This window comes from Carassius carassius, chromosome 15, assembly GCF_963082965.1.
Source record: "Carassius carassius chromosome 15, fCarCar2.1, whole genome shotgun sequence".
In the NCBI taxonomy this organism is placed as follows: Eukaryota; Metazoa; Chordata; class Actinopteri; order Cypriniformes; family Cyprinidae; genus Carassius; species Carassius carassius.
Genome location: NC_081769.1, coordinates 8,264,406 through 8,336,494, shown reverse-complemented (window position 1 = coordinate 8,336,494; position 72,089 = coordinate 8,264,406). Strand labels below are relative to the sequence as shown.

Sequence of the window (72,089 nt, the reverse complement as noted above, 5' to 3'; positions counted from 1 at the left end):
GATTCTCCTGTCCACCCTCAGAAAGATGGGCATCTCTGGAACTGCACTCCTGTGGGTTAAGTCCTACCTCTCTGACAGATCCTTCAGTGTGTCTTGGAGGGGTGATGTTTCAAAGTCACACCACCTTGCTACTGGGGTTCCTTAAGGCTCAGTACTTGGACCACTTCTCTTCTCCATCTACATGACATCATTAGGATCTGTCATTCAGAAGCATGGCTTTTCTTATCATTGCTACGCTGATGACACCCAACTCTACTTCTCATTCCAGCCAGACGACCCGACGGTAGCTGCTCGCATTTCAGCCTGTCTGAGTGACATTTCTAGCTGGATGAATGACCATCACCTTCAGCTTAACCTTACGAAGACCGAACTCCTGGTGATTCCAGCTAACCCATTGCTTCATCACAACTTCTCTATACAGCTGGGCTCATATACCATTACTCCTTCGAGGACAGCCAGAAACTTAGGAGTTGTGATGGATCATCAGTTAAGCTTCACAGACCACATTGCTACAACAACCCGGTCCTGCAGGTTTGCCTTATACAACATTAGGAAGATTAGACCCTTCCTGTCAGAGCAAGCAACCCAACTTCTTGTCCAAGCTCTTGTTCTCTCCAGACTGGACTATTGTAATGCTCTCCCGGCGGGCCTTCCTGCATGTACTGTCAAGCCTCTGCAATTGATCCAGAATGCAGCAGCGAGGGTTGTCTTCAATGAGCCAAAAAAAGCTCACGTTACTCCTCTCCTCATCAGGTTACACTGGCTACAAATTCAAGGTACTGATGCTTGCCTACAAGACGACCACTGGCACGGCACCAACTTACCTAAACTCACTGGTTAAATCTTATGTGCCCTCCAGAAGTTTGCGCTCTGCAAGTGAACGACGCCTTGTGGTGCCATCCCAAAGAAGTTCAAAATCACTCTCACTGACCTTTTCCTGGACTGTACCCAGCTGGTGGAATGACCTCCCAATCTCAATTCGTACAGCTGAGTCTTTACTCATTTTCAAGAAACATCTAAAGACTCATCTTTTTCACCTGCACTTAACCAACTAACACTAGCACTTTTCCTTTTCTTGTCTTTTCATTTATATAAAAAAAAACCTGGCTATGTGTTCTATACTAGACTAATTGACACTTGTCATGGCACTTGTATACTGTTGTTGTTCTCTTGTTGACCCGACTGCTTCTATTGTTCTCATTTGTAAGTCATTTGGATAAAAGCGTCTGCTAAATGATTAAATGTAAATGTAAATGTAATATTACTGCAGTGAATCAGGAAGTTGCTGTAATTTAGGCATATAGTGTCCAATCTTCCCCAAATTGAACAAGTTTGATAAGAGTCCTTTCCTGAACACATCAACATGTCCGTATTCGATTATAGTCATAGCACCACCTAATGGCAACAGGAAGTGGCATGTTTAAGACGGTTATGGACTCCATGCAAAATAATAAAAAACGTCAACAAGTGTTAAAAAGGCTGGCAACATTCTAGAAGCATACTAAACATGCTAGTAACACTTAGCTAAGTGCAAAAGCATGCTACTAATGCAGTGAAAAAGGAAGTTGCAGTAACTCAGGCAAGCAATGTCCGATCTGCCCCAAACTTCACACTTTTGACAAGAGTCCTGTCCTAAATACATCAACATGACTGTATTTGTTTATAGTCATAGCGCCACCTGCTGGCAACAGGAAGTGTCATGTTTAACACTTTTATTCACTATTTGCAACACATTATAATTTGTGTGCCATTGTGTGCTAATCATGCTAGAAATATTCTCAAACATGCTAGCAACACTTACTATGTGCTAAAGGATGCTATTAATACTATGAAACAGGAAGTTGTGCATACAATTCCCAGTCTGACACAATCTTCACATGTTTTATAAGAGTCCTGGCCTGAACACAACTAAAGGCCAATATTCAACTATAAGTATAGCGCCACCTGCTGGCAGCAGGAAATTACTTATTTCATACTAACTTAAACATGAGATGTCTGATCTGCCTGAAACTTTGCATGTTTGGTAAGAATCCTGGCCTGAAAACATTAACATACCGATATTCAGTTGTAATCATAGCGCCACCTGTTGGCAGCAGGAAATGTGGCACAAATATTTACTATTTTATAAGCATATGGCCCAAAGTTCACTGTTCCTCCTATGGGCACCGGGTTGTGGTGAGCCCGGGTGCGAGGGCCCTTCTTCTTCTTCTTCTCCCGAATGAATCACATTTTTGAGTGCTTAAACATGCTTAAAAAAAACTTTGCACACGCGTCAAACCTGGTGAAAATATTAGTCTAATATAGGATTCAGAAAAGGGTGTGGCAAAATGGCTCGACAGCACCACCTATACTAAAAAAATCAACAGCCTTCTGGCTATGATTCACGTACATGCACGAAAATTGGCACAAACATATTAACACACCAATACCTACAAAAAAAACTCTTGGAACAAAATTCTATACCCAACAGGAAGTTGGTTATTTTTAATAATATGAGCAAATTTTGTGTAATTTTTGTCATTCAATTCAAGTTTATTTGTATAGAGCTTTTTACAATACAAATTGTTCCAAAGCAACTTTACAGAAAATTATGTTTCTACAATATTTAGTAATAGCTTATAAGTGGTGACTGTCAGTTTGTGCACGTATGACAGGATTTTTAGAAAAATTAATACAAGATGTAGTCAACCAGATGATGAACATTATTAATATTATTAATAATATTATAATATTATAATAATAAAATTATAAATGGATCCAGACTGGAGCTTGTGTAAATCCTAGTTACCACGGGATGTAATTCCCGTGACAAAACATAGAAACAAATAGAGACATCATTAGCATAGCTGCTGATCCAACAAAGTAAAATTAACTAGTTTAACCCAAGCTAAAGAATAAAAATGCGCATTTGATCAGATGCAACTACACTCACAATTTAAGATACATTATTCAAATGCTTGGCGAAAGAGATGCATTTTTTATCTAGATTTAAACAGTGTGTCTGAACCCCAAACATTATCAGGAAGGCTATTCCAGAGTTTGGGAGCCAAATGTGAAAAAGCTCTACATCCTTTAGTGGACTTTGCTATCCTAGGAACTACCAAAAGTCCAGCGTTTTGTGACCTTAGGGAGCGTGATGGATTGTAACGTGGTAGAAGGCTAGTTAGGTACGCAGGAGCTAAACCATTTAGGGCCTTATAGATAAGTAATGATAATTTGTAACTGATACGGAACTTAATAGGTAGCCAGTGCAGAGACTGTAAAATTGGGGTAATATGATAATATTTTCTTGACCTGGTAAGGACTCTAGCTGCTGCATTTTGGACTACCCTTAGCTTGTTTATTGAAGAGGCAGGACAACCACCTAGAAGTGCATTACAATATTCCAGTCTAGAGGTCATAAATGCATGAACTAGCTTTTCTGCATCAGAAACAGATAACATGTTTCGTAGCTTGGCAATGTTTCTAAGATGGAAGAATGCAGTTTTTGTAACATGGGAAATATGATTTTCAAAAGACAAGTTGCTGTCTAATATAACACCAAGATTTTTGACTGTAGAGGAAGTAACAGTACATCCGTCAAGTTGCAGATTGTAATCTACAAGATTCTGTGTAGTGTTTTTTGGTCCAATAATTAATATCTCTGTATTATCCGAATTTAATTGGAGAAAATTATTTGTCATCTAATCTTTTACATTTTTAACACAATCTGTTAGCTTAGATAATTTAGAAGTTTCATCTGGTCTCGTTGAGATATATAGCTGAATATCATCAGCATAGCAGTGGAAGCTAATTCCGTATTTTCTAATAATATTACCAAAGGGCAACATGTATATTGAAAATAGAAGGGGACCTAGGACGGATCCTTGTGGCACTCCATATTATACTGATGATAAATGAGATGACTCCCCATTTTAGTAAACAAAATGGTAGCGATCAGACAGGTAGGATCTAAATCATCTTAGAGCCTGCCCTTGAATACCCTTTATAGTTTTGTAATCGATCTATGAGTATGTCATGATCTATGGTGTCGAACGCAGCACTAAGATCAAGTAAGACTAGAAATGAGATGCAGCCTTGATCTGACGCAAGAAGCAGATCATTTGTAATTTTAACGAGTGCAGTTTCTGTGCTATGGTGGGGCCTGAAACCTGACTGAAATTCTTCATACAGATCATTTTTGTGCAGGAAGGTGCTCAATTGAGCAGACACAACTTTTTCTAAAATTTTAGACATAAATGGAAGATTTGAAATAGGCCTATAATTTGCCAGTTCACTAGGATCTAGTTTTGGTTTCTTAATAAGAGGCTTAATGGTTTTGGGATGTGACCTAAAGATAACGACGAGTTAATGATATTGAGAAGCGGTTCTTCGGCTAAAGGTAACAACTCTTTCAGTAATTTAGTGGGTACAAGATCTAATAAACATGTTGTTGGTTTAGATGCAGTGATAAGTTTATTTAGCTCTTCCTGTCCCATATTTGTAAAGCACTGCAGTTTATCTTTGGGTGCAATGGATGAAACTGAAGTGTTAGATGCTGTAGAATCTACATTCGCTATTGTATTTCTAATGTTATCTATTTTATCAGTGAATTAATTCATAAATGTATTACTATTAAACGTTGGTGGAATATTTGAATCAGGTGGGGTCTGGTAATTTGTTAATTTAGCCACTGTGCTAAATAAAAACCTTGGATTGTTTTGGTTATTTTCTATGAGTTTGTGTATATGCTCTGCCCTAGCAGTTTTTAGAGCCTGTCTATAGCTGGACATACTGTTTTTCCATGCAATTCTAAAAAGTTTTTTTCTCCATTTGCGTTCAAGACTACAAATTACTTTCTTGAGAGAGTGAGTATTACTGTTATACCATGGCACAGTTTTTCTCTAACCTTTTTCAATTTGATGGGTGCAACAGCTTCTAATGTATAAGAGAAAATAGTGCCCATGTTGTCAGTCATTTCGTCAAATTCATGTGTATTTTTGGGTACAAATAGCAGTTGAGATAGATCAGGCAGATTATTTGCGAATCTGTCTTTGGTGACTGGAACAATAGTTCTGCCCAGACGGTAACGCTGAGACATATAGTTAATATCAGTGATACGCAGCATGCACGATACAAGGAAATGGTCTGTAACATCATCACTTTGAGGTACGATATCTATAGCAGTAAGATCGATTCCATGCGATATAATTAAATCTAGAGTATGATTAAAATGGTGAGTGGGCCCGGCGACATTTTGCTTGACTCCCAAAGAGTTTATTAGGTCAGTAAGCGCAAGTCCTAGTGCATCATTTGTATTATCAACGTGAATATTAAAATCTCCCATGATTAGCGCTTTATCAACTGTAACCAAAAGGTCTGAGAGTAAATCTGCAAATTCTTTTAGGAATTCTGTATACGGCCCTGGTGGTCTATACACAGTAGCCAGAGCAAGAGATGCATTAGATTTCTTTTGAATGTCTGACAGTGTAACATTTTAGCAGAAGTATTTCAAAAGAGTTAAACCTGTATCCTGTTTTCTGGGTTACATTGAGAATAACACTATATATTGTTGCAACACCTCCGCCATGACCAGTCTGACGGGGCTCATGCTTATAACAGTAGTTTGGTGGAGTGGACTCATTTAGACCAAAATAATCATTTGGTTTTAACCAGGTTTCAGTCAAGCAGAACTACATCAAAACTATTATCTGTGATCATTTCATTTACAATAACTGCTTTGGGTGTGAGTGATCTAATATTTATGAGTCCGAACTTTACAAAAAAATTTTGGCCATTTACTTTACATGTTTCTGGTTTAATCACGATAAGATTTTTTCAAGATCCTACATTAAATTTATATTTTGACCTCACTATTTGGGCAACAGACACAGTCTTAATAGATTTTACAGCGCAAGTACTTTTATCATTTAAGCGGGTGGAACAAAAGTCATCATAATAGTTATTTGAGAATTGGCTTACTAGTCACATGGAGCGAAGTGTCCTGGAGATGTTGTCAGAGCGCAGCTCCGCTCCGCCTCTGCTGGGGTGCAGGCCATCAGCGCGAAACAGCCTAGGACACCCCCAGAAAAGATTCCAGTTATTAACAAATAGCAGTTTCTGTTCTTTACACCATGACAACAACCATTCTTTTAAAGCAAAAAGTCTACTTGAACCTTTCGTGTCCCCGTCGATACGTGGGCAGTGGTCCTGACACGATGATCGTCGCCGCGGGCATCCGTCTCGATCAGGCTCCTGAAGTCCCTCTTCAGTGTCTCCGTCTGCCGCAGCGTGGTGTTGTTAACCCCGGTGTGAAGCACGACCGCTCTGGAGCCTTCGTCGGCCTTCAGCATCGTGGGTGTCTGCGCAGAAACATCGAGAATACGAGCACCAGGGAAACAATGAGTGTGCACTTTACCTTCGGCTAACGTAGCACGGACGTGTCGGACGATGGAGTAACCGATGATCACAGCGTCGCGTCCCGTCTCGCGGAGGGGAGCGAAGCGGTTCCGGGTGGAGATCTTGAAAATCGGAGGGGGAGAAGTCGTTGCCCGGGGCCTGGCTCGTGTCCTCTGCTGTGGATGCGCCCATGGTCTGTGGTGTCTTGGCGCCGGAGTGAAGGACATCTGGGAATATCGCGTCCTGCGTGCAATGTTAAATTGTGGAGATCTTGAGTTTTTGTTAAAGGGCATGTCCATGGCGCCATGACAAAATTTGATGTTTCGCCACAGCAAGAGAAGTTGTTGTAACTCAGCCATAAAATGTTCGATCTTCCCCAAACTTCACATGATCGATAAGAGTCCTGGCCTGAACACATATGAAGGACAATATTCCATTATAATGATAGCGCCACCTGCTGGCAACAGGAAGATTGGCACATATATGGAATATACTTTGATATATTCCACTTATATTTATGACTTTAAATACATATTTCTCACCGTTCACCTTTTTACTAAAGCCACTCGCTGGCAGTGAGCCCGGGTGTGAGGGCCCATTCATCGCTGCTTGCAGCTTTGATTATTTATTTATTTTTCTTTCGACTAAATGGGGCTTTTTGGGGGCCTTAACATGCTCAAAACTCATGAAAATTGGCACACACTTTGCGGTCAACAGGACGCCGCAGAGACTGGGACCCAGGCGTGGCACAGGGGCTCTACAGCGCCCCCTGGAACACAGTCAGAAATCTTGAATCATAGCTCACACACACTTGAATGTATTTATATGAAACTCAGTACACTTATAGATCTCATTGAGCCAAAAAACTTTCATGCTCTGTCATAGGGTCCGCTCAACAGGAAGTCAGCTATTTAGAGTCAGCTATTCAGGGCTGTTTAAAAAAAGCATGCTCTGGAATTTGAAATACTCCTCTGGGGTTTTCCACTCGTTCGCCACGAAACACAGTGAACATGATCTCAAGACATTAAAGATGAAAAACTGTGAGGGGATTTTTGATATCTCGAACGGTTTGCCCGAGGCGAGTGAGAAACAGGAAATGCCTAATAACATCCACCTACATTGCCTGAGTTGCATCAAACTTCATTGGTTTGTTCGTTGTATGATACTGATCGTATATATGTGACTATTAAGAGTCAACATTATAGCGCCACCAACTGGCAGCAGGAAGTGAGTCATTTTCAAAAGGCTTTGAATTCAGCATCTTATTTTTACTCGATTTGCTTCAAACTTCATCAGAATAATGACAAAACACGACCGATGTAAATCTGTTGTAGGTATATTGATATCTAATATAGTGTTGCCATGGCAACTTGTCAAACTTGAATATTCTGTTATGGTGATTTTGAGGCAGACAACAAGCTCAGATTTACATGAAACTCAAAACACATATCAGTATTAATGATAGCTAGACAATGGCAAAAGCTTTTAAAAGGGCTTGAAGGAGGCACTCTATAGCGCCACCTTTTAACAAAAGTGGGGGGGGGGGGTTCGTTTTAGCTACAGACACCAATTTGGTACATAAATTGTTCTTATCAAGATGGACAACTTTCTAATTCACAGCCATCAGCTACGACCAGCAGGAAGTCATCTATTTTGATTTGAATATGTATTTTTGGTAAATAAGGCTGTGAATTAATGCATACTCCTCACAGGGAAAGTACACTTTACACACCAAACTTTGTCTACATGATGGCAAAACATTGAGAAACTTAAAATTGCGAATGGATTTTGGATAGCTTGAACGGTTTTGCCATAGTGATTTTTTGAAATAACAGTAAAAAGGGAAACATTAATTGTCTTGTATTTTTAAATTGCACCTTCCAAACATTTCAAAACCATTTTTCATTTAGAGAACAAGTGATTCTGAGAAAATATGCATAGTTTCACGACTTTACAACACTGTATGATTAAGAGAAAATTAAAAAACTGTCAGACATCTGATCTCTGTCACTCTGTTTGATGAATGTATGTGTGCTGACTGAGTGTGTGTGTGTGTGTGTGTGTGTGAGTGGGGGAGGGGCGTGAGCTGAGTGGCAGACAGACAGAGAGAAAGAGAGAGACTTAAACATCTCTTTAATCACCAGAAAAAAACGCGCGCAAAAAAAAAGTATTTTAAATAATTTTTTTGTTGCTGTTGCTAATTTTGCTGTTTTCATTACAGCTTAAGAAATTTCTTAGGCCTTATCCTTTTCTGACAGTTTCAGGGATTAAAAAAATTTCTAAAAATACTTATTTGTGCTGCAAATAATAATTTCAAACTCATTTGATACTGACCTCTGACACCCTGTGATATGACATTTATCTGAATTTATATAATCTAATGGATGTAACAGTGAAACTAAAACTAAGCTGTGATGCAAGCAGAACTATTTCAAAAAATGCTTATATGTCAATTAAATCATAACGAAACACTTTTAAATTATTTAAGGATTTGGTAACACTTTAAAATAATGTCTTATTATTAACATTAGTAAATGCATTGGTAACACTTCATAATAGCTGAACTCATTAGCTAAGCATTAGTATATAGTCAGTTCATGCTTTATATAGTGTGACGATATAGTGTGAGTCTTCTGATTCTATTGGTCCAGGTCATCAGAGCTCCTGATTGGTTTTTCTCATGCTAATGGATAATTAGATAGAGTATATAAGAGTGCTGTGCCTCATTTGGGACAGGCACTCTCTGGGGAAGCTGTCCTCATGAATGGCTCCTTGTGTTTTCTTACACATGCAGCGTCAAGATTTTGTTTTCCCTTACCCCTAGACCAGGGGTGCTCAACCCTGCTCCTAGCGATCGACGGTCCTGCAAAGTTTGGCTCCAACCCTAATCAAACACACCTGCCTTTAATTTTTAAGTGAGCCTGAATACCTTAATTAGTTGCTTCAGGTGTGTTTGATTAGGATTGGAGCTAAACTTTGCAGGACAGTCGATCGCCAGGAGCAGGGTTGGCACCCCTGCCCTAGATTTATGTTTATAATTATTGGTTGTGATATGTTTAATTCAATAAAACCTCTTTTTGATTCAAACATTTCTGCTTGATCCCTCTTTTGTGTTGCTGCTTGGTACGAGCTTGTCGTAACAATAGCCTTCTCCCAAAATTATTAATCATTAGTACGCATTTTATAAATACAGCTATAATTAAATTGTTCATGGTTTATATGCACGTTTATTGTGAGGAGATTAAAGGCTGTAATCTTCCTAAAAAATTAAATAAAATAAATATACAAATAAAAATAAACAATCAGAAAACAGATTGATACAGAACTCAGAAATATTTATTTCAAGATGCAATGAAAGGAAACTGTACACTTATATACATATATATATATATATATATAGTAGGAGCCATTTTGGGGATGATAAAGGTTTTGTCCACTGGGTGGTGCTGTGGCTATGTTTAATTAGAGCACCTGGGCAACAAGTGTGTGTGTTGCTAATTGGGAAGCACAGTTTCAGTCACACTAAGGGAGACTCCTACCTTTCTAGTTGGATGCAGTCCATATATTTATTGTATATATATATAAAATTGCATACATTTATATTTCTTTTTTTTATGAAGTGTACAGCTGTACAGTTCATTTTATGCATCTTGAAAAAATATTTCTGTGTTCTGTATCTGATGGTTGTGTTTAACTTTTCAGTTTGGAAGATAAATTATCCTATAAATCTCCTTTATGAATGCTAATAGTCCTCACTTTAGATGAGCTCACAAAAATAGATAGCTGGCAATTACTAAATGTTTTATAAAAACCTGACTTTATCATGAATTACAGCAGTTATTAACAAACTGACCAACTATCATCATGTGTCTAAATAATAAGATTTATATATTTACACTAAAATAGTTAATCATTTAATTTCTTTCTTTATGATCTCATGAACCACTGACAACTCTTAAATAACTGGTTTGTAAATAATGTAATAATTTATAAATGATAAATTGATCCTTCAAATATGAAAATAGAATGATTGAACTTTATAGATCAAGAACAACACATTTATAGCTGTATTTGTGAACTGCTTAATAATGCCTATTAAAGGAGAGTTATTATGCTTTTTCACTTTTTCAACTTTAGTTAGTCTGTAATGTTGCTGTTTCAGCATAAACAAGTTCTACAAAGTTACAAAGCTGAAAGTCCAATTCAAAAGGTTTTTATTTAACAAAAATCCCTTTTTAAAAACTACAACGAACAAATTGTTTGGACTACAACAAATATTTTCCGGGATTTGTGATATCACAAATATGGACAAATGGGATGAGACTTGGTTGAGCTGCACTAGAGAAGGCAACGAGTGTGATATATATGTAGTTGACCATGAAGGCTGGAAGAGAAAAACAAAACTCCTTATATTCAGGTGTGCAGAATTATTAGGCATTTTTTCCTTTACTGATAAAATGAGCCAAAAAAAGAGGTTTAACTCAGACTGAAAAATGTGTTACTAAAGTTATATATGTTGTTCTTTGAATGTGATTTCAAAGTCTAGATGATTCAGATTAACACTTTAACCTGTTAGCCAGCACCCCCCATTATGGGACTCACAGCTGAAAGTGCTCTACCAAACTTATAATTGTAACAGTTTCCTACTTCAGTGTGTTACAAACATAATTTTGGTGTCTTTGGAAAGAAGACCGTTTGGGCTTTACTTTTTATCAACCAGATTTGATAATGCTCAAAAATATTAAAAGTTATAGACACCGAAGTGCCTTGAATTTTTTTTTACCACACTTAAATATTTTTTATTTGATATAAAAATACATGAAATGAGTCCTGGAGCAATCTAGAAAAGTAATCGGTTGAAAGCCACATGTCTCATGAGATTCTATTTCAAATCTGAATAAAATATCATGAAAAATGAGACTCCTGCAAATATTTTTCTGAGACTATGTCTAGACCCCCCACCCCCCAATTATAAGAAAATATATTTCCCAATAGTATTGAAGGCTTCTACACACTATTTAATCAGTAAACATACCACTGCATAGTTTTTTTCAGTTATAAAACACTAGACAGAAACTTAGAAATCATATAAGTGATTTATTTGAGCACTAGAAAAATACAATGAGAATAATTTGAGTAAGAAAAATAAGAATAATAAGAAAAATAAAAAAAGATTTAACTTTGTTTGCCAATTACAGAACATCCTGAGATTGCTAGAAATGCAGTATTTACAATGAATTACGATGCAAATAAGTGCTGATGTGCTGATGGCCACTTATACAGATGGTAATAACACAAATGTGCCAAAGTAAATAATCCACTCTCTCTATTCATATAGACGTGTTCACTTTGATAGCCGTGATCATACAGTAATAGCGAGCTGATTTGCACTCAAACATATGGTAATCATGCAGATACATTCACATTCAACATAAAACACACTCTCACATATATAAAAACTGTTGAAAAATTAAACAAACAAAGAAAAAGGAGATCGCTATAAGTTCCGCCTCCATCAGCTGACAGGTGCGTCCGAGCGCGTTTCCAAGACGCAGTTTCCGACCATGAGTTATTCCATAACAGACGCAAACAGTTCTGTCGCTGAAGAACTGAAACATAAACAAAGGAATTATGATCCATATTACAACGTTATTGCTTCGATAGACTAAATGTGCTTCATGAGATGTATCCGTATCCCTTAAAACCTGACTGCCAGAGGGTTATTGTGAATGCATGTGCCCGCTGGGCACAGTTTACCTAATGCCACCGGGGTGGTGGTGCACTGATGGCTTGAGCCCACCATAGCTGCTTGCAGCTATATTCTTTGTTGTATTTTCCCGTCAAAATAACAGCGTTCCTATGGAAGTCTTCAGCTGGGCTTTCCGGTAGTGGGTTGAGTTATTGCGCAACGGCCGTCTCATTGGCTGGCGATCACATATTATCGTCCCTGTTTTGATTTCAGCAAATCAGTTCAAGCGAACCCACAAAACCTGATTTATATTCATGAATCCAGCAGCTCATTAATCCTTAGTAATGCTTAGTGTGTTTTATATCTATATATCAATCAGTATGGGGAGTAAACTAAAGTATTTATGGCGATTCAATTGCCAAGGTGTCCGTAGAGAGTAGCAACCTAACCAGTAGTCATTATTAAGGCCTGAGCACAAAAATGACACAAACTGAAATGTGTTCTTTATGATGAGAGGAATGTTCCCCTCAAATTTTAATGAAAATAAAAGCAACTTTGTCCAAACCATGGCATGCATTTTTCGTGAGGTTTCGAGACTGACCTACTTTCCATTGCAACTTGTTACAAAGAATTTCTTCAATAAAGTAATTCTGAGTCTGATTCTGATATTTAAAAAGACAGTGTTTTCTAATGGTAAAGGTTTTTTTTTTATCTTTTTTATTAATCTTCTACATCCATGCACCACTTTTATTATGCAATATGAAGCTACTTTTTTATGTATTTATCTTAATATATGGTTTTATTTAAAAAAGGAGCTTTACACACAACCTTATCAGAACTAATGATAATGACCTGAATTGTTATACATTTATGTAGACTTGATTTGGCTGTGTACAGTCGTTTTACATTTAAAAAGGTTGTAAATCTAATTCAAGTAAATATTAGCACGTCATAGTCAACTTTTATCAGGTAATTTCACAACAACAAAAATGTGGCTAGTAAAAATGCTGTGTGGCTAGTAATTTTGGAAAACTACTAGCCACATTGGCTAGTGAGCAAAAAAGTTAATGTAAAGCCCTGGATGTGAGAGTGTGTTTTATGTTGAATGTGAATGTATCTGCATGATTACCATCTGTTTGAGTGCAAATCAGCCCAAATCAGCTCGCTATTACTGTATGATCACGGCTATTGACGTGAACGCGTCTATATGAATAGAGAGAGTGGATTATTTACTTTATGACACATTTGTGTTATTACCATCTGTAAAAGTAGCCATCAGCACATCAGCACTTATTTGCATTGTAATTCATTGTAAATGCTGCATTTCTAGCAATCTCAGGATTTTCTGTAATTGGCATTCAAAGTTAAATCTTTTTTTATTTTTTATTATTACTCTAAAAGTCTTACTCACTTTTCTCTGGCCAGGGATCAATTATTAATGAGCCCTGACCCAGTAATAATTAGATATGTTGGTTTAGCTTGTCAGTGTGAATTACATTTATGTATTGATTTGTATTTTAACTAATTTAAAAGTGAAACTAAGGGAGACTCCTACCTTTCAGTCCCGGGAATTGCTCCTGTAGAGGCGGAATTTTTCTCAGACAATGGAAGTCTATGGGACTTTTTTTTTTTACTTTTAATAAATAATAAAAAGTGTCTGATCAGTCTGATCAGTCTGAAAAGATATAGCAACAAACTACACTCCATGCCACATGTCGCTGCCGAGTTTGGGGCTTGTGGCTTTAAAGCCCTAGCAGGAGATATGATTAGTTTTTTATGTAGAAATAAATATAATAAAATATAATAAAATATAATATAATATAATAAAATAAGAAGTTTAAATAGCATGACAGTATGTGCCAGGAACATTTGTACCAGGAACTTTTTCTCCAGGAACTTTTTTCCCCCCAGAGCTGTTGCTTTCAGTGTTTCCACCGCGGTCTAAAGTAAATAAAAAAATTAAATTTAAATTAAATTAAAGTACCGGGAAGATGAGGCAAATGACTGGTGATGTAGGTCTGCGCATGTTTCTCAATATACAAAGTACGCTGATTTTGACGTGCCTACTCGGTAGTTCAGACTTTGTGCATTCGCCTCGGGAGTGTGCAAACAATTCTGCAAACAGCAGTGTACTTGATAACATCAGTCAGCTCGCCTTGGCTACTGCAATTTTCCTCTCTGTATATTTACAATAAAACAAATTATGATATCAAATACCACTGCCTCTTTTCTTTTTAATTTAAACAAAATAACAGCTGCAGAAATGTACATAGTTCAGGGATATATGTATATATACAGCCATTACAATGAAACAAAATATTATATAAATTTGCCTTTTTATTTTCATTTTAACATATAGATCAATTGAATACAGACCAAAGATAACCTGTTAGATTTACCCAAAACTAATGATATTTTATGTTTAACCACTAAAGAGACATCAAAGCCAGCGGCACATATCAGAAGGTCTCGTCGAGGTGAGGCTGCTCTCAGCGGATACATAACCACTGAGCTCCCGCTGATCGCATGGAGCTCACCATCTCCGAGATCAGCAAAAAACATTTTTAAATAGGTGCTGTCTTTATAAATAAACCACACATTTGAGTTTTAAACAACTACATTCTCGCCTGAAATACTTTTAAAATTACATTTCATGACACAATAACAGTAATATTTTGAAAATGATCCGAATAAATGGTGGTTGAACTCAACCAATGCTGCGTGAACTCAACCAATCAGGATGTCTAGCGCCCAAGTCCCGCCCCCGAAAGTTCCGGAACTTTGAAAAGTACTACCTCGCCAGCAGGGACTTTCTGAGGGGCATTTTTTTCCCCAGTACTGTATTTAGTTCCTGGTTCCTGCAGTGGAAACACACCAAGTACCATACCAAAGTCCCTAGTTCATGGGAAAAGTTCCTGCCAGTTAAACCTGTCATTTTTGTGCTCAGGCCCTAATAATGACTACTGGTTAGGTTGCAACCCTCTATGGACACCTTGGCAATTGAATCGCCATTGGCTAGTAAATATTTTGGTTTACTCGCTAGACTTTATATATATATATATATATATATATATATATATATATATATATATATATATATATATATATATATATATATATATATAAAATGGCACAGTTTTTTTTAAATACACTTTTAAAATCAGTCAGTCAAGCTTTATAATAATCAAGTATTATTTAATATAACTTAAAGGCACAGGTTGCTGGACCTGCCACTAGAGGGCGCACTACCAAAACAATAGCAATCGCGTGGTTTGATGATGCTAAGAAGGAGCATGGAATGAAGGGATTTGTTGTCTTCTAGAGACGCGATGCCCAGCGTTTATAATACTAATCTTGTTGACCGTTATAATAGCACACGTTTTCTGTAAAGATACAAATAAAAAACACTCACCTGTCGAGTAAAACACAAGCGAGATCGGCATCTCTTTCTAGTTGAAGTTTGTCGTGAAGCTCTCTCCATCTAGAAAATGCAACACCGATATTGATACTCGCTCTTTCTCTCCTCTTGTCCCAAACTCTTCTTGGGTCGTTTGGTTGGCCCGTACACTTACATAAACAGGAGCTGTCCTTTTCGACAGAACCAGCGGCAGACATTAAACAGTAATTATGTTCCATAAATAAGTAACACAATCCACCATAAAATGTGCTAGAAGAAGTAAATAAGGAACTGCTTGAAGCAAGCTAGTGGTTTGCTGGACGCTAGACACTACTTCCACATTTGTCCACGACACTGTTGTCATGTGGTTTCTACGTCAGTAAATGTGGTAACAAAGGGTAACTAACATCAATGATAGGCGACTGCACTGCCCCGTGTCACTGTTTAGAATGGGAATTTTCTCATGATTTACAAGTAGTTCAAAAGAGATATTGTTAGTAATCAGCTGGACAAAATATATAACACTAGCCTAGTGGTTTTTTGATATTTTTCTGCAAAAATCTTAAAAAATTGTACCTTCAAGTCATTAGAAGTAAATTTGATAACCATGTTTGAATGAATAATAGTCATTTTAACTGAACATTTTAACTTGAGAGGTGGTTGTTTTTTATGTCATTCAGTGTTTCTGACAAAAAATAAATAAAATTAAGAAAAAAAAATAACAAAATACTGATAGGATAATAATGATACGAATTCTAATAATAAGAATTATAAAACACACTAAGGATTACTAAGGATTAATGAGCTGCTGGATTAATGAATATTAATCAAGTTTTGTGGGTTCGCTTGAACTGATTTGCTGAAATCAAAACAGGGACGATAATAAGTGAGCGCCAGCCAATGAGACTGCCGTTTGCGCATTAACTCTGACCATTAGCAGAAAACCCAGCTGTCCTTCAAAGCTAAAGACTTCCATAGGAACACTGTTATTTTGACTGGAAGATACAACAAAGAATATTGTTTAAATGTAGCACATCAATTCTCTCTCTTTCTCTCTCTTCGTTGTGTGTGTGAGAGAAAGCGACGGCGATTTGTGCGCCTTCACACCAGAGTTTATGGTACATTAAATACAGCTGCGCTGCGTATTCATTAAGATGAACTGAGAAATATCACAGATCACTTGACTGAGAGCGTATGGTTAACTCTGAAGTTAACTCTGAAGCCCTCAGACAGAGTCAGTGTTCGCGATTGAAAATGTATCTGAGCTAAACTTAGCCTACAACTCACACACTGACGAGTAAAATCTGAGAATTTATTAGCCATTGGCTAATTTTAGACACATTAAGTCGCCAGAATGAAGATTTAGTCGCATATGCGAGTGATTTACTCGCAATGCAGAGGTTGGGTTGACAAGAAATTGATAGCTGTCTCTTTGTTTCTGTCACTAGCGTGCAAGGTCAAGGCAACACGGTGTGCATGTAATACTCATGGGAGTTGTAGTGTGGTAGTGTCACTATGCAATATGGCTTATTTCAGATGCCTTTTAAAAACACTACAATTATTCAACCTGCCAAAGTGGCTAGTTGGAGTCACTGTGTTACCCACCACGAGCAAAATCCACCCGCATTTGGCGGGTTGGCTGGTGTTAATGTCAAGCCCTGCATTTGACCAATTAATTAAATAATAATACAGACTGCAAATAAAACTTAATACACAGCTATGTTAACTCGCGCAAACTATTGCTATTGTTATTGGTTGTTTCGCTGTTTTACTTTGAGCATAATTGTTTAATCTGTCTGTCTTCCAGAAAACTGTCCAATGAGAATGTGCGTGGCTCTGTGTGCCTATTTTAAGTTTGAAAATATGTCAGTTACTCTGGGTCGGAGCAGCTGCTTTGCGTTGATTACTCGGTCAGACCTGGATTATTTTATATCTGCCTGTTGAATTCTTACATTTTGAGCGAATTTTAGTTTGATATGTCAATGAAGAACAAAAGCTGGAATGTGAACAGAGGAAGATATCAGGTAAGAAAACATTTTTCAGTCCTTAATAGTCTAACGTTAACGTTTAGGGACACGGGTAACTTAACTGTCATCTTAACGTTACTGCAACCTCATAAGATAAATAAGTTATCTCTGCTTCACTATTTGCGTTGCGATATTAGCACGTATTTCATGTGTTAGTACCATCTGACATTGCTGTGTTTTGTTATTGGTAAGTTAACATTATGTGTTTAATGCTGTCAGCTAACGTTAGTTTAAAACGCATGAGAGGTAAAAAAGCGTGGGAATGAGTAAAGTGATAAAACCATCATTTATTCTTTAGAAGTATGTTTACAGAACGTTAACCCCTTCAAACACTGATAACGATATTGAAAATATATTTGTTTACTCTTTTTTTTTAGATCAAGCATTGGAAAAGATTTTTATCGGGGGAGAACACCCAACAGAAAGCCCCATGATTCACCAACTACATTAAGTCAATTTTACCCATGTTCTGTTCGAAAACCTACACTAGGATAGTATTAAGTATGATTTTCATAATGTTACTGATAGAAAGTCAGAGTAACTTTCTTTCCTTTTGTCTTTCTTCTTCTGAAGTGGTGCACTGAAAGGGGAACTTCATGTCACTGTCATCAGTCCTTTCTTTTATCACTGGAAACCATTAAGGGAAAGACCCTCAGACTTGTCATAATAGGATAAATGCGGCTGCATGTAAAATTATTTGATGGGGTTAGGGTTTTTTGATTTTGGTGTACCAATTGGCTTTTTCTGTGTGCTTCCCTTGCTTTGATACACATTGCCATGCTTTAAGTGTATGTTTACATTTTTTATCATGTAATAACTAACAGTCTCAAAGATGACATTACTCAGTTCATGTTGTGTGAATGTTATAATGGCAAACGTTTTTACAATTTAAATCAATTTCATTTAAATAATATATATATTTATATTTATATGTTTCCTCACAATGTCAAATGTGCTTAAGTGTGGCACACTTTCTTATATATTTTATAATTTTAATATGTAAGTTAACATTAACATTATGTCGAGTCAGCAGGTTTAATGTTAAAACTTAAAACTTTCTTTTTGTTCTTTAGTTCACCTAAGTTATTTTAGTCAGGCTAATCTAAGTTAGACTGAGTTAACTCTTTTCCCATTCTTTTACAGGTAAGAAAATGCCTTCAATTTACACAATCAAATCAAAGTGGACCACAAGCATTTCAAATCACATTCAAACATATGAACTCAATATGAAAATAAAAGTATAACACCTTTGTCACGGCAGGGATCAAATGAGGCACGGAGATAGAACCAATTGCAGGTAAGTCATTTATTAAAGGGTAAACCAAAGGGGTAAACAGTCCAGGCAGGGTCAAAACCAGAATATCGAACATAAACAAGACACGAAGACAAGGCAAAGCAAGGCAAGAAGCGACGGACATGAATAACTATAGGACATTAAACAAGGACTCCGTAACACAGACTCAGACAGACCGGGTATAAATACACAGAAGGATAATGAGGGAACAGGAGACAGGTGGGGAACAATCAATTACTAACAAGGAGGAAGGTGACCAAATAAGGGAACAGGAAGTGATAAGGTGACAGACACCGTGAGAAAGGGGGACATCTAGTGGAAACCCAGGAACACAACCCAGACACTGTGACAGTACCCCCCCTCTACGGAGCGGCTCCCAGACGCTCCATGACAGACACAAAACAGAGACCAGGAGGGAGGCGGACAGGTGGAGGCTCAGGGGGAGGGACGGAGGGCCAGAAAAAAAAATAAAAATCATGGGGAACAGATACCAGAAGTGTAGACACAAAACAGAGAGACCAGGAGGGAGGAGGACCGGAGGAGGTTCAGGGGGAGGGACGGAGGGCCAGGCTCACAGAGAGGAACAGGGACAGGAGTGAACACAAAAACAAAAAACAACATGAAGCCCCTCCAGGGCGGGGCAGAAGACCACACCGTCCATGTGGTGGAGACTGGAGTCCCCCAGGGCGGAGCAGAGGACCACCACAACCGTGTGGTCAGGGCGGAAGCCTCCCAGGGCGGAGCAGAAGACCACCTCAACCGTGTGGTCAGGACGGAAGCCCCCCAGGGTGGAGCAGAAGACCACCACGTCCTTGTGGACGAAGCCAGAGTCCTCCAGGGCGGAGCGGAAGACCCCCACAACCGTGTGGTCAGGGCGGAAGGCCCCCAGGGCGGAGCAGAAGACCACCACAGCCATGTGGTCAGGACCAGAGCCCCCCAAGGCGGAGCAGACCTCCGTGCAGCTGGATCAATGGGACAACAAAACTCTGGTAATCCCCTGGTGTCCTTACTGGACTCCAGAAGATTGGTGCTGGCCTGACACTGCTCATGAAGATCATTGGTGACTTGCCTTTGTTCATGAAGATCAGAGGTGACTTGACTCAGTCCTTGAAGACCACCGGTGACTTGACTCAGTCCTTGAAGACCACCGGTGACTTGACTCAGTCCTTGAAGACCACCGGTGACTTGACTCAGTCCTTGAAGATCACCGGTGACTTGACTTGACTCTGAAAGGTCAACGGTGACCAGCCTAGTCTCTGGAGGATCCGCGGTGACCAGCCCCGACTCTGGAGGATCAGCGGTGACTAGCCCCGACTCTGGAGGATCAGCGGTGACTAGCCCTGACTCTGGAGGATCAGCGGTGACTAGCCCTGACTCTGGAGGATCAGCGGTGACTAGCCCTGACTCTGGAGGATCAGCGGTGACTAGCCCTGACTCTGGAGGATCAGCGGTGACTAGCCCTGACTCTGGAGGATCAGCGGTGACTAGCCCTGACTCTGGAGGATCAGCGGTGACTAGCACTGACTCTGGAGGATCAGCGGTGACTAGCCCTGACTCTGGAGAGTTCACTGGCACCTGACTCGACTCTGGAGAGTTCACTGGCACCTGACTCGACTCTGGAGAGTTCACTGGCACCTGACTCGACTCTGGAGAGTTCACTGGCACCTGACTCGATTCCGGAGGGTCAATTGGCACCTGACTCGACTCCGGAGGGTCAACTGGCACCTGACTCGACTCCGGAGGGTCAACTGGAACCTGACTGGACTCCGGAGGGTCAACTGAAACTCTCATCCTGTGCAATGGCGCTGGGCAAGCAGCCATCTTGGGCCATGACTCTGGACAGGCGGCCCTCTTGTACTGTGGTGCTGGGCTGGCGGCCATCTTGTACTGTGGTGCTGAACCGGTGGCCAATTTGGGCATTGGCGCTGGGCTGGCGGCCATCCTGTACTGTGGCGCTGGACCGGTGGCCAATCTGGGCATTGGCGCTGGGTTAGCGGCCATCTTGTGCTGTGGCGCTTGGCTGACGGCCATCTTGTGCTGTGGCGCTAGGCTGACGGCCATCTGGTGCTGTGGCGCTAGGCTGACGGCCATCTTGGGTTGTGGAGCTGAACCGGTGGCCAATTTGGGCATTGGCGCTGGGCTGGCGGCCATCTTGGGCTGTGGTGCTGGAACGGTGGCCAATTTGGGCATTGGCGCTGGGTTAGCGGCCACCTTGTGCTGTGGTGCTGGACCGGTGGCCAATTTGGGCTGTGGCGCTGAACCGGTGGCCAATTTGGGCATTGGCGCTGGGCTGGCGGCCATCTTGGGCTGTGGCGCTGGAAAAGTGGCCAATTTGGGCATTGGCGCTGGGTTAGCGGCCATCTTGTGCTGTGGCGCTTGGCTGTTAGCCATCCTGGGCAGTGGTGCTGGACTGGTGGCCATCTTGGGTTGTGGCGCTTGGCTGGTTGCCATCCTGGGCAGTGGTGCTGGGCTGACGACCACCCCGCCGGAAGAGACCGAAGTGGCTGGGGCATCCCACCGAAGCCGATGCTGCAGGTAGCGCACGAATTCCCAGAATTCCAGTGTCTCTAACTGCGCCATCTCCTCATGAGACACTGGATCATCCAGCCCGCCATTGAAATAGTCCTTGAGGGCCGCATCGTTGTAGCCCATGCCCTCGGCCAGGGACCAGAACACCTGAGCCAGGGCACCCACTTCATTGCCCTCTTGGCGGAGGGCGATCAACCGAAGGTACTTGGTTCGCCGCTCCGCCATCTTGGCTGGGGAACGGAAAAATGACAAACCGCTGGTTCCTAGTGTGACGGAGTCCTTCTGTCACGGCAGGGATCCAATGAGGCATGGAGATAGAACCAATTGCAGGTAAGTCATTTATTAAAGGGTAAACCAAAGGGGTAAACAGTCCAGGCAGGGTCAAAACCAGAATATCGAACATAAACAAGACACGAAGACAAGGCAAAGCAAGGCAAGAAGCGACGGACATGAATAACTATAGGACATTAAACAAGGACTCCGTAACACAGACTCAGACAGACCGGGTATAAATACACAGAAGGATAATGAGGGAACAGGAGACAGGTGGGGAACAATCAATTACTAACAAGGAGGAAGGTGACCAAATAAGGGAACAGGAAGTGATAAGGTGACACACACCGTGAGAAAGGGGGACATCTAGTGGAAACCCAGGAACACAACCCAGACACTGTGACAACCTTAAACTCAAGTTCAAGTCCAAATGTGAGTTCAATTATTTGGTTCAATGAAAAGTTTCAGTTTGATTCAGTCCAAAAATAATAATTAAATCAGTTTCCAGTTCACTTCAAACCAATTCCTGATACTCCTACCACTCTGGCAGCGAGTCAACATATGCAGAAGATTTCCTCACTGATGCGCTGGAGAAGATGAGTTGAAAGCCTGGGTCTGGCTCCCCATCTTGAATCCCTTCTTTACATGTGCACATCCGCACACTGCAGAACAATCCTCGCTCCGACCGAGCCTCAAACCAAGCAAAAAACCTGACCTGTGTAACAGGTCATAAGCACAATAAATCTCTTTTTAAATCTCAAATTACACAAATGAATGTTTCACAGACACTGAGTTGTAATGTTACTGCTACGGTACTTTTTTCACCTCAAAAATGGCGGCGGAGCATTCTCTTTTAACTCAAGGCTCCGTTTCTCACACAACTACCGCACACATCTCTCATTTACAAAGCATACATTCACTTTTATCCCTTTTTTGAGGGAACTTCGAACTGCATCCTCTAGGGGGCGCTTTGGGGAACACCTCGTCGTGACCCGTGTCTGAAGCATACATTGAAAAAACACCAACTTGTTGGCCGGCGACAGCCTCCGACGTCACTACCGGTGCGACTATAAATCAGCACCGGGACAGCACGTCATTATCTTCTTCATCTTCACTGACAGTTTTGTTTGAAGTGTGCGTCTGAAAGAACCGGTAAGGGCAATCTTTCTCTGTTTATCATGGCGACAACTAGCAAGCGTTTAGACGATGTGTGCATCCGTGTCGGCGTTATTTGACACCCGATGACACACGCGATCTATGCGTAATTTTTTTGGGTGAAGAGCACACACGGGATGTCTTTGAGGAGGCAATCTGCGTGCATTGTGAGCGTTTTTTCAATGGAAAAAGCTCTACTCTCGTTCATCTCTCTTCTGAAAGAAAAAAAAAAAAAGGCAGCCATCTGCTTCCCGCGGTTCAGGATCTATCCGCGCTGAGGCGTGGAAGAAAATGAGCTTGTGAGAATACAGGTGGATCTGTCTGAATGGTTTAAAGAGGGACTTTCCCTTTCGCGCTCGTAAAAAAGAAAAGAAAAAAGGGCGGCGGACAAGAGAGAGCCTCGGGAGGATGATGTTATATCTTTAACACTTTCTGATACTGAGGTTAGTGCTCTGCTGGGTTTTTAATCCAGGAAAAGCAGGAGATATTTAAGGACGGTGAAGAAGCTAAGGCTGAGCCTTCTCAATTCTCCTGCCCTGCGTATGTAGAGCTGTTGGAGGTTATTGAGCGAAAATTACCTTTTGACCATAACCCTCCAGCTCAGGTGAACCTTTCATTTGTGCATGATCTCCATACAGAGATTACAAATAAATGAAAGAAAAAGAAAAAATGCCGTTTTTCTTCTCACATCCATCGGTTTCGGCATGAAAGTAATCTGCCGACATCGAGGTGATGCGTGAAAGCGGCTAGGAGGGAATGCCCCCTGTAGAAAGAGCGAAAAATTTTATAAATCATTTATAAATAATTTTAATCTGTGAAAATTGTTTCTTTCTGCAGGGGAAACATTCTCTCTTAATCTCCCTCCTTGCCATCTAAGCCCCTTCAGAAAATCATCTCGCTTAAATGGCAAGGCATACGCAGTAGCAGGTCAGGCTGTGGCTTTATTATAGCACAATGCTGGTGCTTCAAGCATATCAGACTGATCTGCTAAAAGACCAGGATATAGGCAGGGGCCTTTTTCTGATCAGGTAGCTGAACTGCGCCGCACCACGGATCTCTCTCCGTGCTACCAAGCAGGCCGCCTCGGCCATGGGCAGGACTATGGCGGCCATGGTGGCAGCAGAGAGTCATCTGTGGATGAACATGGCAGACATCGGGAGGAAAGAAAATGCTTTCTGCTCGATGCTCAGGTTTCGCCTTCTGAACTTTTCGGTATTTCCATTGAGACGGCGATTTGAGAAGTTCAGGGAGACGAAGGCGCGCTCGGCTGCTTTCAGATCCTTCGTTCCACGAAGGTCCAGGTCTGAGCCCGAACAACATAAGGGTCCTGGCCTGTCTCGATCTGAGGATCAAAGATGGGCACAGAAGGCTAGTGTCGCAACTTGCACTCCTCCCCCACCTGCGGGCAGGGGTTAGAAGAATCATTGGTCACGAGGAGGTAAGCAGAACCTAAGGGTTATTATCTAGACGAGGCAGCGTTCTCGTCCCAATCGGAGTGATACCGAGGTATCTACTCGTTCCCTTTGGGGATTTTTAACCCTCTGGAGTCTAAGAGGTTATCAGGTAAAAATAGCATCATAACGCTTATATGCGTTAATCGACTTCAGAGGGTTAACTTCTGCTTTTATCCTCCCCTTCCTAATTCCCCTGTAACCACCAGCTCTCCACCTGATCAAGGTTAGGTGGAATCCTCTCGCATAGCAGTCTCCTATGCTGGACCTATAATGTTTTTATGGTTCTATGTTCATAGCAACCACCTGACTGATGGTCCAGACTAAAAGGAGGCGCCCCTTGAGCGGGGCTCCGGCGCAGGAGGGTGGGTTAGTAAATGTAACCATCTCTGTATATACTTATGTGTATTTAATTGCTGGTGGTTACGTGTCTGCTAATAAACTTTGTGAATTTCCTTTGCAGTGCTCAGTTACAGTGTTTACTAAACATTCGCCAGCAGCAGCCATCCGGCTTCATGTTCCGGTATTAGGCGGCTGAGATCACAGGTTTCTGAGGGAGCCTCCTTGATCATCAGGCCTGGCACAGCACTGCAGGGAATTTCATGGATGTCTGGCCAGGTCACCCCGAGGGGTCTCCTGGCCGCTTAGGGGTGCTGTCGCATCTACCGGAAAGTGGAGGTGGCAGTTACAGAAGTCTTCTTGTATATGCTGCCTCAGGTGATGCTCCCCTCGCCCGAGGTTTGTAAAATTGAGCTTGCCTCTCCTGTGAGATTCAGCACCTCTGCGATGCTTAGGAACCTTTAAGTACAGACGCTAAGCTTTGTGTACTTTCTCCATATAGTCCATTTTTTTTTGGAGCGTCCATTCAGGTATAAGTTTGAGGACTCGTGTACGTGGGTTAAAGGGACCTTTTGTCCATTTAACCATTATATTCACAGAATGACTGCGGATCATCTGCGGACCCCTTGCGGACCCTCACCCTGGGTCCCACGAACCCAGTATTTGTCCATTTGACCATTATATTCACAAAATGACTGCGGATCATCTGCGGACCCCTTGCGGACCCCCACCCTGGGTCCCATGAACCCAGTATTTGTCCATTTGACCATTATATTCACAAAATGACTGCGGATCATCTGCGGACCCCTTGCGGACCCCCACCCTGGGTCCCATGAACCCAGTATTTGTCCATTTGACCATTATATTCACAAAATGACTGCGGATCATCCGCGGACCACTTGCGGACCCCCACCCTGGGTCCCACGAACCCACTATTTGTCCATTTGACCATTATATTCACACAATGACTGCGAATCTTCTGTGGACCACTTGCGGACCCCCACCCTGGGTCCCACGAACCCACTATTTGTCCATTTGACCATTATATTCACGGAATGACCACGGATCACATGCGGAACATTTGCGGACCCCACCCCCGGGTCCCACGGACCCAATATTTGTCCATTTGACCATTAGCGTTAGAAATGGGCCTCGGTTGGACATTTTTTTCTGAGATATCCCTGGGGCCCAAAACTTGGAACGGTGGCTCCTGGGGCCTCCCCCAGTGAGCTTATGAAGGCCCGGGGCCCAAGAGCCCTTGCAATCAGTGCACTTTTTTTCCTTTGAATCCTAGGGCTACGTACTTTGGGGCCCTGGGTAAGGGGCCCCTGAGATGCCAGAATCTCAAATCTGGGGGCCCTACGACCTACCGTCTCCGAACAGTGGACATCCCACCTTCAATCAAAACGCGTACCTGTTTGGTGGACGTGGGCTCCCTTCTGTGACCCTTTGACCCCTTAAGGAGATCGTAGGGCCACCAGACTTCTATGCCCGTTCGAGGAGATCCCCCCGAGACACATATCCAAATTTCGGCCCGATCGGACCGTTGCGAACCGTGTCCACAAACCCGCTAGGCCGAACCTATTCAAGTAAATTGCAGGTGGGACTTTTTTAGAAAAGTCCAAAGGACCCAAAATTCAGTTTGGTGGGTCAAGGGGCCGCCTCGAGAGAGCTGCCAATGGCGAGCGGCTCTAGGGACCTTGCAAGTCATTTCCATGAAACCGTTATTCTAATACTGTAGAATATGCATAGAAAAAATTTCTCCACATGTGGTGCATGTCCACCAGCAATTTATTTGATGGAATATGTGTCCACTTGCAGTTTATTAAATAGCATTCCTATATGAATATATGGAAAGTGGGATATGTGTCCACTTGTTGTTTATTAAATAGCAATTCTCTTATTGTTAATGAAAACACCTCTACCGTACTCAGCACGCTCAGCAGAGTCCATTCATGCAAGTTTTATCACATAATACTGTAAAATATGCATAAAAATTATGCATGTCCACGGGAGCACTACGGAGGTCCCGCCGAATAAATTGTAAAAGGACATTATTTTTAAAAAACCTCCCAGTTGCCATTTATTCAGCGCGCCCTTCCTAGTGGTTCCGTGGACAGATATAATTTAGCGATATCGTGGCTGAAGTCTCATCAGCAGTACTCTGCAAGATCTGAGGAATCCATTTTTGTAAATTTTATCCCATAATACTGTAGAAATATGCATAGAAAAAATGTTGGATTTTAGTTAATTTCACCACATGTAGTGCATGTTCACCAAAATGTCACACATTTTGCCAAGCTGTAACTCCATTTCATGGATGTCTGGCCAGGTCACCCCGAGGGGTCTCCCGGCCGCTTAGGGCTGCTGTCGCATCTACCGGAAAGTGGAGGTGGCAGTTACAGAAGTCTTCTTGTATATGCTGCCTCAGGTGATGCTCCCCTCGCCCGAGGTTTGTAAAATTGAGCTTGCCTCTCCTGTGAGATTCAGCACCTCTGCGATGCTTAGGAACCTTTAAGTACACACGCTAAGCTTTGTGTACTTTCTCCATAAAGTCCATTTTTTTTGGAGCGTCCATTCAGGTATAAGTTTGAGGGCTCGTGTACGTGGGTTAAATGGACCTTTTGTCCATTTAACCATTATATTCACAGAATGACTGCGGATCATCTGCGGACCCCTTGCGGACCCCCACCCTGGGTACACAAGTACACACGCTAAGCTTTGTGAACTTTCTCAAAACCACATGGTGTTCAGTGTGCACGTGAACACTTTGCGCACTTTCTAAAAATCCACAAGTGGTAAGTTTGCACGCAAGACTCTGCAAACTTTCGGAAATCTTGTACGATAAGGGTTACACGCTCCGCTTTTTCCAAAAAAGGGTCGCCTATGAGCGCGCTACTCTGAGCCCGGAGTTCTCCTCTCGTATGAGACTGAGTTCTCTGTTTTTTCCCCAGAGTGCTCCAGTATTGTTTCCATAGATCGAGTTGATGACTCTCAATCATACTGTTTTGAGATACACTATTCCATCTATGAGCTGCTCTATCGGAGTGCCACGAGAGCCCCTCCTTAGAACAGTATTTGAAAATCCATGCTATGGTAAGTGTGCACGTGAAGTCTTTGCACACTTTCTGAAATCCACACTGTGGTAAGTTTGCACGCTAGTATTCTGCGTTCTTTCTAAAATCCTATATGGTGAGGGCTTCGCGTGGTTGCTTCGTGCCCTTTCTTGAGTTGGTAAAAGCCCCATTCATCTTGGGCGCCACTCCACCTATGTATCCTCGGATACCTATCTAAACAGGGTGTTGCTACTAGAGAACTGTTGAGACAGATCTTTCAGCAAGCTTATGCGTAAGCTAGCGTTAGCCCCTGTGTGACAGGCAAGACTTGGTACAAATGCTAAGTTTTTAGCCGTATCCCTTTAAAGGAATCTTTCCTGATTCCAAGCCTTCAGCTCTACCCTGGGCCGAGGCCCTAACAATTAAGTTGGGTATGTAGCGTAGGCCTTTTGGCCGTAAGGGTAATGTCACAGACAGCTGTCTAAACGTCCCAGGGGAAACTCCCATGGAAATGGTAGAGTTGGTACTTGGTGCTCGCCATGATTCTGGCCTGCACTCCCCTCAGCATGGCGGCGTGGGTATACTGTTCCCCAAAGCGCCTACTAGAGGATGCAGTTCGAAGTTCCCCCGAAAGGGAACTGTCTCAGGTTACGTATGTAACCATAGTTCCCTGAGTAGGGAACGAGACACTGCGTCCTCTAGCTCCCTGCCATGCTTCGGATGCAAGCTTCAGACGAAGAAGATAATGACGTGCTCTCCCGGTGCTGATTTATAGTCGCGACGGTAGTGATGTCGGAGGCTGTCGCCGGCCACCAAGTTGGTGTTTTTTCAATGTATGCTTCAGACACGGGTCACGACGAGGTATTCCCCAAAGCGCCCCCTAGAGGACGCAGTGTCTCGTTCCCTACTCAGGGAACTGTGGTTACATACGTAACCTGAGACAGTTTTCATAAACCCAAAATATTAACTGATAAACAGTTTATGGCGAAGCATTTCCTTGTAAACAGCTAAGTTTTTAATGTTAGCCAGAGAGAAAAAAAAAAGAAGTACAACACAGCAAATTGCAAGAAAACAACTCAAACTCACCAAAACCGGTTACATGCTCCCCTCTTTACCTAATGCATGTCCCTGTGCATTCTGAATCTATACTGTCATAACTCTAGGGGTTTCTGGAAAGCTAGGCTCTTTTCTGTCTCTGATTGGTTTTTCTAAAATAGTCACCTTCTGTCTGGATATCAGTTTGGTTCATAACACTTGTGTTTTCTTTGCCCTCCTGAGTAGGTTTAGTAGAAGAATGGACATTATCCAGGTCTTCCTCAGGTAGGTTTTCAGTTTCGTGTCCAGCTGTTGAGCTGCTCTTTTCAGGATCAGGTAAGTCATAGTTTCCAGGATCAGGTAAGTCAAGTCAAGTCAAGTCAAGTCACCTTTATTTATATAGCGCATTAAACAAAATACATTGCGTCAAAGCAACTGAACAACATTCATTAGGAAAACAGTGTGTCAATAATGCAAAATGATTTGAATTCAGTGATGTCATCTCTGTTCAGTTTAAATAGTGTCTGTGCATTTATTTGCAATCAAGTCAACGATATCGCTGTAGATGAAGTGACCCCAACTAAGCAAGCCAGAGGCGACAGCGGCAAGGAACCGATACTCCATCGGTGACAGAATGGAGAAAAAAACCTTGGGAGACACCAGGCTCAGTTTGGGGGCCAGTTCTCCTCTGACCAGACGAAACCAGTAGTTCAATTCCAGGCTGCAGCAAAGTCAGATTGTGCAGAAGAATCATCTGTTTCCTGTGGTCTTGTCCTGGTGGTCCTCTGAGACAAGGTCTTTACAGGGGATCTGTATCTGGGGTTCTAGTTGTCCTGGTCTCCGCTGTCTTTCAGGGCTGTAGAGGTCCTTTCTAAGTGTTGATCCACCATCTGGTCTGGATATGTACTGGATTCGGGTGACTGCAGTGACCTTCTGATCTGGATACAGACTGGATCTGGTGGTTATGGAAAAGGTCAGCACAAAACATAGGCAAGAGCCCAAGTCACTGCAAGCAGGGCAAAAAGCTTGGCAAAAAGCAACGTATAGCTGCTTGTCAATGGGTTATATGCATGTCCATCTGACCCGTCCTTCTTAGTGTGACAGCCAATCAGTTATTGTCTTACGCCCCGTTCTCCGGTTCTTGCATGTAATTAGCGTAATTTCCACGTGATCGCGTGTGTCCAAACTCCTGAGAGTTTCATTTAAACGCTTTAATAAGCAAACTTAATAGTTTAAATATGGTGCATCCTACACACATCTACTTTATATCAAAATTCTAGAAATCATTTACCCATCAAGTAGGTACCAAAATACATATACTTCCCATAGTTGAGGTGGAAGTAAATAAGGATAAGCCGTGATAAGTGAATAAGCCGTGATAAGTGTTTAACACACAAAATTAACTTGAGTAATATAAAGCATGCACAATACAGAGAATACACATGTATGAGGCAACTTCGGGTGATTAGTTCCTATAACTGAGGTAGAAAACCCTACGAATAGGCTGTAATGAAAGTTAAACACACAGAAATAATTCCACAGGTTATATAAAACATACATGATACTTAAAATATATGTGAGGTAAAAATACTGGTAATTAATTCAGCTTATTGGAAGCAGTTTTGAGACCGTTGTTTGTATTAAACCACAAGTGGGTTAAATTTCAGTTTATTGGTTTTGGGAGACAAAGTCTCTGGAATTTACAGCTGCAGAAAGGAGGCGTTCCCTGGTTTAAGGTTTTTGGTGATCTTGTGGCCAAAGGAATGCCTTAGCATCCTTCCTGATAAGGCTGGGGATTTATGCATTGGGGTCACCACAGGGTTTCTTGGCCATGTGATCTTAAGTTTGGGTAACAAAGAGAAATCTTTTCCTGCTGTCCTGGCGTCACTGGTATGAGATTAGACAGGCACGAAAAGAGAAAGGGGGGTAACATCGCCTTTAGCCATCTTGGCACCATGACTGTGTTTTATGACGCACTAATGGTTCGATGGGGAATAGTTCTGAACTGTGGAATGCGGTGTTGGGTTCTTTTAATGAAATGGACTGTTCAAGGATAATCCTACACAAGCAAAAAACCTAACCTGTCTAACAGGTCATAAGCACAATACATCTCTTTTTAAATCCTCAAATTACACAAATGAATGTTTCACAGACACTGAGTTGTAACGTTACTGCTACAGTACTTTTATCACCTCAAAAATGGCGGCGGAGCATTCTCTTTTATTTCACGGCTCCGTTTCTCACACAACTACCGCACACATCTTTCATTTACAAAGCATACATTCACTTTTATAACATTCACAGTTTTCATAAACCCGAAATATAACTGATAAACAGTTTATGGCAAAGCATTTCCTTGTAAACAGTTTTTAATGTTAGCTCTCCGCCAGAAAAAAAAAAAAAAAAGTACAACACAGGAAAATTGCGAGAAAACAACTCAAACTCACCAAAACCGTTGTGGCTTAGTTCTCATAAAATCCTCGTCAGCTCCCGACCAGGTAAGTTATGTTTTTCTCCTGAAAAATCGACTTTTTCGCTCTTTTCTCTGCTTATTAAACACAGCTCGTTCTCTCCAATTTCTCCTCTGCTCTCTCCCTCAGGTCTCTGCTGCAGCGTCACTGAGGTGCTGTCTAACGTCACTAGTCCCTTAAAGGGGCAGTGAAATTAATTTTCTGTCAGTGTACTTTTAATCTTAAACATTAAATTGTTGTATTAACATTTTTAATGAACTCTGATGAATTAACTTACATTAAATGAATCACTTAACTTCCAAACTTATTTATGCTGCTTTTAAACTATTTATTCTTATTTATGTCATATTTTAACATGGATTACACTAGCTTTAGCAAATGTAACATTATGCCCGTCCTATTAAAGTTAAAACATTATTAACGTTAGCCCTGAATGTGAAACATGCATCAGCCATCAACGTTAACGGTAAATACCTGTGGTTGACTAACATTAATTTAATAACGTGTAACTTAACGTTACATCTTACAAGTTACTGTTGCCTCTTGCAAACATGTAACAGTTAACGTTAAATAAAAGGCTGTTGCAGGTTGGGACCTTGTTTTATACAGTCTATGGTTTAACTTAGTTAACGTAATGTTAAGTTAGGACCTGACAAAGACTTGTCTCAGTGGCAGCTCGTTTTTAACTTAACGTTAGCAGTAGCACATTCAGTCAGTTAACATTAACGTTAGCGTGATACGAATACTATTAATCTGGGAAACGTTATAACGCTACGTTGCTCCTACCGTTAAAGTAACGTTAAATCACTGGTAACATAAATACTTTACCTGTAACCTGTGCATAGCATAACATTACCTCCTAGTTATACACATGCCTGGATTTGAACTTTCTCAGCTGACTGTTTGTTCTCCTTTATAGTGAACCAGACTCATCGTGAGTGAAAATAACGATTTAACATGAACTTTCATGTCCTCCTTATCCATAGTTTTTGACAGATTGGACTAGTTAACTTACTTCAACAACTTCTGGGTGAGTGTTTGACAAGTCACTGAATTAGTGCTGGGCGGTTTGACCAAAAATTTATATCAAAATTATGCCGGTTTTCTGGTTTATGACGTTTTTTTTTCATGCATAGTCAGGTGTTCAATGTATTTTCTACTGATTGAGAGGAGTTACTGCAGTAAATTGACTTAGGATGGTCTACTTTACTGTCATAAGGGAATATTGTAGATAGGGCTGGACTAGAATATTTGAATATTCATTCAGTGGGTTGGTATTCGATTTGAAAATTTGACATTTGAATATTCTTTTTTTTTTCTTTGCACACCTGGCATCCCCCTCGAAACAGTTCTCATTCACGCTTGAATATGTTTACACTGTTAAATCTGGCGAAATACAATACTCTTTTGGACATTTTTAATAGGATGGACAGTTGAAAGAAACGAACCTTGTTATACTTAATACATATATTTGCTTCTTCTTGGCCTACTAAATTGTTCCTGGAGTAATCTCTGACTAGAGCGCAGAACAGCGGAGTTTATATGGACAGAAGTGCATGCCATAGCTTTGTATTTTGGTATTCCGTGGAAAATAGAATATTAGAAACAAATTGTATAAGTCTTTTACCCATCATTATTAATCTACTGCGAAATATAAGAGATTTTGAGACTTTAATTTGTTTGACTTTGTAAAGGTCTGTTTATTGAAGCTACTAATTATGCTAGCCAGCCTAAAATTTATTTCGCATTTATAATTTTCAATTACGTTGTTCTCTTTAGCCTATTACAGTTTGTTTTATTCTATACAAGAGAATAATATATAAGATTCATTTCATTTTATTTAAATTGTTCGTTAATTGAAATGTGTGATGCTGTTATTGAAGGTAGCTTCAGTTAAATTTTGTTTTTCTTTATTTAAATTTAGTTTTTTCTTTATTGAAATTTAGTTTTTCTTGAATTAAATTTTGTTTTTCTTTATTTAAATTGTTTTTCTTTATTTAAATCTACCCTTTACTGTGACAGTAATTTGTTAGTCAGAAAAATATTAAACTACTTTATTTAAAGTATTGCTTAAGTTAACAGACATGCGCCACACATTTTTGGAAACCAAAAAACCTCCAAACAGACCTGGCTCCACTTTTGGCACAAGTTCTTTAGCGTAGCGGCGCAGAGAGCTGTTTCTGGGATGCAATGTGTAAACACAAGCATTGACTTGAATGGGTTGCCAATCTGGGGTGCGTTTCCTGAAAGCATCGTTAGCCAGCTATGGTCACAAGTTCCGTCGTTATCAGCATAGTTCAACGATTTGGTGTTTCCCGAAACCATAGTTCCAACAAATGTTCGCAAACAGCATCGCAAACTTGTGTGGTTGGAACGACAGCTCTCGAGCTGAATAAATAAATCCTTATCTTTAGCAAAATATGCAAGCTGAAATTCAGTTCAACCCATGTTATTTATTTAGGATACATACAAATATAATTTACATCTTTTAGTTTGTCTATAGATTTATAGCACCATTTTTGAAGACTGCGCATGTGCGTACATGCTCTACTATGTAAGAACGACCCAAAATTGAGTCTGGTAATAAAGCAAAATAACTGAGAAAATTTTGAAATGGTCTTCAGATGCCATGTCTGTAACTGTAACTGACAAAATCTAGCGTTAATTAGATCTCTAAAAGATTCATTAAAATAAGTTATTAGTCCACCACGTGCGAGATGTCATAAACCAACGTGGTTGAACAATACTTTGCGACATACAGTTTCGGGAAACAGTCGTGACTAGCTAGTTGACTTCTCCAACAATGCATCGTACTATCGTAGTTAAGCAGCGAGCTATATAGTTGTTCGGGAAACGCACCTCAGCTCCAGTAGCCGTGTCGCTGCCGTAATGCGCTGCTGGCGTGTGCAGTGTAAATGAGGGGTAAAGGGTCTGTCTGAAATAGTGTCGCGCGGCACAGCGTAATGTTTATTCCGAACGTTGTGTAATTAATTACATTGGTATCACGTTATATTTAACATTAATATCATAACGAAAATATACGCTAGGATATGGCTAGGAACTACACTATCATTCTTGTGTAATAATCAAGAAACTTTGCTGCCATACCATGGGTGCAGCAGGCGTAATGATATGACGCATCACCTGAAAATAGTCCCCAGCTCGGTAGCCTATTATCAGGCGGCATGCGCTGCGTCATATCATTACACCTGCTGCACTCATGGTACAGCAGCAAAGTTTCTTGATTATTACGCAGGAATGAGAGTATAGTTCCTAGCCATATCAGCCTGCTTTAGTACACGATGTAACTACAGAAGAGTCAAGTTTTAAATAGGAAAAATATTGAAACTCTTCGTTCATTTTGGTCTTGTCCGGTTCAATTCATTATGATAAGCTATGCTAAAAGTGGTACACCCAGACCTGGAGATCGGCTGAATGGATTCCAAAATGATAACACTCAACTGTTTAACTCTGGTGGAGTTATAAAATGAGCCTATTTCCAAAAAAAAAGTGGCGTATCCCTTTAAACTGATCCAGAAATTATTCAAATCCACTTCATAAATGAGAAAAGTAATTACCAACAGACAGAGCTTGATGACCAATCTACTTAAAGCTCGTCCCATCCCATATGGAAAAGTTTTGTTAAAAACCCCCGTGATTCTTTTATGTTCCAACTGAATATTGTATGGGACATATATGCTGCAAAAACCACATATACAAAATGCATAATATTAATGTACTTTCAATCATATATGTTATATATGTCCTACACATGACTAAAGCCTCATAAGTTTTCATGATGTAAAAACATAGGGAAAGAATGCTAATTTAATATGAATGTCCACCACATCTCTTGAGACGTGTATAAAACATAGTGCGGTTTACCAGTCAGTATAAGGTTGCACTTCAATCACCTTGGTCTTATCTTGTACTAAGTGGAGCCCATGCCTATAGTCAATCATTGTCATATACTGTATACTGATTTTCAGCCTTAGATAAAACACATTTAAACTAGTCAGACAAGCACACATTTTAATTACAAAATTATTTATTAGGGTATTCTACAAGATACAGTTGCATATTTCACATTTAATAATAGTTTTCCTTTCAAATCCTACATCACCAGATTTCATTTTCATTTATGACAATGTTTATCACAACTTAATTACAGTACTAAGTTTACTATATACAAAAGTTCTGTTTAACATAAAACTTTCCAAAATGTCAAAGTGATTCTTACGCATATCGCCACCAACAGTTTGTCACATTTACAAAAATGACTTTCTGTCAAATATATTCCAGCCAATTTTTAACCCCTCAATTGTTAACATTTTAGATTACTGTTCTACAAACATATTTGACTCAACTTCTTTCATTTACAATAATACGTTTTGATTTGTTCACAAACAACAGGGCCAGACTGTTCACAATTAATGTAAACACATGGTCTCACAATGTCATTGCTGTCAACTGCTCTCTCAAATCCTGTAGGAAAATGTATAGTCTTCATAAAGGTCAATGATATTTTAAGAGTACATCCTTGAATCAGCTTCTGCACTGTACAATTTCTAAATGTACCAACTACATATAGGTGATGTTGGTCATCACTGACACAGAGAAAGTATGAAACCTTGAAAATGCTGCCATCTTTCAGCATCAAAACAGAGTTGTTCCTTTTCTTTGTCTTGGTGTATGTTTGGCTGTGAATGACCTCTCCATTGACAACTATTCTGTTACAGTACATGTCAGTAGAGGTCTCGGGTACATCTTGCAATGCATGCAATGCATTCATATCATTTTCAGACACTGGCCTAATCTTTGGCACTCCAAGTGCAGTCACCCTGTCATATCTAGCATAGTTCCTTACATGATGTTTACTGGAGGTCATTTCTGTGTAGAATGATTTCATCTCAGGTGAAACATCATTAGATGAACAGGCCTTAGCTATGCGTGGCAATGCACGAGACCAAACTACCCTTTTGCAAAGCTGCTGAGGCACTGCATTACTGCTTTTTACTTGCTCGAGCAAGTAGCCATTATAGTTCTCAAACATGAAAGCAGACAGGGCCCAAAGAGGACCCAAATTCTCAACACTCTTAGTCAAATGCAGGAGTGAATGCACATTGTAGGTCATCTGATCTTTGCCGTACAAAGACTGAACTGATTCAACATAAAGCTCAACAGCCTGATGAGCATGGTCAATATTCTCTTGGCTTATGTCTGAACCTAGCAAAATGCTCACACCCTCCACAAGTAAAGCCCAGTGGCAAAGATACTTGTTTGGAAGTATCCCCTTCAGGACTGGCAAACTGTAATATGAAAGCCAATTCTGCCATTCGTGAGCTTTCAAAAACCTTCGCTCAGCAATAGAGCGTGGGATTCTGGAAAAAATGCTTGGAGGCTTGATTGATAAAAGATTTCCATCCACTCTTGCAGTGTTCAAACCAATATACCATGGTTGACTGTAGCTTTTGGAATCAAAGCATAAAGTGGCTATTTGCCGACAAGCCCCCAGTAACACACAATGCATATAATCAAGGATCATGCCATTGATCAGGTCAAAATGGGGCAAGTCCACAATTGGAGATGGCCTTTTCATACCCAAAATGCTCTGCTATTTTTTTTTTTTTGGCAATTTAACCTATTTGCACAGTTGTGTTGTGATCTCTAAGTCCTGGCATCTCCTCCAAACCATGATATACTCGCACAGTCCTATTACCTTTTTCTCATTTGAACACCTGGATGAAGACAGTGCCCACACCCATGCTCTCCATTAAATTGCTTGAAATTTTGCAGTAAAGGCCGTGCTACAGCATCACATATAGCACATAATGCATATACCTTTGCAGTTTTGATTGAGTGATCTACTGGATCCTGCCACTGAAGTCCGGTTTGTCCAAGACTTTTGCATTCCTCCACAAAAGGTTTGAGGAATCTACTCATCAGTAGTTTAGATCAGCGGTTCTCAATTCCAGTCCTCGCGCCCCACTGCTCTGCATATTTTGCACGTTTCTCTTTGTTAACACACCTGATTCAGATAATCAGCTCGTTAGAAATGAACTCCGTGCATGAACTGTTTTTCAATTGTTCATTGCTCCCTACTCTCTGAGCAGGGGAAATCTGTTGAAGTTTACCTCACATCGAAACATTCATTCACTGATTTGTGCTGTGCAGCGTCTTTAAACATGGACAACTGTGACATCATATACCTCTGTAAATCAATATAATTTAAATTCACGTCTTGCACACTTCAATGCACTTTGATTGGAACATATAGCTACGTTCGCTTCGAACTGGAATCATGACTGAATATCCTGTGATGACCACTTCGCAGGGCACTTATGTTCGAATAGAACAAATGTCTAAAGCGCTAAGAGAAACGTTCAAAATGTGCAGAGCAGTGGGGCGCGAGGACTGCAATTGAGAACCGCTGGTTTAGATGACCCAAACCACAAGGCACATAGTATGACATTTTTATCTCTTTCCTCTCTGGGTATTTCATTAACAGAGCATAGTAAGGGCCAGATGCTGAATTTAGATGACTGGAACACAAGCACTCCATCACAATTAAATGACAGGGAAAAGAAAGAATCGCTAATTGATTTCAGATATCTGTACAGCTTCCCATCAAAGTCAAAAGTCAAAGTCACCTTTATTTATATAGCACTTTAAACAAAATACATTGCGTCAAAGCAACTGAACAACATTCATTAGGAAAACAGTGTCAATAATGAAAAAATGACAGTTAAAGGCAGTTCATTATTGAATTCAGTTATGTCATCTCTGTTCAATTAAATAGTGTCTGTGCATTTATTTGCAATCAAGTCAACGATATCGCTGTAGATGAAGTGTCCCCAACTAAGCAAGCCAGAGGCGACAGCGGCAAGGAACCGAAACTCCATCGGTGACAGAATGGAGAAAAAAACCTTGGGAGAAACCAGGCTCAGTTGGGGGGCCAGTTCTCCTCTGACCAGACGAAGCCAGTAGTTCAATTCCAGGCTGCAGCAAAGTCAGATTGTGCAGAAGAATCATCTGTTTCCTGTGGTCTTGTCCTGGTGCTCCTTTGAGACAAGGTCTTTACAGGGGATCTGTATCTGGGGCTCTAGTTGTCCTGGTCTCCGCTGTCTTTCAGGGATGTAGAGGTCCTTTCTAGGTGCTGATCCAGCATCTGGTCTGGATACATACTGGATCCGGGTGACTGCAGTGACCCTCTGATCTGGACACAGACTGGATCTGGTGGCCACGGTGACCTCGGAACAAGAGAGAAACAGACAATTATTAGAGTAGATGGCATTCTTCTAATGATGTAGCAAGTACATAGGGTGTTATGGGAAGTGTTTCCGGTTCCGGTTTACCTAATTAATGCAGCCTAAAAATCCTTTAACGGATTTGGATAATAAAAGCATATTAGTATGTTATGTGTATGCCAGATTAAAGAGATGGGTCTTTAATCTAGATTTAAACTGCAAGAGTGTGTCTGCCTCCCGAACAATGTTAGGTAGGTTATTCCAGAGTTTAGGCGCCAAATAGGAAAAGGATCTGCCGCACACAGTTGATTTTGATATTCTAGGTATTATCAAATTGCCTGAGTTTTGAGAACGTAGCGGACGTAGAGGATTATAATGTAAAAGGAGCTCATTCAAATACTGAGGTGCTAAACCATTCAGGGCTTTATAGGTAATAAGCAATATTTTAAAATCTATACGATGCTTGATAGGGAGCCAGTGCAGTGTTGACAGGATCGGGCTAATATGGTCATACTTCCTGGTTCTAGTAAGAACTCTTGCTGCTGCATTTTGGACTAGCTGTAGTTTGTTTACTAAGCGTGCAGAACAACCACCCAATAAAGCATTACAATAATCTAACCTTGAGGTCATAAAAGCATGGATTAAAATTTCTGCATTTGACATTGAGAGCATAGGCCGTAATTTAGATATATTTTTGAGATGGAAAAATGCAGTTTTACAAATGCTAGAAACGTGGCTTTCTAAGGAAAGATTGCGATCAAATAGCACACCTAGGTTCCTAACTGATGACGAAGAATTGACAGAGCAACCATCAAGTCTTAGACAGTGTTCTAGGTTATTACAAGCGGAGTTTTTAGGTCCTATAATTAACACCTCTGTTTTTTCAGAATTTAGCAGTAAGAAATTACTTGTCATCCAGTTTTTTATATCGACTAAGCAATCCATTAGTTTTTCAAATTGGTGTATTTCACCGGGCTGCGAAGAAATATAGAGTTGAGTATCATCAGCATAACAGTGAAAGCTAACACCATGTTTCCTGATGATATCTCCCAAGGGTAACATATAGAGCATGAAGAGTAGCGGCCCTAGTACTGAGCCTTGAGGTACTCCATACTGCACTTGTGATCGATAGGATACATCTTCATTCACTGCTACGAACTGATGGCGGTCATATAAGTACGATTTAAACCATGCTAATGCACTTCCTTTGATGCCAACAAAGTGTTCAACTCTATGCAAAAGAATTTTGTGGTCAATTGTGTCAAACGCAGCACTAAGATCCAATAAAACTAATAGAGAGATACACCCACGATCAGATGATAAGAGCAGATCATTTGTAACTATAAGGTTACAAATGAAATATTGATCATCAGAAATATCCATTATTCTATCTCTGTTTTGGTCATTGTAAATGTTTATAAAAGGTTCATTCTCCAAAAGAAATTTAAGTTGATCCCTCAGAGGTATACAAATAAAAAAGTGGCCCAACTCTAAACTTTGTCTCACATTTTGTATTGATAAGCAAATCTGACATTTTAATTCACTGTCCTTAGACACTGAAAGGCCGATGTAAGTGCTGCAAACACCACAATAATGATGGTATTCCGATTTGTCTACAAAATCTTTAAAAGCCTTCTCTAGCATGTACTTCCTTCGTGGGATGCTTGCACCATCCCCACTTCATAACCTTAACAGCTTCAGTAGGTCCTCCATTAAGCCCCTGTTACATTATGCTTGAAGGAAAGTGCAAGGATGTTCAGCCAACTGGCATCTGTGACATGGACATTTTGAGGAACCTGAAGAGGCATGGTTGGTATTCTGTAACAAATGGGAAAGAATCAAAATAGGAGTCATCATAATCAAAGTGTGTACCAAAATAAACAAAATAAATTTAAATGCTGATATTCTTATTTTTAACTTCATCAACACAGCATTATGCTATGCACTGAATTAAGCATCTCATCTCAAATTCAGTTGTCTCTACACATTAAGGGACAATGTACGTAAAACACAATGCAAACCAAAATTACATTCCTGATTTACATACAGTATACTTACTTACTTACGCCTACCGCCCAACTTTGGGCATAGGCCACGAACAAGGGCTCTCCAGTCGTCCCGGTCCTGGGCCAACTTCTCTAACTGTCCCCATGTGTGGCCAGACCTTTTCACATCTGCATCCAGATCGCGGCGCCAGCTGTTCCTTGGCCTGCCTCTCTTCCTTTTCCCTTGTGGGTTCCAAAAGAGGGCGTGTCTTTCTGTGCTTGATGCAGGCTTGCGAAGGGTATGGCCAACCCATCTCCAGCGTCTTTGGAGGATCTCTTCCTCAATAGGCTGCTGTCCTGTTCGCTGCCACAGCTCCAGGTTACTGATGGTGTTCGGCCAGCGTACCCTTAGGATTCGTCTGAGACAGGTGTTAATAAAGGACTGGATTTTCTTCATAGTAGTGACTGTTGTTCTCCAGGTCTCTATTACATACAGTATGGTTTGATATAAATTTCTTATTTACCTGCACTTCTGATGAATTCCCCTCTTCTGCAGTCTCTGGTAAATGTGACATCAGGCTGTCATCCTAAAAAGAACAAGACTTTTTAATATAATTTTAACTATAAATATCAAATATAGCAATCGAAACATATAGAAACTAAAGTAGAAATAGGTCATGTTTGCCTGTATTTCTTTGGATTTAGGCTGCCCTGTCCTCTGTGATGGATTTACCTTGATGAGGGCACACAGTTAACTAATAAATGTGAATATGAAAGAGAATGTAATTTAAAAAATACAGATTCAAGTATTAACTGCTGGATATTTTTTAAGGGAAGAAATCTCACCTAAGTGTTCTGTGATTGTGACTGTTCTTTCCTTTTGGGGAGGTGTGACATTCTAAAAGAATGCAATACTTCAATTTATAAAATTCAAAAGAATAGCATTTGACAAGCTTCAGTTTCCAAATGTCTACTGAAAGCTGGATGACAAACAAACCTTTTCACCTGTTTTTCGATGGATGGTGACTCTGTTGTGGTTTCTGGTTGTAAAAGTATATTGCCCTAAAAAAGGCGACAACATTATTCAATTATAAGAATGAAACAAAAACAGGCCTATAGCAATAGATTAATACCATTTACTCCAAAATGTCTACTTGGAGGCCTGTATCTATGGGGGTGGATTCTTCAGTCCCCTTTGTTGAGTGCGAAACATCATTCTAAGACAGGGAAAAAGTAAATATACAAAAGAGAGAAAACAGAACAGTCCATTTAAAGGTGTATAAAGATGAGAAACCATTCAATTTAATTGGGCACTATAAAACTTTTAGCACACTAATTAACAATACCCCCACAAATGTGTTTCCTTTGTAAAATGTCTGATTTATTTTCTTAGGACTTTCTTAGGATTTACATCATTAGTGTCACTCCAGAAAGTTTCCCCTTCCAAGTCATGTAGATATTTTTCGATTTTCCTGTACAATTTCAGACACAACATTATGACAGATACAGCTTCACAACTCTAGACTTCTTTACCATTAGTCTAGATCATTGGCTCAGCCAGGGTAAGAAATCAGCTTTTCCATTATGAGGCAATGTTTCCAGGGCTATTATTACATTTGTAAGGGCAAATTTGATAATCACCTTATTAATTGCATCCATGTTGTAATGTAATTAATGTAAAATACTTAAATTTAACAGTTATTTAAATCAATCAGAATACTTAAAATTGTTATTAATATTAACAAATTTTATATAAATTGTAAAAAAAAAAAAAAAAAATCTAAGAAGTAATAGGGTTGCAAAAAAAATAATAAAATAAAATAACGCGTAAAAGCTATCTGATGAGATTATTTAAATATAATTTCTCGAATTTGCAATTTTCATTAATTTTCACATTTAACGTTAATCGCGACATAATATATTTAAATAAGATGTATGTAGATTTTGTGGGCTTTTTACATTTATTTATTATAATTATTATTATTTGTGCACCTTATAATTTCCGACCCTATTCTCAACCTTATCTACATATATTTTATATTTATTTTATTTTATTTTATACATTTTACCTTTTTTCCACCTGGTCCGTGTACGATGAGGAATCTTTCTTTCTTTTTCTTGGCAGCTTTGTGAAAGCAATACACTTTTCGTTTCGGGATTTGTTCCGCATGTGTTCAGTATCATTTAAAAGTAGTCTATTTTTAGTAAATGAGACTATAAAATACACTGATTAGTTGATGCTTGAATTGCTTCGCGGGATCCAATGAAAAGTCTCATTTAGAGAAGCGCCCAGAAAGCGGTAAAACGGTACGTTGCGTGACTTGAGTCAACAGCTCCGAATTTACAGTCAGATTGCCTAGACGTTGATTTCTGCAGTAACGTAACCAGGATCCTAAGGTAGGAATAATTTTAACTTGTTGTATTTTTTCGAATTTGGTAATGCTAACCTATCAGAAAACAGTTGCTAGAGTTTGCTTTCAGCGAGTAACTGGAGCATTATTCATGAATTCTCTGCAACAACTTTGACATAGACCTTGCTACCTGTATTTAGCTAATGTTAGCTGGATTAATTTATTTTTAGTTTATGTTGTATTGGTATTATACCGATAACATTAACTTACGTTACTTTTATTTAAAAAATATTATCTCCCACATGCTCTGCAGCTAACTTGCATGCAGTTGACACATCAATTTGACAGTTTAATGTCTGACATGTATATAATGGAACAGTCTTAAATGCATTAATCTAATTTGACTACAAGCAACTCTCTTTTAATTTCCAAGGTGTGATGAGAAAGTTAGCAGTGATCCAGTGGGTCAGTGGGGAGGATGGTGGGATGTATAGGGAGGTAAAAACTGATGCCATACGTAAATATGATGACACCAAGATGGATGATGATGGATACCCACAAACTGACTATTCAGCTGCTGTGGAGTGGCAGAAAGGGAAAAAGCCAAAACATGGCCGGCCAGTGTACATGGCCTCGGTCAAGTTTGTGAGCTGTAAGTAGACCTATCTAATGGGTTATATATTTTTTTAATTTTTTAATTTTTTCTACAGTGTCAGGTCCATTTTATAATGCAAAACTGTTGTGATGTGTAAATGAAATTGTTATGGCAGTTTTGTAACTACCACTGACAATAATATGTGCAGGAATAATTTCATGCAGTAAATGTAAAATATTGTTTTCTGTACTGTGAAATGCCTTAATCTGATCTCTCCTCCCACTTTGAACTTTTTTCAGACAATCGATTTCATACTAGTAATAAAATTAAGTAATTTCTGGGGTTGGAGTCTGATGAAAGTAACAAAGCACTGCCTAAGAAAAGGGCCTCAGTCCCACCATCAAGATATACAGATTCAGATGAAACTGATGTTGAGAATACACCGGTAAGACTGTTTGTGTTCAACTGTCACTGAATTATTTTTAAGCATATAATCACACACCATATACTTAAGGACTGAGTTGAAATGTTTGCAGACTTAAAAAAAAGGTCTCTGGTATTTTTAAAACTAGGTCCTATTGTTAGAACAGTAAAACTGTCAGTGACAAACAGGCTATGCAAAGGAAGTGTACAAGGCAAGATAACGAAGTTTAAGATAATCTTGTTTTTGAACCTGACTATATCCAAAATGTGATTGGCATTAAAATCTTCTTTGAGATCTGCTTCCTTCCCCTTCTCATTCTCTTACTTATCCTATACTGTACAGTTATTTTATTTCTATCTGTTTACATTTATTGAGGTAGTAAGACAAATATCTAAGATGAATACATATCATCTCCTTATCTGCTCCATTGTCATACACTTTTAATAACATTTTTGGCCTAGTAGTTGTAAAAGTAAGCATTACTTTGATGATGCCATCTTGACTGGCACTTCCATCGTATAGCCTTTTCATATATGATAGCTGGATATACCACTCTGTCTCAATTGAATGTCTTCATAAAAATGAATGGATTTTTCCACTGATGTTTGGACTAGTCTCAGTCAGTTCAGACTTAATACGTATATTGAGAACTATTTTTATTTTATTTTTTATCTACTTGCACTGAAATCATGTTAAGTAAATAAATCTTAGACTTGTTTCTTTTTCTTTGACAGACCCAAAGGAAAAGGACAGTGATCCCCGAACCACAGATAAATGTTGCCCAAATGATTGTTGATGAGTATCAAGCCACAACCTTCACAGAGACTCAGAAGAAGCTGAAGGAAATGGAGGAGGAAAACAAAAAAATTGAGAAACGACAACGAAAAAATAAGAAGAATGTTTATTAGAGGTATCACATTTATTTTAGTATTGTGGTGAATCATGCAATCAGCTATCACACTGTTTTGTAGTTCTTATGTCCTCTGCACTTATTATTGTTGATTATTGTTGAACTGTTGTTTTGTTCCAATAACATTATTTAACTTGGTATGTAAAGTTGAGGCAAATAATTTAATCATTGGTAATGACAATAATTATTGGTAACTGCATTTTTATCAAGTATATAAAACACCCGAGTAGGTAAATTAGTATAATAAATTGTTTTATCATATTTTATTTTGTTTTATTTTTGTTGTTAGAGCTACCAAATCTGATTAATGAAGTGAAGATGGCTCTGAAGTCTCAGTGTTCATCAACGACATCAGTCAGCTCTGACTTGGAAAGTAGACAGGATTTGCCACAGAGTATTGCACAGCCCTCCCCACAGCCCTCCACCCACCGAAAGAAGTATCCACAGAACAGATAGTGTACTATTTGAATTAATCAATGAATACTGCACTGTTCAATGAACCATTTGGTAATATATATCTATATAAAATTATTGCATCCCATTGGCAACGCGGCATAATAAATTGTTTTTGTACTCTTCCTATAACAGGTGGAAATTTGTCCTGGATCAAATGTATTTGTTGACAGACTGGCATGGGCGGTGGCCAAGAATGCGAACTCCACCTCCTGTTTTGTAAGAACACTCCTGACAGCAGTGTTCCCAATTGATGTGCTTCTTGTGAGTAATCTTCGAGGAACATCCAGGGATTCTGGGACACAACGTCAGGCTCTTGACAAAATGAAAGTGGATGCTATCTACAGTAAGTTTCAAATCAGTTCAGAAATTTTAATTATGTAGATTGAATATCATAGATTCATATTATATTACTGTTGTGCGGAAAGAGGACCAGAGAGAGCAATTCGCGGAGCAGATACAGTCTTTAATGGATGAAACACAGGAGCTTGAAAATACTTGTAAAAAACAAAAGGGAAAAAACTGGAACCAAAAACTTGTCTCGTTCAGAAAGGAGAAAGCAAATAACCACCGGCCGCCCAGGCGGAATCAGTACGGTGGACCGCTCCGCAACAGCACAGTAGGGAGAGATCGGCAGGTCAGGAGACGAGCAGCGGCAATACTTCTAGGCTCACACTCTCGGCAACCCCAGACAGACAGGACTAGAACTAAGATAATGACAGGGGACAAGACATACAGCATTAGCGAGTTTTAGAGGAATAATCTGGCGAGGCAGGTAGGGAGGAGAGGAAAAGAAGTATGAGTGCTAATCAAAGGAGAAGGGGAAACAGGGGCGGGAAGCCAAGCGCAAAGAGTAGCGCAATGAGGAGCAGCTGAAGGAGATTAACAGCAGAGGAAAGGTGAGTGCAAAATAGGAGAGGAGGAGGGAAAGAGTTTGAGTGAAAAAGGGCGGGGGAAAGAAAAAAGAGAGCTAGGATCATGACAGTGCCCCCGCCTCAACGAGCGCCTCCTGGCGCTCCCGAGGGGGAAGCCTGGCGGGAGCAGAGGAAATCATCAATAAGCGAACGGTCCAGAACGTCCCGGGAGGGGATCCAACTTCTCTCCTCGGGACCATATCCTTCCCAGTCCACTAAGTACTGCTGACCCCGACCCCGGCGGCGGACGTCCAATAACCTACGAACCCTACAGACAGGGGATCCCTCGATCTGAACGGGGGGGGGGGGGAAGACCAGGGTGGGATGCGGATAACCGGCTTATTGCAAGATACATTATTGCAAGGGACCTCTATCAGAGACAACATCAGAAGGGAGACCGTGTAGCTTAAAAACATTTTCAACGACAATCTGGGCGGTCTCTTTGGCGGAGGGGAGTTTGGATAAAGGGATAAAATGGGCTGCCTTAGAGAAACGGTCGATGACAGTGAGGATAACGGTTGTTACCAGCCGATTTGGGAAGACCCGAAATTAAATCTAGACCGATATGGGACCAAGGGCGTGAGGGAATGGGGAGGGGTCTGAGGAGGCCGGCCGGAGGGGAGTTCCCAGACTTAGTCTGTGCGCACACCGTGCAGGCGGCTACAAAACGACGAGTATCCCGTTCGCGGGAGGGCCACCAGAACCGTTGGCCTATGGAAGCCAGGGTGCCCCTAACGCCGGGATGGGCAGCTAATTTAGACGAGTGAGCCCACTGAAGGACTGACCATCGGAGGCAGATCGCTGGGAGAGTATGGCTCCAACGCCTACCTCGGATGCGTCAATCTCGACAATGAACTGTCTGGAGGGGTCGGGGGTCATAAGGATGGGAGCGGACGTGAAAAGGGTCTTAAGACGGTCGAAAGCATTCTGGGCGGACTCGGTCCATTCAAAACTGGACTTGACAGAAGTAAGGGCAGTTAGAGGCATGGCGACCTGACTGAAGTTACAAATAAAGCGTCGGTAAAAATTAGCGAACCCCAAGAAACGCTGCAAGGCGACACGAGAATCAGGGACTGGCCAATTAATAACAGCCTTAAACTTAGCGGGGTCCATGCTAATGCCCTCCCCTGAAATGACTGATCCCACATAAGTGACGAGCGCACGTGGAAGCAGCATTTCTCAGCCTTGACGAACAGTTTATTCTCGAGAAGCCTTTGAAGAACGCGGCAAACCTGCTGGACGTGCACCTGGAGGGAGGGCGAGAAAATAAGAATATCATCGAGATAAATGAAAACAAAAATATTGAGCATGTCTCTAAGAACGTCATTGACCAACGCCTGAAAGACAGCGGGGGCGTTTACAAGACCGAACGGGAGAACGCGATATTCAAAGTGCCCAAGGGGCGTGTTAAACGCGGTCTTCCATTCATCCCCCTCCCTTATGCGAATCCAATGATAGGCGTTGCGAAGGTCCAACTTCGTGAAGAATTTGGCGCCCTGCAAGAGCTCAAAGGCCGATGACATGAGGGGTAATGGATAACGGTTCTTAATAGTTATTTCATTTAGGCTCTGATAGTCTATGCAGGGGCACAAAGAACCATCCTTCTTCTCCACGAAGAAGAACCCAGCGCCCGCGGGAGAGGATGAGGGAACTATGGTACCTGCGTCCAGGGACTCCCGACAGATACTTCTCAAGAGCTTTGCGTTCGGGGCTCGAAAGGGAATACAATCTACCACGAGGTGGCGTAGTGTTTGGGAGAAGGTCGATGCTACAGTCATAGGGACGGTGAGGAGGGAGAGAAGCGGCCCGAGAACGGCTGAACACAATCCGCAGATCGTGATACTCCTCCGGCACCCCAGACAAATCACCTGGGTCCTCCTGAAAAACAGAGACAGAGGATACAGGAGGAATAGCAGAGGTTAAACAGTCAACATGACAAGAAACATTCCAAGAGAGAATGGTACCCTTTATCCAGTTAATCTGGGGATTGTGCTGTATAAAAGGGATGTCCGAGGGTGCGTCTAACTCCTTCAGGGGAATACCTTGTGCGCGAGCCCATGACTCATCCATGAAATTGCCCTCGGCCCCAGAGTCAATCAGGGCCCTGCAGGAGGTAGAGGAACCAGGCCAATGAATATGGATCGTGAAGGTGGTGCAGGAGTTAGGAGGAGAGCCCAGAGTGGTTGCGCTCGCCAGTAGCCCTCCCCTGACTGACGAGCTTTGGCTTTTAACGGGCACACGGTGACAAAATGCGCAGGTGAAGCGCAATACATGCAGAGACGATTGACAACTCTTCGCTCTCGCTCCGTAGAGGATATGCGGATGCTGCCCAGTTGCATGGCCTCAGGTTTGGGGGAGGAGAGTGGAAGGGGATCGGCGGGTAGCGAAGCCAGTAGAGCAGACTCCAGACCTCGAGCGCGGCGGCGCTGGTCGAAACGCTTCTCGATGCGTAAAGCTAAGTCAATCAGTGAATCCAGACGAGTAGGGATCTCCCTGGACAAAATCTCATCCCTTACATCACCGTTGAGCCCTTCCAGAAAGCGAGCGAGCAGCGCCGGCTCATTCCATCCACAGGAGGTTGCCAAGGTTCGGAACTCGATAGAAAAGTCCGTAACAGAGCGCTTACCCTGGCAAAGACAGAGACAAGAGGCGGGAGGCCTCCTCCCCGTAGACAGACCGGTCGAAGACATGGATTATTTCCTCCTTGAAGAGAGAGAAGCGCTCAATCCACACGGCCTTGGACTCCCAGACTGCCGTTCCCCACTGGCTAGCTCGTCCGCAGAGAAGGGAAATAATGTAGGCGATCCTTGCCCGGTCGCCAGAATAGGTTGATGGCTGGATGGAAAACACAACCTCGCATTGGGTTAGAAACGAACGGCACTGGGTGGGCTCACCGGAATAGCACGGCGGGTTGTTAATTCGAGGCTCCGTGGGGTGAATAGATCCGGACAGGGCTGGCGGATTGAGGCAACACTGGTGGAGCTGTTTGGCGAGATCCGTCACCTGTGCAGCCAGAGTCTCCACGGCCTGTCTCGCGGCCGACAGTTCCTCCTCGTGCTTGCCCAGCATAACCCCCTGGATCTCGACGGCCGTCTGGATCGGATTCTCTCTTGCTGGGTCCATAGCTGGCCAGATTATTCTGTTGTGCGGAAAGAGGACCAGAGAGAGCAATTTGTGGAGCAGATACAGTCTTTAATGGATGAAACATAGGAGCTTGAAAATACTTGTAAAAAACAAAAAAATCCCAAAGGGAAAAAACTGGAACCAAAAACTTGTCTCGTTCAGAACGGAGAAAGCAAATAACCACCGGCCGCCCAGGAGGAATCAGTACGGTGGACAGCTCCGCAACAGCACAGTAGGGAGAGATCGGCAGGTCAGGAGACGAGCAGCGGCAATACTTCTAGGCTCACACTCTCGGCAACCCCAGACAGACAGGACTAGAACTAAGATAATGACAGGGGACAAGACATACAGCGTTAGCTAGTTTTAGAGGAATAATCTGGCGAGGCAGGTAGGGAGGAGAGGAAAAGAAGTAGGCGTGCTAATCAAAGGAGAAGGGGAACCACCCACCACCCCCATGCTGCTGTTGAGTTGTATAACTTGATATGTAGTCATTAACTGTGGGCCACTTTGCTTCCTAACAAGAGCAATGTTTTGCGTTTTATTAATTTGTCTCACAGGAGCAACACTGCAAATGTGGCCTCATGTGGTGCCCTCTAGCATTGGTGCAGCCATCAATGCCATACTTACTGAAATTAGAGGAAAGAAAAAAACACAAAAACATCCGGAAACCTTAATGCTCTTTGATGATTGATGGCCATGACAGTGCATGTTCACAGTTCTAGGTATTTTGCTGTTGCCTTTTTGCATGTTTTGTTATTTCCATGAGCAAAGTTCTGTTTGCTATCAAGCTGGAATTGTATATTACTCATGAGGAGTAATTTGATTGTGTCACTTTGAGTTAAAATAAAAGTGTTCCATTGCAAATTTGTGTGATTCATTGACTGAAATTATATATGATTAGTATATTCGGAGATGATGTAATATTGACTGAAATCATGTATGATTATATGTATATTTATAGTAATATCATGGCTCTAATATAAGGAATTAGGTGGAAAAATATAACACTTGAAAAGCAGGCACACAATTGACCTATTAAAAAAATATGAAATCTATATAAAATACATATAAACAAATGAAAACAAAATGTAAATAAATCCTATATGAATTTATTAAGACTAGCATATGATTCAATATAAAATTTTTAAAGGCACAATATGTAATTTTTCTGCTTTAAAAATAGCAGAAATCACTATATCTATGTTATATATATTTTTTAGTTGTGTACTTACATTATCCCAACAGTTTCCACGAACTTTCAAATCCGGAGAAAATTATAGTTTAATTAGAAGACACGGCACGTTTCTTTATTTCCGTTTTGTCACCCGTCTATGGCGTCATATAACCTTTAATCCCTCTAGTTTATCTAACTTCCTGCGGAACCCGGCGGAACCGCCAAATACAAAGGTGAACAGAAGCAAAGAAGAGACGAAGAAGAACAAGTAGTAGCTAGCCTTGATCGAGACTATTATATTTTATATTTATTTTGTTTATATTAGTATTTATACCTCAATCAATAACTTAGTTACGGATCATGATTATGCTTTGCCTACACGTTCTGTGAAGCGCAAACCTATGGGTGAAATAAATGACCCGAGAAGGTTTTGGGACAAGAGAAGAAACAAGACATGGGAAAATATTGGAGTTGCATTTCCAAGATAGAGAGAGCTGCGTGACAAGCTGAAACTACAGAGAGATGCCGAACTCGCATGCATTTTAATAAACAGCCATCCATTGAGCTAACTGTATCTATCCGTATATTTTGTGAAACGATGATGTCTTGTGTAAAATGCAGACGGACTAGCTCTCATGTATAGTATAATGTAAATCCACATTTGTTCTATATCTAGCTGGATAAAGTAGCTTCAAATGCAGTTCACTATCTTGTTCGTTATCATAGTATAAACGTAATTATAATAATTAACGAAAGACGACCCTGTTTTTTTTTAACATAAATTACTACTAGCTAGATGGAATATTGATTTGATAGGGGATTTGATTGATTTTGAAAGGATAATTCATATATCTCTCCGTTCGAAAAGACGTGATTGTCAAAATACTAAGTTAGAATGAGTGAGGAATGTGGGGAGCAACAGAGCGCGTGTTCCAATGAACAACAACTCCCATGAGCCTACGCTCTTTCCCGACGTCATCAAAGTACGTCTTTTGTTATTATTTTGATTGAGTGACCCCTGGTGGCCAAAAATCCCATACTGTACGTTTAAGTGATTTGTATATGAATATCAGTAATTTCCCTTATTTTTAACTAATGCCATACATGTAACACAGAAGGTATTTCTGGCCAAATAAAGTAAGGAAGATATATGGTTGCTATATATGAATCATGCAGGTTTTTTTCATATTGGCTGATCTGTGTCTTTTCATCAGATTGACTCAGAATTATCGCCTTCTTTAAAGTTTGTCATTTCACTTAACCCAACTGTAATGACGAAACACTCATTCCAGAGGTTAGTGACACAATATCCACAAAATCAGGAAATAATAGTACAAACAAACTAGCACATACAAGACACAAAGTGTAGTCACATCACACACTCGAAGTTTTCTTTATAGCAGTTAGTTGTAAAAATATTTACTTCACATAGTCTCTTAACCAGTTTCAAAGCATATCTGTTCTCTTTTAGTTTGATTTTAGAAAAGTCAGCTGGGTTGTTTTGGTGCATAATCATTATTTTGTTTAAGTTTGCTTTAGCAGGCCGATAACAGACAGACAGACAGCTACCTGCAGTTTGTAATCTGCAGAATAGGATTTTCTTTTTGGGGGCTTTTTGTTTGCATTCAGTCTTTCTCAGTTGTCTTTAAAGGTGCCATCTGTCATATCTGGCAAAAAAATCAAGTCATACTCCACATTCCATACCAGATGGGGGCAGTATGCCTCAATAAAGTGAATTGGTCTACTCTAGAGTAACAAACGAGAAATGGCATAGTCTCTATGCTCCGCCCCTACCTTCACAACAACCCTAGAGCATAGCTGAAGCCTATAAGACAGCGGTTCTCAATTGCAGTCCTCGCGCCCCACTGCTCTGCACATTTTGAACGTTTCTCTTAGTGCTTCAGACATTTGTTCTATTCGAACATAAGTGCCCTGCGAAGTGGACATCACAGGATATTCAGCCATGATTCCAGTTCGAAGTGAACGTAGCTATATGTTCCAATCAAAGTGCATTGAAGTGTGCAAGACGTGAATTTAAATTGTATTGATTTACAGAGGTATATGATGTCACAGTTGTCCATGTTTAAAGACGCTGCACAGCACAAATCAGTGAATGAATGTTTCAATGTGAGGTAAACTTCAACAGATTTCCCCTGCTCAGAGAGTAGGGAGCAATGAACATTTGAAAAACAGTTCATGCAGGGAGTTATGAATTAACAACTAACAACAACTAACTAACAAGCTGATTATCTGAATCAGGTGTGTTAACAAAGAGAAACGTGCAAAATATGCAGAGCAGTGGGGCGCGAGGACTGGAATTGAGAAACGCTGCTATAAGAGGACGTTTTGCCTCCAGAGGAACGTTGGGTGATGTCAAGTGATTTTGAAACATGACATCTTCAAGCTACTCCCCTTCACCTTTACCAGTGAATATGTTCATATTCGTTTTGTTCATATTACATTGAGTTGTATATAAACATTATTTGAATTAAATTAATTTGACAGACAGCATTCTGTCAACATCATTGGTCAACATCAGACAGCTGATGTTGACCAAGCTAGCGCCAACCAACGTAACCAGAGCTGCCAACTCTCAAGCATTCACCGTGAGACACACGCAATTGACTCTTTTCACATGCTTTCATGCAACACATCAATTTTCTCACGTACAGAAAAACCACGAAGCAAAGAGGACACAGGGACCAACAGACTAGACAGAGCAGGTTACTTATGATATAAAAAAATGGGTAAGTTATAGCTAGCTAATTATCAAACGCAGCTACAGTTAGCCATCGCTAACATTAGCACGTTTATAGAACAGCCTTCGATACATTTCTATGTTATGTTCTATGTTCTATGTCTACGGGTGGGAAGTCACGGGTTTGACTGCTGTTCCAGTGCACTTTCACGGGTAGAAGGTTGGAAAAACACGGGTTACGGGTTGCCTGGAACGCGGCATTATACTCCAGAAAATATGGTATTTAAAAAAAAAATGTATGTAAACACAAAACACACCTGATGCAAATTGTTTGCTCTTAATTTTCTATAAGCAGAGTTAACAAACCCTGTTGTATTTTCTTGTAATTTATTAAAAGAAGGTACACCGCAATCTTGTTCTGACTAAACTAACTTGAACGCACTCAAATAGCAAGAACAGAAACACAACAACAACTGACTTTCAGTCACACTTTAGCCTGAAATAAAACACATTAAATCTTTCAAGATCTCAGCAGAGGAGGATTAAATAACTCCACAAACAGCATCACCAGCTTCACTTATTACTAACCAGTGTGGCTTTATTTCTGTCATGTGTACAAATGTCATGATCCCCAGCAGCAGTACCCCTGAAGTCCATTAGAGGGCACTCCACCTCAGACTCTAGCCCTTGTACTCAGGACTCCATATCCCATATTGCTCCTCATATGATCTTGTCATGTGCTAAACTTGTATGTGTGTTATGTTCTTACTCAGTGGTTCTCAAACTTTTTACACCAAGTCCCACATATTTTGCTCTCCAACTACCACCATAAATACCAACATTAAAATACATTAGCATTGTAGGCCTTATTATCAGCTATAGCTATGCACAGTTTTAAAAAAATAAGGCAGTTTTATACCTAATAAAAATATTTATTACTGCCTGCCTCTTTAAACATTGTGCAGATACTGATAAAAACAATCAGATAAGGATGGCCAACAAACAAAGAAATGTACCAAGTGAGATAGTTCACTACTACTGATTCCAGGATGAATTAACTATGCAGGATGGTATTGTGTTCAAAGCCAAAATTACTGTGATACCACATGCATTCAGAAGTACACAGAGTTCACTCTGCACACCTTGGCTAGAAGGATGTTTCAGAAGAGTATGGGACTGCCTCTACTGTCCAAGTATGAACACCTAGATAAAAAGATTAATTGAGAAGTGCAACCAGTGTAGAACACTGTAGAGAGAATCACTCTGTCCACATGAACTGCCTGTCTGACAGTGGTCTAAGGTGGGCTGCTTGTGCCGCTGTGGGAGGAAAATACTGCTTTACTGGGAAAGTAAGCAAGTAAAAGACTATACGAGGAATCTCCCCTCTGGTCTGCCAGCCGCACTGCGGGAGGAAAAGGCCAGTTAGCAAAGCTTGACAGAGTTCGCTCACTATATTTTTTATAAAAATAATGTAGCTTTATATTTTGCAAACATAATCAGAATAAAAGGTATAAAGTTAAAGTTAACTTACCACACTCTTGCGGGCTTTCATCTTCACAATAAATCTGTCATGGTGCCATGCCATCACATGGGAAGATGTTTGTTAACACCTAAAAATTAATAACACCTACAATGCAACTCATTACACTCTCTGTGATGTCTGTTTTGAGGGGATGGACATTAATAAATCAGACATTATTTTCTTTTATCTCAATTTGTTGATACTTTACTACATGTTGGGTGTGGATAAATTTATTATTCATGCAACAATGCTTATTAATGTAATAACTTTCATTAAAAAGTGTCGCTATATAATAATAACTTTGTCTGATGCTTTTATGAATGTTTTTAATCAGACCTTTTGTAAAAGGTTAACTACCAAACTGAATGAAATAGCATAGCATTCGTCATGACCAGAGTTTGCATATTTCATTGTGTAACCTATACGTTTTATGTTCTCCAAAAAGACTTATAATAACTGATCTGGCAACACGATGGAGATGCAACTCTCTATCAAGGCCCGTTCAGTGACCAAATAACGTAACGGTCTCTAAAATACCTGGAGTTAGGGATGTGACATTTGAACCGAGGCATCGGAGATTGTGTCGAGAAAAAAGGGGGGGTGCCAGATGAAGCCGCGATTCGAGGCTTGTGTTGTTAACATGGAAGTCACGGGACTGATGACAAATGAGGCCTCGGTTTGTGTGGACACGTCATCGGTTCGGTCTGAGTGTAGGTTCCGGATAAAGGGGGTTCGAAACTCACGCCACCTTGTGGGTGTTGTCAGGAGTAGATGAATCAGTTGTAGTTGAGTCAGAGAGTCAGAGTTAGAGTTAGATAGTTGTGTCGTCATCGTTATTGTGTCATATATGTGTTAGGGCTGTATATTATTAGATTATATCAGGTTATATTAGTTATAGTATATTGTTATTATTAATTAAAGTAGTTATATTATAGTATTGTTATATTAATTAGATAAGATTTTTTTGATTGCTTTGGTTTTTTGGATTTGGACTGGACTGCTTTTTGATTTGGATTACCCTTTTGGATTTGATTGCTTTTTGTGACCTCTTCCTTTTTCCTTGTAATGGAGCCAGCAAGAAAGAGGAAATCCTCCCCTGTCTGGGAGTTTTTTTTTAAATGGTTGGTCACAATAAGGTATGTGTATTATTGTTTTACTGTCTTGATCTAATAATATAATACAGCCTTATAGTGAGTATTATTGTCTATTCATTTCTGTTTCTAGGTGAAATGCTTGCTGTGCCTAAAGGAGCTGACACACAACAATAACACCTCCTCCATGCTCAGGCATTATCGAGCACTGCACGAGCATGCACAGACTACTAACAATCTTTATCAATCAAATCAAATCAATATTTATCCGAAGTGAATCTTAAAAGATCTGAGGATCCACTAGTATATTGGGCTCAACATAAACATCTGTATCCTCAGTTATACCAGCCGGCACTGACATTTTTATGTTCCCCCGCATCCTCTGTTCCATGCGAAAGGAACTTTTCCAAGGCTGGAGAGGTTCTGTCCAAAAGGAGGAATCGTCTAAACTCCAACACACTTGAAAAAATCTGTTCCTTAATAAAAATAATGTGTGATCCCTTCTTCACCCACCCCAAACTGCAGTGTTGCAGTTTGTTCCTCTAAATCCATAGTCCCACAAGCACAACACTGCACTAAAACTAGTAACAGTTTAATGCACAAAACACACCAGAAACAATTCTTAACCTTTCCCAACCCACACTTTTCTGTTGCAATTTGCGTTATTACACTCCCTCCACCATAAGAACTAAACTCAACACAGTCTCACTTTTGTTGTTCCTACTGTCACTATCCAAACTATTTATGAATAATGAATTAACTGTGTGTGACAGTTGTCTCTGCAAAAGAAAATTCAGACAGAAAGAGAAACATATTTTATTTGATACCCAGGCAATGAACAAATGTCTGCTCAGGTCATTGATTCAGTATTTTTTTATTGGTCTGCTATTTCTTTGCACAGTAGCTAGGTGTCACTAGTGAGCAATAATGAATGAAGCTTCGAGTAATGAACCTTTTGGTGAAGCAATGGGCTGCGAGGTCTCAGTGGTTCAGGAAGCCTCATTTTGCCATCACTACCTGGAGTTGTCTCGTTTGTTTTATCAATTAAGCCGTGCTAACCAGCATTTCCCTCCCGCATGGTGCTGGATGACCCGCTGGACCAACGTGAGGCAAGAAATTTTTGAGATGATCTGCGTATCATTTCAGAGGCGGCGACCTCCAGAGGACGCAGCCTTCTAAATGAGACACAGCTGATATGTGTTCTCTAATTATTGTTGTATAGTCTTACTAATTAAGCACATTAACACTTCAAACTTTTATTTTTATATTTACACCATTTATTTTCCACTGGCACATCTGACATGTTTGGCCACAAAGATAGCATTTTTAATCTATTATGAAGCAGACGCCATTACTGTATTTTCCAATATTTTTCTTTTTTTTTTTTACATCCAATTATATAAAAGCAGCAGTAATTCAGCTAATATGAAGTGAAATTACCTTGATAGATTAAAATGTTTATCTATTGACACGCAGGTGCCCGACCGTGTTGAAGTGGCGAGTAGCAACTGTTTTTTTTTTTTTAATGAGAAGGGGCGGGAAGACACGCACGCCAATCATCGCATGACTCAAAGACCGTTTTAGATTAAAAGAAGAAAAAAAAAACTTTGAGATACTTTTAAATAAAAGAAAATGGGATTATTCATAAAATATATAATCTTGGATTGTTACATCCCAGCCAGCAATGACATCTGGGACCCAGATGAGGGCTTCATGGGCAGCAAATGTGGGCCCCATTATGGTCTTGCACCCGAGATCCACATTGGGGCAAGCCGTGGAAGCCCAGACGTACTAAAAGTGGGACCTGCAAGGGTACTGCATGGGTCTTAATTGGGCAATTCATGTCAGATCCATTTGGGCCCCCCCTGCCCAAATGGGTCTAAAGTGGGTTTGCACCCAGGATCCAGCCGTGGATGCCCAGATGGGCTTTAAAAGGGATCTATAATGGTGTTATGTGGGATCTTAACCGGGCAATTCATGACAGTCCCATTTGGACCCCACCTGCTTAAAGGCTGTTTAAAGTGGGCTTGCACCAGGATTCAACCGTGAATGCCCCTATGGGCTTAAAGTGGGCTCTGTAAGGATCTTATGTTGGTCCTAACTGGGCAATTCATGCAAGGCCTATCTAAGCCCAACCATGCCAAATGGTTTAAGGAAACAATCTAAGAAAAACTAAAAATAAATAATGAATATAAGCCCAAGATAAATACAAGACACTTGACGCTTTTAACTGCAAGAAATATATTGTTAAATTGAACAAGAAAAATGATCTTTAAAAAACAATTAAAATGTCACAACATACCGGTAAACAAAAAAAAATATATATTTTAAAAAAATCTCTGAAAAAAACCATCTCTCCAAAAAATACATTAATACACTCATGGCGTCTGTGTGGTGGACGCTCCTTTTTCCGGCCATCCCCACTCAGCCCATAAATATGCCATGGAGGACACATATATGTGTTCCCAGTTCAAACCCATGCCCACTTGGACCATAAATATGCCATTCAAGACCCATATACAGTACAGACCAAAAGTTTGGACACACCTTCTCATTCAAAGAGTTTTCTTTATTTTCATGACTATGAAAATTGTAGATTCACACTGAAGGCATCAAAACTATGAATTAACACATGTGGAATTATATATGGAATTATATACATAACAAAAAAGTGTGAAACAACTGAAAATATGTCATATTCTAGGTTCTTCAAAGTAGCCACCTTTTGCTTTGATTACTGCTTTGCACACTCTTGGCATTCTCTTAATGAGCTTCAAGAGGTAGTCACCTGAAATGGTCTTCCAACAGTCTTGAAGGAGTTCCCCGAGAGATGGTTAGCACTTGAGAGATGCTTAGCCTTGGCCCTTTTGCCTTCTGTCTGCGGTCCAGCTCACCCCTAAACCATCTCGATTGGGTTCAGGTCTGGTGACTGTGGAGGCCAGGTCATCTAGCGCAGCACCCCATCACTCTCCTTCTTGGTCAAATAGCCCTTGATGCCTTCAGTGTGACTCTACAATTTTCATAGTCATGAAAATAAAGAAAACTCTTTGAATGAGAAGGTGTGTCCAAACTTTTGGTCTGTACTGTATGTGTTCCCAGATCAAACCCATGCCCACTTGGACCATACTTGGCCCATAAATATGTCATGCAAGACCCATATATTTGTTCTCAGATCAAACACATGCTCACTTGGCCCATTAATTATGCCATGCAGGACCCATATATGTTGTTTCCAGTTCAAACCCATGGCCACTTGGCTCATAAAAATTCTATGCAGGACCCATATATGCATTCCCAGTTCAAACCCATGCCCACTTGGCCCATAAATATTCCATGCAGGACCCAAATATGTTGTTTCCAGTTCAAACCCATGGCCACTTGCCTCCTAAAAATTCTATGCAGGACCCATATATGCATTCCCAGTTCAAACCCATGCCCACTTGGACCATAAATATGCCATTCAAGACCCATATATGTGTTCCCAGATCAAACCCATGCCCACTTGGCCCATAAATATGCTATGCAGGATTCATATACAGTATGTGTTCTCAGTTCAAACCCATGCCCAATTGGCCCATGCCTGTCCCTTATGGGGCCCATGTAATCAGCTCATATGGGCTTCCTATGTGGGACTCATACTACAAAACCTACATGGGACCCGCTGATTTCACCCAGCCAAAGCCCATGCCCACACATTAACCATGGAACCCGTACTTAACCCATCTGGGCCCCACATGTCATTGCTGGCCGGGTCAGTGTTACTTAGAATTTAAAGACAGATACTTAAAGGTGCTCTAAGCGATGCCGGGAGTCGTAAATTCTTGTTGACATTCAAATAGTTGTCAAACAAAACCGAGGCTAGCTAGACCCTCCCTCCTCCTCATCCACGCACTAACCCCCCAAACCCCAACCCCAAATCTTTCTTGTAGGTTATTGGCTGGAACAGTTTATGTTTCGTGGTGCGGGTGAGCCCAGTTTGTTTTTCTTGTTGTTTGTGGAGCCTGTGGTGTCTAGAGAGGCCGCATTTTTTTACAGAGTGTTCAGGGGAAAGGCAGCTAGCAGATAGTAAGATGTTTGCTGGATGTGACAAAAAATGTTTTGGCCTAAATAATGTGTGACATCACTTAGAGCACCTTTAATTAATATAACATTTAATTTATCTAAAACACATATCAAAAACATGTCTAATACTTCATCAACACGTCATACTCCTGGAAAAGGACACATAAAGCACATATTTTAAAATGATTAATATCCACATCACTGTTGTATTTTTCAGATGTCAGATCAAATTGAGGGGAACAAGCCTGCATCCCAATGTGCACAATATCCATCCTAAATAGTATATAAGAAAATAGAGTATATATTTTTTTGTACGATATTTGTTTTTACAGAACATCTCTGCAGTGAATGTTTTTGTTTGAATAATTCCATAGATATGAAGTAGATTGATTATTATTTTAACGTTATTACATTGCATTTCTACGTAGGCCTATATTTGATGGCTTTTTTTTATTCTGATGCAAGTCATGTACCGTTTTTACACACTTATCTCATTAAAAGGGGAAAAGTTTGTCCATCTTCATTTCTGAAAATGTGTAGCCTAACATTTGAGACCCCAGCTCAGTCACATTCATATTTCATTAATGTTAATTACATAACTTGCAGTTCAGAAAGGAGTTAGAACTACCACTTCAGCTGTAGCAAACACTGGGACATGCCATTATGTACAGTTATAGTACGATTTGATTAGACATTTGAACTTAAATTGAAGCGTTCAAGCCATTAAAGGGTTAGTTCACCCATAAACGAAAATTCTGTCAGTAATTACTCACCCTCATCTTGTTTCAACGCCGTAAGACCTTCGTTCATCTTCAGAACACAAATTAAGATATTTTTGATTAAATCTGAGAGCTGGATCACTCCTCCATAGACTTCTTTAGACATTATAACTTGCTGGCCCAGAAAATGTATTAAAGCCATCGTTAATATAGTCCAAGTGACTACAGTGGCTCAATCTTAAGTTTATAAAGTGACAAGAATACTTTTTGTGCACAAAAAAAAAAAAAATCGACGATAAAAACAAATTGTCGGCAAATGTTTTTGAGTAGTGGTTTGATCTCGTATCTCCTTAATGTAAGAGTCTGCACTAATGTGGTTTGACCAGTTTGGCGCTGTAGAGCAAGACTGTAATACACCCTCCTGATTCAATTCAAAAGAATAAGATAGCACTTCAGTTTGAGGAAACCGAGCCGATCCGAACCTTGGATGAATATGTAAATATATACTGCACGCCTTCCTCTCAATAACTGCATAAACACAACAAAAACTGACAGCGATGTAAAAGCAGCTCTTAAGAACACATTTGATTACAGCGATTTGGATGTTTGCACTCTGAGGTTCGTCACTCCAGTAAAGAAAAGTCCAGTCACGTTTATTTATATAACAGTCCTTTATGCAATAGATAGCTTTACAGTATTAAAGATGAAAATACAGAGTCAGTGTCGCTAGAATTATAACTTAATTTCCTGTTATAAAGCAGCTCTCCAGTGTGGAGCTAGCTAATCATAAAATCATTTTATAAGTGGGGGAAATATTTCATTAAAGTTTTAGTCCTGCGCTAGATCAAACCAAATTGTTTTGATTATCATAGCCCAATAAGGTATTTTAAGAGGGATTGTATTTATTAATAAAATGTTTATCCAAAAATAAAACGTCCTATCACTTACCTTTACTTTTATTACACATATGGCTTACAATAAGAGATGTTAAGAGGCAGAATGGTTTGTCATTCAGCTACTTCCTCCTATAGCTAATCAAATGGCGAATAGGAGTTTCTCCCTTATCTCATTTTGTGTGCCAAATATATTTATTTGTATAAATTAATTGTATACTAGTAATACATAATGACTTTCAAAAGCAGAAGTAATTACCTTTATTTGTTAAAATATGTATATTTTAACTAATTGCAAAAGCTGAATAATCAATAAATGTCTAACCATGAAATGTTGACCAAGTTTGGAGATCCTTGGCTTAGCACAGTGGAAGTATTTGAAGTTTTGTTTATGAACATGGCGGTGTGGTCATACAATGACTTTAAACCGGACACTACTCTGAGCTGTTTGCATTATACAAATGCTCCAGATAATGTAATCAGGTTCACCCTTTTGGAATGGGAAACATGACACTATTCATCACTCAAACAAATAAAAAATAAATTTAATATTTTGATCAATGAATTGGTTTTTAATGTTATTTTTTTGTGTGTGTAACACATTGCACTTCATGTGTTTACAGATTTGTGCAGAATTTGAGACATACAGAATTACCATAGGCCCATTAGAATCAACAATCTGCAAAACTCAACAATCAACAATCTGCAAAACTTATGAAGATGTTTGCATACTGAAGAAGAGTCATTGGACAAATACTGAAACCCTCTTGGTGCCCACTAAACAGGTAAGAACAACTGCACTCAACACAACCTTGTATTAAAACATTATTCTCTCACTGGCCACTGAGTTTTAGGGTTATGGAAATTAACAAAAAAGACAGATATAATAAGATTAGGTTTATTAATACAATAAATACAAAATATGTGGTATTACTATAAACTGACAGATTATGAATGCATTTCCCTCCCAAAAACAATTTATTTTGATGCAAGGCAGGGGTGTCCAGACCTGCTCTAGGAAAGCCAGTGTTCTGTGGAGTTTAGCTCTAACACACCTGCCTGGAACTTCTAGGAAGACTTTTTTGTTTTAAAATTTCCAAGAACCTTGAATAGCTGGTTCAGGTGTGTTTAAATGGCTAGATCACCCAAAAATAAACATGTCATTAATTACGCACCCTCATGTCGTTTCAAACCCGTAAGACCATCATTCATCTTCAGAGCACAAATTATGATATTTTTTAGGGATTCCCCGATCATGATTTTACATGGCCGATACCGATTTTTTACAAGCAAACTGGTTGATTCCGATACCGATTTCTGATTTTTTTTTCTTTAAGCAACAAACAAGAAATAAGGTAAGTATGCATAAACAAGATGGCTATTGAAAACAATAACTGTGACCATCTGAAATTAACGGGAGTAACTGCACAGTAATTAGCCTATTCAATACAAACAGATGGTACAGACATCAGCATTTAGCTTTTGTTTTTGAATTGGGTTGAAACTACATAGAACTGGCCTTAAATGAAGAGATTAACTGTAACCATGTGAAATTAAAGGCAATAACTGCATAGTTCTACAGTCCAATATTGAGGAAAAGCTCAATAAAAGGTTTCTTAATCAGCATTTAGTATTTGTTTTAGTTTTTAAATTTGGTTTCAAAAAATAAATGTCTTTACCAGTAATTTTGGTGAGAATAAAACAAAGATGCAAAGTGTTTCATTCATCCAATTAAAAAAAAATTAGGGTAACGATTTACATCTATTTTTTACTTGATCCAATGAAAAATAAATAACTATTGTCTCAAGTAAAAAAGAAATAGATGTGAATCATTACCCTATTTTTTTTTTATTGGATGAATGAAACACTTTTGTGTGCTACAGGAGGTGATTTTTACATCAAATTAAGTCGATGTAATTTTAAGGTGAAATAAAAATAATCATCCTATACAGAACTGACGTTTACTTTGGATTTTCAAATGTGTATGCAAGTTCTAATTTAAAAAAAAAAAAAAAAAAAAAAAAAGTATTTTAGTTTTGTCACAGTTTAGTCTGTTTCGTTTCTCATCCAACACGCAAACGTTGATCTGAACATGCCTTCACTGCCGCTTGTGCAGGTACAGTATGCTTGCGCAGCTTCAGTGAGGAAAGGGGCTCTTATTTTGTTCTTTTGCGCTGTTATCTGTGCCTCAGACATGTAGCTCTGCACTTCCAGTGCTGAATGGATGCCCAAAAACCGTCCGGTTCCGATTTATGGCCGGTCTTTTTTAAGGTGCATCCCTTATATTTTTTATGAAAATGCAAGAGATTTCTAAACCTCCATAAAGACTGCAATGCAACTGAAATGTTCCCAGACCCAGAGTCATAGTAAGGACATCAGTAAAACAGTCTATGTGACATCAATGGTTCATCCACACTTTTACAAAGCTACATGAATACGTTTTTGTGCAAAGAAAACAAAAATACAGACTTTATTCAACAATTCTTCTCCATATCACATATTCCGCCATTATGGAGAGTAACAAGAGGAATGAACATTGCTTTCCTCTGCATGTAATCAAGGCTCAGTGCATGCGTGTTCTAGGTCAGCAGCACCATGCGCATGCATTATTTACGTGCTGTTGATAATGGTGGAAGATGCGATTTAGAGAAGAATTGTTGAATAAAGTCGCTATTTTTGTTTTGTTTGCACAAAAAAGTATTCTTGTGGCTTTGTAAAATTACGGTGGAACGACTGATGTCATGTGGACAGTTTTACTGATGTCCTTACTATGACTCTGGATCTGGGAACATTCCAGTTGTGTTGCTTACTCTGCAGGGTAAGAAACAGTGTTGCCAGACGTATGATAATTATTGTATTTGTACGATAATTTTCACCTCTGTACGATGTACGATCAATAATGAAAAAAATCCCGTAATGTACGATAATTTCAGAATTTCATGAAAATTTAAATGATGGTAGTTGCAGTCATAGGGCTTCTTTACTCATACACAAAATCAGCTCATTACAGACACTCTAAATGTATTCGTGTGCACCTCAGAGTGTGTTAAGAATGCTGGAGGGTGCCCTGCTTTAATGCCAACGAGCACTAGTTGTGGTCTATGACAGAAAGAACCCCTTCAACATCTGGCAACACGCAGGATTCCGATGACAGTGGCTCAGATGTGGAGTTAACTGCACCACGCAGAAACAGCTAAATTCCTTCTTCACTGGATGCAACAAAGCAAGTGTTAAAATCATTTAAATATGTTTTAATATGCGCCACGCCGGAGACAGTCACTGTAAATAATGGGATAGTATTTTGTCTCACTGCTTCCGTCCAACAATACGCCTTGTTATCTATTGTGGTAATTTGCAGGTCGTGTCGAAATGTTGTTGGTTTAGAATACAACCCGAATTCCGGAAAAGTTGGGACGTTTTTTAAATTTTAATAAAATGAAACTAAAAGACTTTCAAATCACATGAGCCAATATTTTATTCACAATAGAACATAGATAACATAGCAAATGTTTAAACTGAGAAAGTTTACAATTTTATGCACAAAATGAGCTCATTTTAATTTTGATTTCTGCTACAGGTCTCAAAATAGTTGGGACGGGGCATGTTTACCATGGTGTAGCATCTCCTTTTCTTTTCAAAACAGTTTGAAGACGTCTGGGCATTGAGGCTATGAGTTGCTGGAGTTTTGCTGTTGGAATTTGGTCCCATTCTTGCCTTATATAGATTTCCAGCTGCTGAAGAGTTCGTGGTCGTCTTTGACGTATTTTTCGTTTAAAAATGTTCTCTATAGGTAAAAGATCTGGACTGCAGGCAGGCCAGGTTAGCAACCGGACTCTTCTACGACGAAGCCATGCTGTTGTTATAGCTGCAGTATGTGGTTTTGCATTGTCCTGCTGAAATAAACAAGCCCTTCCCTGAAATAGACGTTGTTTGGAGGGAAGCATATGTTGCTCTAAAACCTTTATATACCTTTCAGCATTCATAGAGCCTTCCAAAACATGCAAGCTGCCCATACCGTATGCACTTATGCACCCCCATACCATCAGAGATGCTGGCTTTTGAACTGAACGCTGATAACATGCTGGAAGGTCTCCCTCCTCTTTAGCCCGGAGGACACGGCGTCCGTGATTTCCAACAAGAATGTCAAATTTGGACTCGTCTGACCATAAAACACTATTCCACTTTGAAATAGTCCATTTTAAATGAGCCTTGGCCCACAGGACACGATGGCGCTTCTTGACCATGTTCACATATGGCTTCCTTTTTGCATAATAGAGCTTTAGGATTTCATCAAATATCTTAATTTGTGTTCTGAAGATGACTGAAGATCTTGCGGGTTTAGAACGACATGAAGGTTGAGCAGTTAATTATAGAATTTAAATTTCTGGGTTTTCATTTCATTTTATTTTTAACTTAAAAAAAAAAAGGCTAAATTTTGTTGTTTTCATCTTCAGACTAATGAAATTGAATAATTCAATGAAGACCCTAGCAGTATGGAGTATATGGTGAGTTTTTTTTGTTTTGTTAATAAATGCTTTGGTAAAGTTAATACACAAGAATTTGAGTTCTCCATCCTTTTAAATACATCTAGGATACAGACGTTGCCAGCCATCAGGAGGTGATCCAGAAGACTCATGGGAATCTATTTGAAGCTGCAGTCATTGAAGACAGTCCAGCAGGTGTTGGAGTGTTGGAAGATAAAGTTCTTTAGGACCTACAGTAGCAGTTTACAGTCTGCAAAACCATGTTGCTGGGACTGAAATATGGACTGAACTTGAGCAACCCTCCTGAACTCAGGTACACATTTGGACAGTTCCTGTTCCTGGAATAAGGTTTGATTGGTTACCCATGAATGCCAGTTAGAAAATGAGTAGTTTGATATTTCTGCTATTTTGTGTAATTTTGTAATGTGGTTTCAACTGTATTTTACTGTGTGTAATTATTTATTGCTTGTTTAACAAATACACTTTGATCATTTGTGACATCTTGTCTTTTGACTCATTACAAGACAAATCACACAAAAAATGCTTTGTTGAAGGAAGTAATTTTAAATAGAAAATATTTAGTTAAAGTAACTAGAACTAATTGTGTGGAACCACTGTCCATAATTGAAATGAGTAATTTGAAACAAACCTCCTTATGTTGATAGAGTGAAACAAATTTGGCTAGATTGTAATAAACCAAAACATGTTCAGTTAACTTAACCGGTTTAAGTTAAAGCAAAGTGAATAAATTGATTTGGTTGGACATTACTATTTCACATTGATTCTACCTCATTCAATTGTATTGTCACAACACAAGGAGTTTGCATTGTCGGGTCTCGGGGCTAATCACCTGTCTTTTTGGTGTGGGTGTGTGTGTGTTGGGATGGTTTGACAGCTCACCACGTCTGCCTGTTTGTGTTTTCCCCGCCTCCCTTGTTCCCCGTTGTTAACCATAATTGCTCGCCACCTGTTCTCTATGTCCTTCTAATTTTTTCCCCCTTTATTACTCCCTGTGTTTCTCTGTCTATTGTCAGACTGTTGTTATTCGTTCCAATAGCTCCGATCATCTAGCAGCTCTTTGTACTCACCCTGTCGTGTCTTGTCCTCAGGCTCCAGTGTGTTTGGCTTATTTCTCTGCTCTAGTTCTTACAAGCCCAGAGCTCCTAGTAGCTTCAGCTGTTCATCCTGTCACTGCGAGTGAAACCTGTGAAACGTGACTCATCTGCTGTTCATCCTGTCACTGCGAGTGAAACCTGTGAAATGTGACTCATCTGCTGTTCATCCTGTCACTGCGAGTGAAACCTGTGAAACGTGACTCATCTGCTGTTCATCCTGTCACTGCGAGTGAAACCTGTGGAACGTGACTCTTTCTTCTCTGTCTCCGCTTTGTGAATAAAGCCTTGAGTTTACCCGCACCTGAATCCAGCCTGCTTTCTCCTGACAGAACAGTCTGACCATATTATGGATTCAGCGGGATCTGGTCCGCTTCGCTCGGCTCTCGCTCAACAGGGAGTGTTGATCGGGCAGCATGCCACTCAGCTCAACACCACCGCGCTGGATGTGGAAGTTCTCAGTGCCCGAGTCTCCGAACTCCTCACACGGGTGGACGATCTTCAGCAAGAGGCAACGAGCTGGGGTCCCGTTTCTCACACCGGTATGTCACACGAGTCCGAACCCCATGCCAACAATCCGCCGGTCTACGATGGCGATCCTAACGCCTGTCAAGCGTTTCTCTCCCAATGCTCGCTGGTGTTTTCTCTGCAGCCCCGGCGTTACGCTAATGAAGAGACCAAGGTGGCTTACGTCCTTACACTCCTCTCGGGCCGTGCCCGCGAATGGGGAATTGCCGTTTGGAGATCGCGGGCTCCCTGTTGTGCCACTTTCGCGGATTTCAGTCAAGAGATGGCCAAATTGTTTGATCGCTCTGCTCAGGGTGACGAGGCGGCGGCCCAGTTATCACGACTGACTCTGGGGAGGAGCTCCGTCACTGACTATGCTATCCAGATCCAGACTTTAGCTGCGGCATGCGGCTGGAATGAGAGCACGCTGCGCGCTCGTTTTCTTGAGGGGTTGGATTTCGCCATTTCGGATGAACTCGCGGCCATAGAGCTCCCGCGGGAATTGGATAGGCTCATTAGTCTCGCGCTCCGCATTGAGGGTCGTCTCAGCCGGCGCCGCAAACAACGGCAAACACCCGCCCCGTGGCGCCACCTAGAGTCCTCTTCAGCCAGTTTAGCCAGCCGACAGCCCTCGGAGGAGGAGCCCATGCAGTTGGGTCGTCTACGGCTTACACCACGGCAGAAGCAGGAGCGTCTGTTGTCGGGGGCGTGTCTATACTGGGGCAAGGGAGGCCACTTCGCCCTTCAGTGCCCATTTAAGGGCCAGGGTCCACCAGTGAGGCGGAGCGTCCTGGTGGGCACGGTTCTCAGCTCAAGCTCTCCTGCAACACGCACTCAGCTGCCGTTCCAACTCTCCTTCCAGAGTCATTCACACACTGGACTCGCCCTTGTGGACTCAGGGGCTGAGGGGAACTTCCTTGATGCTGCCTCTGCTCAACGTTGGAAGATCCCGCTTGTTCCTTTGACTAGCCCCGTTTCAGCATGGTCATTAGCTGGCCGTCCCCTTACCACCATCACCCACGTCACTCCCAAGATAGACCTCCATTTTGCTGGCAGTCATCATGAGCGGATTGAACTGTTTATTATTGATTCCCCTAAGGCTCCTTTAGTTCTGGGACACCCATTGTTGCACAAGCACAATCCCCACATTGATTGGGTCTATAATTCTGTTTTAGCCTGGAGTCAGTCTTGTCACGTGTCATGTTTGGGTGCTGCTTTTTGTCCTGTCTCTGTGTCTTGTGTTCCTCAGGAGGATCCCTCTGACCTGACTGGTGTTCCGGCGGATTACCATGATCATCGGGCGGTCTTCAGTAAGGCCCGGGCCACCTCGCTACCTCCGCATCGCCCCTACAACTGTGCCATTGATCTCCTCCGGGGCTCTTCTCCGCCTAAGGGTCGTTTATATTCCCTTTCAGGCCCAGAGAGAAAGGCCATGGACAAGTACATACGTGAGTCACTTCAGGCTGGGCTCATCCGCCATTCCTCCTCTCCCGCTGATGCAGGGTTTTTCTTTGTTCAGAAGAAGGACGGCTCCCTGCGCCCTTGTATTGATTACAGAGGTTTGAATGACATTACTATCAAGAACAGGTACCCCCTACCTTTAATGTCTTCTGCTTTTGAATTATTACAGGGAGCTCGGGTCTTCACCAAGTTAGACCTGCGCAACGCCTACCACTTGGTGCGCATTCGGGAGGGGGATGAGTGGAAGACGGCATTTAACACCCCTTCGGGACACTACGAGTACTTGGTTCTTCCGTTTGGTCTGACCAATGCTCCAGCAGTTTTCCAGGTACTCGTCAACAGCGTGTTGGGTGACATGATTAATCAATTTGTCTTTGTGTATTTGGATGATATTTTGATTTTTTCTTCTTCTCTCCAATTACACACCCAGCATGTCAGACGGGTTCTCCAGCGGTTACTAGAGAACCAGTTGTTTGTCAAGGCGGAGAAGTGCGAATTCCACGCTGAGTCTGTTACGTTCCTTGGCCATATTATTTCTACGGAGGGGATCAAGCCTGATCCCGCCAAGATTGAAGCTGTTGCCCAGTGGCCGGTCCCTGACTCCCGGAAGGCTCTGCAGCGTTTCCTGGGTTTTGTCAACTTCTACCGGCGTTACATCCGGAATTTTGGTCAGATCGCTGCACCGCTGACAGCCTTAACCTCCACTAAGGTGTCTTTCAGGTGGAACCGGGAAGCGCAGGTAGCCTTTGACATTTTAAAGTCCCGTTTTGTCTCTGCACCTATTCTGATGGTTCCAGATCCGGAGGCCCAGTTCATTGTCGAGGTTGATGCTTCTGACGTTGGGGTTGGCGCAGTTCTATCTCAGCGTTACCTCCATGATGGGAAGGTTCATCCTTGTGCATTCTTCTCTCGTCGTCTCAGCCCTGCAGAACGTAACTATGACATCGGCAACAGAGAGCTGCTGGCGGTACGATTGGCCTTGGGTGAGTGGCGTCATTGGTTGGAGCGGTCAGCGCAGCCCTTCTTGGTCTGGACGGATCACAAGAACCTAGAATACATCCGTTCGGCCAAGAAGCTGAGCTCCCGTCAGGCCCGCTGGGCGCTCTTCTTTGCCAGATTCAATTTCACCCTCTCGTACCAGCCGGGATCAAAGAACGCCAAGCCTGATGCCCTCTCTCGCCTGTTCGGTGCTCCGGGGGGGGAGTTCGCGGCCGAGGCCATCCTTCCTGAGGGGGTGGTGGTCGGGGCTCTTTCGTGGGGTATCGAGCAGCGAGTTGAGGAGGCCGGTCGAGGGGTGCAGGTGCCGGGAGAGTGTCCGGCGGGCAGGTTGCTGGTGCCGGCTGCGCTGCACTCTGAGGTCCTTGAGTGGGGTCACTCATCCAGGTTAGTCTGCCATCCAGGTATTCGGAGAACGTTGTCTGCCATCCAACAGCGTTTTTGGTGGCCTACTATGGCCGCAGATGTTAGACAGTTTGTGTTGGCCTGCCCCACATGTGCCCAAAGTAAGCCTGTCAATTGCCCTCCTGATGGTCTACTGCATCCTCTCCCTATCCCTTCCCGTCCTTGGTCACACATTGCCCTTGATTTCGTCTCTGGGCTTCCTCCGTCGAAGGGAAACACTGTAGTTCTCACGGTGGTGGATCGCTTTTCCAAAGCGGTTCATTTTATTCCCCTGCCCAAGCTACCCTCCGCCCGGGAGACCGCCCAACTGGTGGTGGATCACGTCTTCAGTCTCCACGGGTTACCGGTGGATGTGGTTTCTGATAGGGGTCCCCAGTTCGTCTCCCGGTTCTGGAGGGAATTTTGTAGACAGATTGGGGCCTCTGCTAGTCTGTCATCTGGTTTTCATCCTCAGACCAATGGGCAGTGTGAGCGGGCCAACCAGGATCTAGGAAGAATGCTCCGCTGTCTAGCATCCAACAATCCGAGTTCCTGGTGTCAGCAGCTCTCCTGGGCAGAATACGCTCATAACACCCTTCCTGCGGCCGCGTCAGGTATGTCCCCTTTTGAGTGTGCTATTGGTTATAATCCACCTCTGTTCCCATCACAGGAACCCGACGCAGCGGTTCCATCTGCCCTGGCTTTCGTCCAGCGCTGCCGTCGCACCTGGGAGAGAGTCAGGAGGATTTTGGTCCAAGCCTCTGACAGAACCAAGGCTGCAGCTGATCGTCGCCGGTCCTCTCCTCCTACCTATGTGTGTGGTCAACGGGTTTGGCTCTCTACCAAGGATCTGCCTCTCCGGGCGCCTTCTCGTAAGCTGGCACCCAGATTCAATGGGCCTTTCCGCATCACCAAGGTGGTTAGTCCGGTGGCGATCAGGCTCAAGCTCCCTCCTACTCTTGGTCGGGTTCACCCGGTGTTTCATGTTTCCAGGGTCAAGCCTGTGTTCTCTTCCCCCCTTAATCCTGCTTGCAGTCGCCCCATCCCCCCACCCCCTCGTCTTGTGGATGGATCTCCTACCTATACGGTTAAGAGATTACTCGATGATCGGCGCCGCGGCAGGGGGTTTCAGTATCTTGTGGACTGGGAGGGGTATGGTCCAGAGGAGAGGTGTTGGGTGCCGTCCCGGGACATTCTGGACCGCTCGTTGATTGAGGACTTCCGGCGGCATCGAGGTAGGCCCCTTCCTAGAGCGCCAGGTGATGCTCCTGGGAGGGGGGGTACTGTCGGGTCTCGGGGCTAATCACCTGTCTTTTTGGTGTGGGTGTGTGTGTGTGTGTGTGTGTTGGGATGGTTTGACAGCTCACCACGTCTGCCTGTTTGTGTTTTCCCCGCCTCCCTTGTTCCCCGTTGTTAACCATAATTGCTCGCCACCTGTTCTCTATGTCCTTCTAATTTTTTCCCGCTTTATTATTCCCTGTGTTTCTCTGTCTATTGTCAGACTGTTGTTATTCGTTCCAATAGCTCCGATCATCTAGCAGCTCTTTGTACTCACCCTGTCGTGTCTTGTCCTCAGGCTCCAGTGTGTTTGGCTTATTTCTCTGCTCTAGTTCTTACAAGCCCAGAGCTCCTAGTAGCTTCAGCTGTTCATCCTGTCACTGCGAGTGAAACCTGTGAAACGTGACTCATCTGCTGTTCATCCTGTCACTGCGAGTGAAACCTGTGAAATGTGACTCATCTGCTGTTCATCCTGTCACTGCGAGTGAAACCTGTGAAACGTGACTCATCTGCTGTTCATCCTGTCACTGCGAGTGAAACCTGTGGAACGTGACTCTTTCTTCTCTGTCTCCGCTTTGTGAATAAAGCCTTGAGTTTACCCGCACCTGAATC

The 72,089-nt window shown here is 41.2% G+C and overlaps 2 long non-coding RNA genes across 3 annotated transcripts; one reads left to right on the top strand and one right to left on the bottom strand.

Annotated features, from left to right (window-relative positions):
• Positions 1 to 41,220: 41,220 nt before the first annotated feature.
• On the bottom strand, positions 41,221 to 42,099 carry LOC132157675 (uncharacterized). The gene is made up of 3 exons (XR_009437588.1): positions 41,738 to 42,099; positions 41,481 to 41,543; positions 41,221 to 41,388 (listed from the first exon to the last, which is right to left on the bottom strand). It is a non-coding gene; the product is annotated as an uncharacterized LOC132157675 (long non-coding RNA).
• A 439-nt stretch (positions 42,100 to 42,538) lies between these two features.
• LOC132157674 (uncharacterized) lies at positions 42,539 to 45,121 on the top strand. Of its 2 annotated transcripts, XR_009437587.1 has the most exons (5): positions 42,539 to 42,723; positions 43,111 to 43,329; positions 43,572 to 43,717; positions 44,431 to 44,606; positions 44,896 to 45,121. It is a non-coding gene; the product is annotated as an uncharacterized LOC132157674 (long non-coding RNA). The 2 variants fall into 2 exon arrangements; XR_009437586.1 differs by having other exon boundaries at positions 44,431 to 45,121.
• Positions 45,122 to 72,089: the final 26,968 nt, after the last annotated feature.